This window comes from Uloborus diversus, chromosome 7, assembly GCF_026930045.1.
Source record: "Uloborus diversus isolate 005 chromosome 7, Udiv.v.3.1, whole genome shotgun sequence".
NCBI lineage: Eukaryota > Metazoa > Arthropoda > Arachnida > Araneae > Uloboridae > Uloborus > Uloborus diversus.
Window position 1 is genome coordinate 134,125,212 of NC_072737.1, and position 72,089 is coordinate 134,197,300.

Sequence of the window (72,089 nt, forward strand, 5' to 3'; positions counted from 1 at the left end):
CTGAAATTTGAGAAAACTAAACAAACTGAAGTTAACAGTCATTAGCAAGAACACACTCATCATTTTCCCGAGCATTTTGAGTTTTTTACTGGTCTATATTTTGAACAATTTTCAAAATAGAAATCTAAAAACTGGTAGGATTACTCATCTTGTCATATGTCTCTTTCATGCTAAATTTAATTGAAATCGGAAATGGTGAGGTCAAGGATTTGATTGATCTGTCACACGGAATCGCTCATAAGCAACTAGCACCATGACAGGGTAAGAAAGTGGAAGATGGCTTACCCCTATTAATAGTAATTTTTGAAAATTCTTAAACACATCAACCTTATTTTTTTTTATCTTTTCCGAATTTTCAATCATTACTTGCGTTTTTGTAAACGCAAGTAATGATTGATTATTTGCGTTGAAATAAAAATATTTTATTAAATCTTTAATATCACAATTATGCATTATTTGGGAATAAATTTCACCCCGTCAAAAGTGTTTATTCCAGATAAAATACACGTGCTCAATATTTTTGATTGTTCGATTGATGTGCAAAATTTATTCCAATCGGCGTATGACACTACAGGTAGATTTACTTGTCAGCCCTAATTGCACGCTAGACCAAATATTCTGTCCTGTCACATGTAAGATTATACAAAAATGAAGAAGAAGAAAATTTTCGATCCATATGCCCATAAAAGATAATCTTTTCACAGGAAGCGAACATTGTTACTAAAATCAGTTTTTATGCCGACAATGAGCAAAACATTACAATTACCGTTACGTATTCGTTTTAACCTTCCTAAGTTTAAAATGTGATAATATTTCTACGATTTAATTACTTTCCGCCAACATTTCAATTAAAAACAAAACTTGTTTAAAAAATGCAACTAATACAATTTTGTTATGCTGAAATTAATTAGAGTAAGAAAAATATCGTTCAAGTTATTAGCACATCAAAAACATGGTTTCCGTTTATAACATGCAAATTTATCTTTACAATGCAGCTGTTGTTAATTGCATGGAACGTTTAATTTATTTAAATGTGTCACTCAGCTTTAATTAAAAGCGAAATGATCATTCATCTAAAAATCCTAATGCCGCTGTTTAGGAAGTAAGGTTAAAATGCTATGTTTCAACATTTCAACGACATTTAATTTGAGAATGTTAAGAAATGAGATTACTAAATGTACTAAATCATTCAAACGAATTTAAAATGTTCATTCCAAATTTGAAAGTATTTTAGGCGACTTTATAAAAATATGATGAAAAATTTAATGGCTCAGATATGTGCTAAGTTGATGTGGACAGTACGAATAAATGCCAAACAATTCATAACGCGGTTTGTAGTTCCCGGCGATTGGAAAACGATAGCAAGCAAAAGGGCACCTGCAATAAAAGGTCCATAATGCAATAAAATACTATTTCGCTGTTAAGCAATTCTTGTCCTTAATTTAAGTATTTTTACTTCCAAATTTTTGTTTAAAATTTTAAACAGAGTTTGCAACTGTTACTCTGAAAATTTATTTATTTTATTATTTTATTTCATTCTTCATCTCCTTTCCTGCACGTGTTATTATTGTATTTTTTTAAATAATAGTTTTCAGTCATTTACTAAACCAAAAGAAAAAGGTAAAGGGAGTGGCACTTATGAAGACTTAAAAACATTTTTTTGTTTATGGGCATTCTAATGAAACCCGGTCAACAGTGAAAAGTAACGGTAACGATTTTATTAACTTAAAAACAGTTACCAAAAATGTAGGCACATTTATCCCTTTGCGACATTAGTCGGCCGATTCCATCTTTGAAGAAGCTAGAAAGCTGCTGTCGAATACAAGCACGGGAAATAGAGTGACGAAGTGTGTGATTACCCAGTCACACACCTAATCGTCCGTTGTGAATGTCCCCGAATAGCTTGCTTCAGAGGTCCAAAAACATCTGACCTCTGAAACATGAGAGTAACGAGAGGAAAGGTCTGGACTGTACTGTGGATGTTTCAGCGTTTCCCACCGAAACTGCTGCAATGTCGTCTTCACCACATTGGCCATGTGGGGGCATCTTTGGACAACATGTCTGGCGGTTTTGACTTAATAGCCGGTCTAAGATTTAGTAAAGTGGCTTGATAACGCTGGGCATCGATGGTGATTCCTCGTTCCAGTAACTCTACGAGCATAAGGCACCCTTGTGGTCAAAAAGAAAGACATGTTCCGTAGTGGACGATAACTTGTGTAACCACCTTCTCTTCGGTGTGAAACCCTACTGTCGCTGTGCAATATTAAACGTAGCGCATGCGTCAGTTTCTCTACCAATAGTTGGTAATTTCATACATGCAGTTACGTGACACCCTCTAACGTATAATGTGAAATTAGACGCACTGACCGGGTTTCAGTTGAATGAATTTTATATTTGCCAAGGATCAACTTATTAAATAAACAGATAGATAGATAGATAGATGTACACAGTGCTGTAAGTAAAAAATAAGTTGCTCACTTCAGAGGATTTTAGACTAGTTCTCTCGCATTCCAGATTCTCTAAATGAGATCATATTTGAACTACAGATAAGTCTAGTGATGCGTTTGGATATTATTAAGCATAAAATTTTAATTCGAAAGTCGTTTATGGGTGATACAGTGCATCAACCATGTTCTCTATTTGCAGAACCATATTATCTTCCCCTGATCAAAGTGAGTTTGTTGGAATTTGAAGATGACGCAAATGATTTCCTTTAGATCGGGCAGAGTTGCTGGCATTTGTTGGTAGACCTTACACTACTCTTTATGGCTCCCCAGTACTGACCACCCCCTATACGTGGTTGCCCAGCTTGGATTGGGCAAAACAGCCATGTTACTCAAATTACAACAGACTCACTCTGGTTATTGGTAAATATGGTTCTTCAATTAAAAAACATTGTTGATTGGTATAGAAAATATTTCAAGCAGTTGATTTTTGTCCTTTTGTCATGGCCACTTTATGAGCTTCCTTTCTATTTAGTAATTTCATGTATAGTTTTTGCGATCAGCTATTGCCATGCGTTGTTTCATTGCCTTTTTTTGTTTCTACCATCGCGGTTCCAGATATATAAGTCAGAATCTACAGGGTATCCAATGCAGGAGTCCCTGATTTCAAAATTAAAAATCTCGAAAACAAAGGACAATATTGGAATAAAATAAAAATGTTTGTAGTGTGAAACCCATAAAAATCCAGTACAGAGCCTTGGAAATTATAAACAAAAATTGCCAACCAGTGGCGCTGCAGGCTGTAATTGCTATAGAAGTCCCCATAAATAGTGCTGCGAAGGGGTTAGGCATTTCAGCAGTAGTTTAACCTCTCAGATGTGCTTACATTTATGCTAGAAATTATCGTCCAACCCCATCGCAGCACTATATATGAGGACGTCTATTGCAATTATAGTGTGCAGTGCGATCTGTTGGCAATTTTCGTTACGAATTTGCGAATTCCTGTTTATGATTTTTATGAGATTCACTATAAGATACCGTTTATTTTATTCCAATATCGTCCTTAGTTTTTGAGTTATTTAATTTTTAAATCAGGGAGTCATTCGCTGGACACCCTGCACATATCAACACCTCTGATATCAAGCTTTACAAAACGAAAAAAGGAAGAATGATGATAACTCATGGACTATCTAGTAGCATTTTTGACAGATTACTCAGCTCCCGTGTTTCAGTCCAGGGTTCGAACTGGATGGTACTAATCGTCTTACTACTTTCTCTAAACATTGCGGAGTATCGGCTAAAAATTCCCATAGCTGTAGGTACTTAAAAAATTTATTAAGACGCTTTGCGCTCAACCAGTTTAGATAAATATAAGTTCATAAAATGTCGGTTATTTGAGTTACAACCAAAACACTGAAAGCAATTTTGTAGTGTATTGCGCAAAAAGAGGGTGCTAAAGTTTCCTTTAAATTGGTGCAACGTACGGAAGATAGCTTTAAAATACAATAAAATTAAACATCATGATGTGCAGCGTATTAGGGTTTGAGCACATGACCTGTCGAGTTTCTGAACCACCAATGCCAATGGGCAACGCAGATAAAAAATGGCATCGTTTAAAGTAGCAGAGCCCGTTTATTAGAATATCAGTTAATAGAATATCCCGCTTAAAATCATAAGTTTTTAATGTACCAAACCAATGTAATGTGTTATTTGGATCCTTGTTAATGGAATATCCTGCTTGTTAGAATATTTTTTCAAGGCAAAATGGCTATTCCATTAAGCGGGTTCGACTGTAGTTACTGTATTACCACTGGTTGCTCCAAATGTCGGATGAACTGGTTTGTCTTGTGTTAGAATTTTCTAATTTCTGCACTAAATGAGGTAAAAGTATCATGACTTTGAATTTAAGTTATCCAAACTTTGGTTCACCTGAAGAAAATGCACCATACATTTGTAATAACTTTACTCAGCTTGTTTACAGTGTACTTCAAAAGGGAAAAACTTGAGCAATGATTTAAAGTTCTCTATAAAAAGGTATTATAATCTTCTGAAAATTTAAAATCTTACCTGTTAAGCAGATGCGAGTTGTGCAAGGTAGGCTGTAAAATGGTGACAAAAATAATCCTTTCCCAGGTTTCCCATAAGTTGTTCGTAGGCAACATTCGGATACACACACTGGAAGACGAACAACATTGGGCTTGTTGAGAAATTGTTCACAGTTACAAAACCAAGTGAAGTAAACACAAATGTCTCCAGAAACCAAAGTCACAGAATATGAATCAAACCGAAGTTCCTTTCAAAATCTTAATTCCTTTTTTTTGTTAGGTCAAGTAACAATTGGAAAATTTTAAAGCACCTAATTTAGTTAAAGCAAAGGTTCTCAAAATGTCGATGAGCCCACAGTAGTATTTGAAACTGTGCAAAGACATTAATTAACTAAGCAGAATTATTGATCACATTGTTGGCAATATTAATGCACAAGATTTAATTTATCTTTTTTTCCCATCGAGAATTATCTTTAATTGAGTGTTCACTTGAAATTATGGTTAATAGCACTTAAGAATCTATACCCGAGAACACATTTTAAAATTAAGTAAACACAGTGGAAAATATAGGTTCATACTCAGTAATGCATCACAAAACTTTCTTAAGAAGCCAAGCAACTCATGTTAACTAACGTTCATTCAACTGATATACTTCGCAAAAAAAGAGTTGCCCTTAGGTTCTTACCTCTGAAGCACATTTGATTGCATTGTCCAACTGATTTTGAAGCCAAAATTATCTAAAGTTCCTGTTAGACATACCTAATTTTTAGTTATGTTTCGTCATTTATCATTAAAAAAAATTAGAATTTATGCATTTCAGATCCAAAGAAAAGTTAAAACTTTTACTGAACAAGTAAGTAAATCAAATGCCCTTTTGCATCAAGGTCATGACATTCAATAATTTAATGAATTTCAAACATTTGTTGTAATTTTTTCTTCTTTCAACAGAAAAGCCTTCTGTAAGGTATTCAGCAATATATTATAATAAATTAGACTCATTGTTCTTGTTGTGCTTTTAAGAGATCAGTTCATAATTACATTAACTTGTTGGCTTCCGAAAAGGGACCACGAGAGTTCTATTTTTAGGAACCACTGTGGGTATGAGAGTGACCATATTTGAGAACCCCTGAGTGCTAAGAGTAACACTGCCTACGATCATGAACACTTGCTCCAGTAGCCGTTGTGCGGCGCTGCGGCGGCGGACCGCTTCTGTTGCTGGCTGGAGAAGTGTCCGAGGTGGCACGCACCCGCGTGGCACGAGTGCCACGAGGTGGACGGTGCCACGGAGGTCACGCTGCCCATCTCCCCGGGCGCCCTGCCCAGCTCTAGGTCGGCGAGGGCGCCCCCGCCCACCTGCCCCTCCTCCTGGGCCTTCATCTGATTGGCGTAGAACTCCCAGAGCTTGCCCAGGATGACGGTGGCCAGGTTGCTGCCGTGGTTGTGCTCGATGAGGCGGAGCACGAACACTCCGTCCCAGCCCAGGTAGGAGGTCTCGATTTTCTTGGAGGCTCGAGAGATCTCCGAGAGGCTGAAAAGGCGTGTCCGCCACAGGGCCAAGCGGACGAAGGCCAGCCGGTTGCAGGGGAAGATGCGCCACACCCAGATGCAGAGGCTGACCGCGTTGAGGGGCAGCACGAGGGCCAGGAAGAACCAGACCACCGAGAAGATCTTCTCGTTGAAGACATTGATGGGCAGCACGCAGCGGCAGATGTAGGTGCGCAGGCCGCCCTGGATGGCAGCGCGCACCTGGCAGAGGGTTTGCAGGGGGAAGCGGGGAGAGTTCCACCAGTCACCATCGGCCGCCAATCTAGGAAAGAATATTCAATATCAAAAGACATATCTTCCCTTAAGAAAAAGAAAGTTGCGCCCTAAAGTAAGGTCTACAGCAGAAGTGCATGCATTATACCGAAAAGTACGGTTGTGATATCCAAAACTGCAGTTTCGTCCTTACTTTGTGCTCACGAGGCTGGAATAGTGCATAACCGAGCCTGGAGATGTTCTCCCATTGAAACCAAGATTCCTTTCAAACTGGCAGACCGAACGAATTTATCACGCCAATACTGGTGTGCTTAGTAAATTTTAGCTACCAGTTTGTTTGGTAATCTCAGTTTCAATGAATGAACATCTGCCCCAGCTTATTTATTGATTGCACAGATCAACATGATTTTTGTTTCTGGCTGAGTATTAAATTGTGGTTTGTTTTATGTTTCTAATAAAGGGAAAAATAATCATTTTGAACAAAGTTTGTTTTTGTTGAAACTAGAAGATTTTTTAAAATTCTTAAGTGAAATATCGGATTTTGTTTAAAGACTCAAGTAGAAATTTTTTTGCTGAACATTAGTACTTTTAATTTAAAAATAAAATAATAAATACTAGCACATAAACGTAAAATAGTAAAATTATAGCTCAAAAATGAATAGTTTTGGTGATTTTGTTATGTTTTTATGGACTGTCTCGTATTAAACCCTAAATATAATCTCCCATGATAATCTCACTATTCTGCCCTTGGTGACGTTTTTCAAAGTCCATCAGATCTTGGTGAAAACGCTCTCCTGGCTCCTCGGAGTAGGCACCTATATTTTCTTTAAACTGGTTTAGGTGAGCGTGTAGCATATTAAGTTTATGAGACACTTCTGCAGTCCCTAATTTTAAAGCTTTCCAGCATGTTTTCAATCAATTCTTGATAGTTGTTAGCTCTGTTGTTTCCGAGAAAACCACTCACTACTGCTTTAAGACTCTTTAAATATTCAAAAGCTTAAGAGTTTTGAACCAGAGTTTCACTAATTCCTTCATTATGTCTGACTTTATATGTAATGGTGGCATCAATATATTCTTAGGGTCTATACTTGGTTCCAATTTGACATTATGCTTCCCTCCTGAAACTCGACTCGATCAGGCCATATACGCTGTTGGTAATATACTGAATTTTCTCTGCTATCCCATAAGCAAAGGTGACAAGGGATACTTAGTATGCCCACCTTGGATTCTCACCAGAAAACTAACCATCTTGAAATCTCCTATTACTGGCCAATCATATTCTGTATATTTTAATTTCTCACCATTTAAACCCTATCGTAAATTTCCTTGCATATCACAGAAAGTTCTAAGGGAAGATTTGGTAATTGGTTTATACGTTGTGAAGAAGGACTGATTTTAAGTTTTTTGCAGAGCTATCAATGAAAAGTCTCCAGTTATAATATATGCAATGCATGGCATTTCAATATCCTCGAACAAACACGACACGTTACTACAGTAACAAAATCCATCTTCTTTGGTTAAAAAAAAAGAAAAAATAATAATTTATGATAATCTTTGATCAGTTATTTTCACATCATTTTTAAGCAAGTTCCACTGTTTTAATTGGGAACCTAGAGTCTGCTTTATTCTTGGGCATGTTAATGTCTCGTGCTAACTCATTGAACTCTGTCGGGCTGATGAGTGGGATCTTAGTGTTGACGCTATCAAATTTCTCCAGGAATATTTTCTTTTATTTTAGGAGGAGGAGGGGGCACCAAAACGAGGTCGTGCCCCTGTTCGGAAATGGCCTAGTTACGTCTTTCAGCAGACGATAAATTTGCAAGAAGCAGATTCAAAAATCAATTAATTTTTTCCCGTATGCTAATCAGTTAAAACTCCAAAACATACTTTTAGACGTAAAACAGACAAAAACAAACTTTAAAAGTTATGGGGGGATAATTTTGTTTTTCTTTGTATAGTGTTAGAATTCATGCATTAAAACAGAAACACACACACACACACACACACAAGGTTTTTTGTTGACCTGTGTTATACCAGACTGATGATTCCAAAACTAGTCTCTGGATGTCATAGCCGGACTGGCAGTACATTGTATGTGTATTTTACCTTACATGAAAATAAAATTTTATATTCTCTCCAAAATATACAACGTGAGATATTAAACCTAAAAGCGCAACATGTCCCTGCAAAGATACATGGGCGTCGCTACGAGTCACAATGGTCACAGTCGTAAATAGGTAGTGTGAATACGAAGAGTTGGGGGAGGGAGTGATATGCCCCGGAATACCACCGTCTGAGGATGATAACAAAAATGAATTTTTGAATTTGTGAAAAATACTTCAGTTCTGAAAAACCTCCCCAAGATTTTGAATGACGAGAGACGTTCCAAAAGTAAGTTTCGTCTTAAAACAAAAGAAGAACAAGTACAGATACAGCAAAGAAATTTATTGTACAAAAATCTACCACTCTTACACTACTTTTCGACACAGTTCCCGAGATTTTCCAGGCATTTGCCAAAGCGTAGCACGATCGCTGATCTGCAAGGAAAACTTCAGATCGCGAAGCAAATGAAAGTCGCAAAGACCAAGGACGGGGCTGTACGGAGGACTCTCAAAAGCGTCCAAACCAAAGGACTCTGACAAAACCCCGTAGGAGTCATTTGGCTGTGCGTTTCTGACTATCTTCCGTACAGCCCCAACCTCACTTTCAGTGACTCTTTCTCTCATTTCATTCACTTATTCTCCTTCAGCATCTGAAGACTTTCCCTTGCGATAAATGGTGCAACAGTAATGACTAGCCTCAAAGAACGTGTAGCTTAATGGTTCACTATACTGGCGGCACATTCAATGAGGAGGGTGTGCAGTAATTTGTATCACGCCGTGACAAAAGACTTGAAAATCACTAGATCTATGTCGAAAAATAGTGTAATGGTGGTAGATTTTTGTGCAATAAACTTCTTTGCTTCATTTGTACTTGTTCGTTTTATATTTCAAAGCGGATTTTACTTTCTTACTTTCCTAGCGTCTTTCGTGTATCTAATCATGATCGAATGCAGTAAATCACTGCGCAAGAGGGGGGAGGGGGTAGTTTCCACCGGATGTCACCCGTCTAGTCTGACTAACAAAAATAAACTTCCAAGTTTTGGAAACATATAAAAACTTTATTTCTGAAAATTTTTCACAATATTTCAAATCATATTTAGCACATGAGATTGGCGAGTGACACCCTTTTGGGAAGTGATGAATAAATGGATTTAAGGGCGGTCCGGGACACATTTCGAAAAAAAAAAATTAATAGTTCAGAGTTTTGAAGTTTTTGCACTGATTCACCATCTATTTAATAGCAGAATCATAACATAAATATTTTAAAAATAATAATAATTTTAGTTTAATTTAAAAAAAAAAAATAAGGTTGCTTTAACTCGCTAAAACTCAAAATATAATTGGGCAATTTTCAAAAAAATTTTTCAAAAAATTATGCACAAATATCTAAGCTTCACTTTTTAATTGGCAATTTAAAGATATTAATTCAATAAAAAGTAGAAATCATTTGAAGAAACATTTCGAAAAATTATAAAATACAAAAAAAAAAAAAAAAAAAAAACAATAATAAATAAATAAATAAAATAAAATAAAAACAAAAACCCGATTGTGTAAAAACCAAAAAAACTAAAAATATAATGTATAAGCCCAGTAGTTTAGAATGTCATTAAGTGCTGCTGAATAACTACACCGTTGAAATAGTTTTATAACCGTACAGAGATAAGACAAATTATAAATTCAAAAGCAGAACAGAAGGATCAACAGTCGGGGTCCATTCCTTTCTGATTCAATTAACCCCGTAAAATTTGGATGAGCCCCGACTGTTGATCCAGCTATTCTGCTTTTGAATTTTTGATTTGTCTTATCTGTGTACGGTAATAAAACTCTTTCAACGGTGTATTTATTCAGTAAAACTTAATAACATTCTAAACTACTGGGCTTATACATTTTTCTTTTTAGTTTTTTTGGTTTTTACGCAGTCTGATCTTTTGTTTTTATTTAATAATTTTTTATTTTACACTTTTTAGTTCATGTTCACTGACTTAGTTATTATGATTATAAGACGATACATTTCGCAATCTTGTCATTTCATTGAGAGTTTATTTTATATCGTGAGGTTTATTAAGTAACTTGCGGTGGGCTAAACTACTGATAATTAGTCCCTCTAGGGACCTAACTCGGCTAAAAGCTACATGTACTTGACTTTAGGAAAAAACGCGCGAACTTAAGTCAACCACAGCACAGCTATATAAACGGCCTGTATAACTCATGATGACGCGAAATCGAAAAAGTCGTCAGTCAAATCTTTCTCGCAAAACTAAAAAATCCTCTCAAGAATGTACACATCGCGAAACTTAGTCCCTTGAATCAAGGCAAAATCAAATTCAACATGTTAGAGATGAAAATTGCATGAGTAGACTTTCTTTCTTTTGGTGCTTATTGCACGGGTTTATTTTGATGAGGACTGCAATCTGAGTGTCTTGCCTTCGTTACGCATAATATATATATTTTTTTATTACAGTACAGAATACATATGCAGTAAGAACATTTGAAAGAATTTACATCAGAAAAAGGAGAAAATACATCCGGAGAGCGGGTGTCTTGACCCACTGCCTCAAGCGTGATAAGCAATCGCTAAGATCACTCGGCCATTGAGACCACAATTAGTAGACTTCGTAAACAAAAAAATTCAGGCAGCGAAAACTACCTGCATTTGTCGCACGCAGGTCGCGTGCGACACAGCGTGCAACACCCAACGTGCGCAGATCCCGAACTGACAAAATATGGCGACTGGTTGTTGATATGGTGAATTTTGATTACTGTCATGTGTTTAGGGACACTCCCAAGGTTAAACCAAATCGATTGACGTAGGAATTACCAAAATTGGTCAAGGCGTTTTGCCCCTAGAACGCCATATAGGAACAAACTATTCCTATTCTATTCCTATTCAGAGTCACAACTGACTACAACTGTATATATGTCGAGAACTGCATACTAAGTGCCTTGCCTCCATTATTTTATATACCGATAGATGGCAGCACCATCACCGGATCGAACAGTTAATGAGAATTTAGAACTAGTCCAGGAGCTAATAGCTACCTGGTGCTAACACCCCAGAGGTATCGTTTCACTTGGAGGACATTGAGACCACGAGCATATTTAACGTCGCCCAGTCCCCTTTAATGACGACGGTGGGTCTCTGATCATTGAGGTTCGAACCCAGGACCCTCCGGCCCTGAATCCGACACTCTACCGATCGGGCTACCACGGCCCCATAGGAACAAACATACATAGACTTATAAACACATTACATTCCTTTGCGTCGCGTAAGCGCAGTCGTCGCAAACTTCTCAGTAAACGTGAAGTTTTTAAATTTGCGAAATGAAACTAAGTTAACTGTTTGAAAAAGATGCGTACCGAATTTCATTATTTTATCTTTATCAGTTCTTGACTTATAAGAGTTTGAATGCAAAAAATCTGAAAAAATTGCATCATGCAGAAAAATGCCCCTAAAGTTTTAAAGTAAAAAATAGTATTAATTAAATACATTCAACAAAAATAATTATATTATTCGTTCTAATTAAGATGGAAACAAGATAAAAACGTTATCTCAAGCAGAAAAAAACGGAGATTTTTTCTTTTAATGCGTAAAAAATGATATAAAAAGTGCAAAATTTGACGACTTTTGTGCCCCGGACTCCCTGAAGGGTTTGTAACGAATATAAATAATTTGAATGTGATTTTTTTTCCCTTCAAATTCTTATTTTTTTTTAAATCCAGCAAGCATTATACAATTCATATTGCACGCTCAGTTCATCACAGAAATTGCAGAAAAATTTCCTTCTTACATGTAACATGTTTAGACGAAAACAAAATTGGTGTCGAAATTTCTAGTGCCACGCCCAGCGACTTGATTTGCATCTTGTTATGTTTACTTCGTTTCTGAATATTTAGGAGGAGAGTGATTTATAAATGATTTTGTTCACATGTGTGGAGAACCTTGGTTCTTTCGTTTAAGGCGCAAAACTGAGTCAAAAAAAGCGGCATGACAATGAATTGTTTTTTATAGAATAGACACATTTTCCTTTTAATCTAACCTATACTTTTAGATTAGCAGAAAGGATCTGAGTGTAATCGGCTCTACTGTTTGAGTATGTGTTGGTAAGCATAAAAAAAATGCTAATACATATTTTTTTATTCTTCACTAGTGGTACCCGCACGGCTTTGCCCGTAATAGAAAATCAAAAGCTCTTTTGGTTCGCCTGTATATTTACAAATAATGTATGATTAATTTTCGAGCCAATTGGCTTGTGTGCCCATGTCACGGTTCCACGTTATGATAATTTTGTAATTTACTCGTCCATTTTATGATAATTTTGTTCTTAAAATTGGAATAGAAAAATAATCACATCGAATTTTCGAAAAATCGCTTCGAGGTGCACACCCTCATGCTTCAAACTAACTTTGTGCCAAATTTTATGAAAATCGGCAGAACGGTCTAGGCGCCATGCGCGTCATAGAGATCCTGACAGACAGACAGAGATCCGGGCAGAGAGATCTCCAAATAGACAAAGAGAGAGAGATCCGGACAGAGAGACTTTTAGCTTTATTATTAGTAAAGATGTTGTCATTTGTTCCTCGACTTCACGCATAAAGTATCCAATGATAGAGAAAAGAGCAAAATCACTTGCATATGAAAAAAAGGGATATTTTAACGTGAAATTGGGGCACATATGTGTCTAGGGTTCATAGATAGCGTTCATAAGTTATATTTGACTTTTATATTTTAGCTAATGTAAACTTTCGAGATACCACATTTAAAAAAAAATTAAAAAATAAAAACATTCTGTTTCTGAAGATTATATGAATTTAACAGTCTCCCCCCCCCCCCAATAGACATAAACCAGTAATTCAAGAACTGAATGAAAATGCTTTAGTTATACAGCTTCTCGGAATTTTACTTCACTTCGCTTGTTTTCTGTTTTAATCGGGAGTTAAATTTTTAATGATAGTGTGTGACGGGTATTTTTTTTTCTTTTCTTTTTTTTTATTTGCTTGCATCTTAAGGATTTTTTCTACATAAAGATAAAAACTCATAAGTAGTTGCTTTGCGCTATACACAGTGCGATTTCAAATTTAGTTTACTTCATTTTATGACTCACTTTAAATATGGGATGAGGAATTCACCTTGCGAGTGAACGTTATATATATATATATATTTTTTTTTTGTAAAGTATTTGAAAACTATGAACAATTTGCAGTACTGTGCCTCTAAAGCTTATACCCGACTAAATTAACATTCTCTTTTCCTTCAGATATTTAAAAAAAAATACCAAACATATTTCACACAAAACTACATCAAAAATTATTATTATCGTATCATTCAGGCGAAGTCAAGCATTTTTATGCTAAGTTGAAACCGACTTTTTTTTAAAAATTAAAGTGACAACTTTTCAACTTTCTTGCTATGACTGTCGTCTTGATGTTTTAGTGATAATAAGCTCTTCCGTGCTCTAGCAATACAGTTTATGCATTGCTGATTATGTCTTTATATGTGGGGGAAGCCGGGGACGGTGACAGTGGGTAGGCACTTGTATGCTGCTGCATGGTGTTCTAACGGCAATGCTTACGTAGTCATGTTTACCTGAACACCCCGTGTTTCAATCAGTCCCAGCAAAGCAGCGGTGAAGAGGCATGACGTAACCAGACTTAAAATACAAAAAATGATACATTTCTGAAAAAAAAAAACAACTAAAGGTATGTAACTTGTGATTAGTCGAAGACCAGCTTATTGTTATTATCGTCAATACTATAAGGTTATTCTGACACTGTTCATTTATTAACTACAATGTTCATTCCGTTTTTTATAGTTATTAATTTAAGGCTATAATTATTAAAATAAAAAACGTGCTTTCGGGCAAATCGGGTTCATCCGTTTTGTATATGTTTTGTTGGCAAAAACGTGCTGACTTAAATTTTCTATTTAAAAACGATAAATATAACTTAAAAAAATATATTTTATGACGGAAATTTGCTAGTATATTAGTTTAATTATTTATTTCTTTATATTTTGTAAACAAACGTGCTGACTTAGATTTTTAATTTAAATTAGATAAGTATAACTTTATTTTTTATTTTTTAATGACAGTTAGCTAGTCAATTGATTTAGTCATTTATTACTTCATATTTGACTGCAAAATGTGCCAAATCACAATTAGTTAAACTTACCCGCTTGACCCGAACGGTTTAACTGCTTTAGGCCCCCTGACAGGGCAAAGCAATTTTTTGAGTATTTGTAATGTTTGATAATAAATAAATATTGGGTTTGAAATATTACAAGAATCACTTTTTATATTGAAGTTAAAGATCAATTCTAGGAAATAAAATCAAAATTGTTAAGATACAAAGCCAAAAACTAAAATTTTCGATCGTTTACTGTAAAAAAAAAATGTAATCTTACTCCGTAAATACGGTGGCAGCATTGTCCACTTTGTGCAACCTTATTCCGGTGGCTAGCTTTCTCCATAGCAAGTGAGTAACTTAACTGATAAATCTTGTGTAACGTATGAGTGTTACACCAGTTTTATCACCTAAGTTACTCCATTGCTATGGAGGCAGCTAGACTAACACGGAGTAAGGTTATACATTTTTTTTCTTTCTAGTGTTCTTTGTTAACCCCGCTTTTGGGCCACCCTCCAATAAGTATTATTATACTCATTTAGCACTGATTTACCTTCATTTTCGTTGTTAGGCATTTTTAGGAAAAAAGTTTCCATAAAACTCAAAACTGTTTCTGCAAATAATAGGATTAAGATAACTCCAAAATGCGAGTGATAATGAAATTTTTATCAAATGAAGGCTAATACGAAGTAAGTAACTAATTGAAGTACGCATTACACATTCATCATACGCTGAAGAAATATAATTTGAAAGAATTATTTTCAAGATCCACATAAGAGAAACGTACATGTTTATTTTAATCGATAAATGATGTAGGTGCAATCGGAGCCATCAAGAACATAACTGCTTAATGTGCATTGTAAGGATTCATTCAGAAGTAAAGGGATGAAAAGACAATAACTTTTCATCCTTCTTCTTCCAGAACAGCGTTATTGGTTATTTTATGGATAAAAATAAAGAACTAATTGTTCACTGAAAGTTATACCGTTGAAATCGTAAAATAGTCACCTAATTGTAGAAATTATAGTCATATTTGTATATAAATCCCAATATTTTTTTTTCGAAAATGCATTTAATGTAAGATGTGTTATAATGAATTTTGCAACATTTTCCCCCTTCAAATATTAAATACTAGAAAGTCGCCCGTTAAGGTATGACGGGTGAAAATTGCTTCTACGTTTAAAAGAAGCCATGAAGCCATTGCCTGGTTGGTGATGTTTTGATATTTGAGGCAGTGAGAAGCAAAGAGATGTAAGTGAACATTTTCAAGTTTTGAGTAAAACGCGTTAAAAAAAAAGCGCCCTAGGTAGGCTTTCATTGAAAAGTTTTTCTAAATCATACTGTAGAAGAGAACCAAGGGTACTAGATTTGTACTATTTTTGTGAATGTTACTGACGCATGCTCTTACATGAGACAGTGGGAAGCAAAGTGATGTAAAAAGGGAATTTTGAAGTTTTTAATAAATCGCGTTTAAGTTAAGGTCCGAGGGAGACTTTCATTGAAAAGTTTTCCTAAATCAGGCTGTCTCACAAAACAAACCAGGGCTACTAGTACTATCTCCTGCCCCAAGACAGAGGAGAGTTTCACCTATCATTTGTACTGGTTATCTCCAAATTTTTAATTTTTACACTTTACATCCCTCGATCATTCGCTATTATATATATATATATATATATATATATATATATATATATATATATATATATATATATATATATATATATATATATATATATATATATATGTATTTATTTATTTATTTATTTATTTGACAAAGTGAACTGAAATACTCGCAGATGAGTTTCGGATCGATATTCCAAAATCTAGTAAAATTATTTATATTCTGAATTGTTATCTTTACATCTAATTAAACTAAAATGAAATGGAACCACTTTTGTTTAAGCTTTGTGTCACCCTTTGCGTATGTTGTTTAGAATATTTCCCACGAAAACTTTGGCTGCTGGCACCTTGGACCAAATCCGGTAATTGGGTAGGGTAAATGATTAGTTAAGGTAAAGCTAAGAGAGTATTTGCAAAATTCAATAGAATAGCAAAAAAAACTCCTGTATAATGGGTTCGTTTCCAAAATTTTAAGAGTATTTTTTTCTGAAAGAGCATGCTTAAAAACATAGGATTACTTTTTAATAATTTGTTTAAGTTTGATATTAAAAAAAAAATACTTAAATCGGTGCGCTTTCATTGTTTACGCTTCTGCCGATGTCATCACAAATGATGAAATGCCATTCAGTGTTGCCATTCACAGAGCAAAATATTTAATTCGCATCTTTACTCACGTGTATTGGCAACGATATGGTTTATAGCAAGCGTAGAGCGCAATATTAAATTCCCTTCTTGATTATCATAACGTGGAAACATGGTAGAAAGATGCGCCAAAGTGCATCATTTGTGACGTCATCAAGACGACGCCTAGTTTGAAAAACCGGACATTTTAAAAAATTAATTAAAAAATAACTGTTGGGAAAATAAAGGCATTTTCTGGGTCCATATTATTATTATTATTATTATTATTTTGCTTATTCTATGAATTTCAGTGACTAAAAATAGTACTTTTGATTGACGGAAACAACCCAATTCTAAACTATTCCTGTATAATTGTAACAACATTTGTTGTCATACATTTTCATTGCTATTTTGCTGTAACGCTTTAATGTAATACAGCAATAGTAACATAGCCAAAGAGGCCTTTTTTTTCGCAAGGTTTTTGTATTTGTTGGTTTTTGTTTGTAAGGTTTTTGTCTGCATTGATATAGTTCGAATAAATACTTTCACCTAATCCTAATTAAATAAAAAAAATGCATAATTTTAAGAGTGGAAGCAGAAATTGTAATTTAAGAAGGAAAAAAACAAAAGAAGCAAAGCAAGGAACGTTAGATAATATATAAAATTAACTTAAAATTTGTTCATTTTTGTTTTACAATACTAGGTAACCAATATAAGCCACGTAATCTCTCCTACCATGTAAACTACCGAGAACAGTGCCCCATATCTCCTAAGTAATTGATGCGGGAATACTCTTATTTTTGTAGGAGAGATTGCGTGGTCTTTTATGTAAACAAGGTAGATGCTAGAAAAAATAATTGGTGCTAACAGCGCACCAATTTTTTGTGTTACGTTACACCCATCAATACTGGCATTTTTACACATTTTTTTACTGTGCAGAAGGAAAGCCTCGGATTCCAGGTTTCTAAAAGCAATTCTCATTGTTCTTCTAATGCTTGTAGAAACTTCAAGTAAACTTCATCTCATGAAGAAAATGTCAACTTTTTGACTAATCTAAAATTTAAAACTATGCATGAAATGTTTATCATCCATATTATCAAATTTATGTGGAAAATGAGTTTTAAATTGGAAGAGAAAAAAAAAACAAGATTGAATTTTCAAAGAAACACTTTGAAGTACACACCTCCATGCTACAAACTAGTGTTTTGCTTAATTTCATGAAAATCAACTAAACTATCTTGACTCCCCGTTCCTAACAGACAAACAGACAGATAGACAAACTTTTAGCATTATTATCAGTAGAAATTTATTTTTGTTGTTGTTGTTGTTCAGACGAACCTTTCAAAAGCAACTTGTTAGTTATCTATTTTGTGATTTGAATGTTGCTCAAATTGGTAAGTTGAAATTTGACAAGATTTCAAGAATAAGTATTTTAATATTGTTGGATCCTTTTCTGTGTGTATTTCCTGAAAATAATTTCGTCTAGAGTGACCATTACTTCTTATTAGTGTGCGCAAAATTTGGTGAATGTGAGCATAACTGATCAAACTAGCGTATTCCTGGTACTGTCAAATATAAAAATACTAGTGGTACCCGCACGGCTTTGCCCGTAATAGAAAAATTAAAAGGTCTTTTGGTTCGCCTATATATTTACAAATAATGTACGGTGAATTTTCTCGCCTATTGGCTTGTACCCATGTTACGGTTCTACGTTATGATAGTTTCGTATCTCGCCAATTGGCTTGTGCCCATGTTACGGTCAACGCTATGATAATTTGTAATTTACTCGTCCATCTTATGATAATTTTGTTTTTAAAATTGGAATAAGAAAAGAACCACATCGAATTTTCTTAAAATCGCTTCGAGGTGCACACCTCCATGCTACAAATTAACTTTGTGCCAAATTTCAAGAAAATCGGCCTAACGATCTAGGCACTATGCGCGTCACAGAGATCCTACAGACATCCAGACATTTTCCGGTCATCCAGACAGAGAGACTTTCAGCTTTATTATTAGTAAAGATAAATGATAGTTAAAAATTAATGAAATTTTCTCAGCTACAAAAGTACAATTTCTTACACAATGAAAATATTTTTATCCCTGAACTAGAACAGCAACATCACAGTTTAACTACCATACAATTTTGAAAAAGAAATAACCATTTCCTCAACTAGGGGATCTTTCTGGTTTTCCCGTTTGGGAAATGTACAGCAGTAAATTATTAATTCCAATTTATCAAATAAAAGATTTTTGGAACTTTTAAAAAACTGTACGAATAATTTAATTACTGGGGGAGAGGGGACGCACACATTTAATGGTCGGAATTACTAAGAGGAAGTTTTCCATCAATATTTGATAGGTTATTTATGAATCAAGTTTTAAGCAAAATTGACTATATTCGAAGCTAGTAGAATAACACTACACTACGTAAAAAGACATCCTTTTAGAGAAAGTATGTTTATGTGTATATTTTCTGAAAACAGCGATTCTGACCTATTTGTTTTTAATTTTGGTATAATTTTCCGAAGACTCTACAGCTTAAGAATTAACAAAAAAAAAAAAAAAAAACTGCATTGACTTTCAAACAGTGATCTATTAGAAATAAATCCATTCATGGTAGTAGAAATGTTTTACTTGAATCACTTGTGAATCTGCAATTTGTCTTTTTTCCGCCGTAGCACATTAATCTATGTTTTATTAAAAAATTTTAGGCAGAGATGGAGTGGCTTTCTTAAATTTCAGAACTAAATTCAAACGCTTAAGAGAGGCGAAGTTAAAAGAAGGAAGTTTAATTGATCCAAAAATGAAATCAGTCTTTCAGGATAAAAAAAATGAAAATTAATTTTGAGATGCAGATACGGGAGCCTAAATTGCATCTCAATGCATGCTCATTTCAAAAAGTGGGCTTCCCACGAAAATGGTGTATAATAGATCATTTTGGAATGAATCAAAAACATCAGAATCATATACAAGTTTCATCAAAGCAACAGAATAAAAGTTCAAATTTTTCGTTCAAGGGGATAGGCAAAATAAATGTTTTTAAAGCTGTTTTAAAATTACAAAAAAAAATGCTAGAAGAATTATTTCACTTCTTAATCTGCACGTGAAAGTGCGTTACATAAATAATCATTTAGGAACAAAAACTAGTCTCAGGAAAAAATCAAAATTGCTTTAAAAAATTAAGTTTAAAACAGTCATTCAGAATAAAGACATTAAAAATCAATTTTCAGAGGTAGAAATGAAAACCTGAATAGCACTTCAATGCATGTTACCTTTTCGTATGAGAAGTGGCCTCCTTCAAAAACTGCGTAATACGCCATTTTCGGATGAATCAAAAGCAACAGAATCACATACTAATTTGATCAAAAGGACAGAATAAAAATTTAAATGTGTCGTTCAATGTAATTATGATAGATCTGATGTGTGACTCTAAAGCCATTTGCAAAAAAAAAAAAAAAAAAAAAAATGCTAACCCAGTTATTTCATTGAATAACAATGCCTGGGATTGTGTGTTACACAAGTAACCATAATTTATTGATTTAAAATTAAAAAAATTTTTAAATCCCGACTGGGTTGCATATGTAGAATCAGGAGGGAAAATTGAGAATCCTTTTAAAATCCTTGTACTATTAAAAATCATTTACGAGTATTTTATTTGTTGACAAATAGAAACTGGCAGCAGATAAAAATTTTCAATCATAGCGTTTAATTTCCTTTTCGGCCAACAATGAATTATGTTATCAATCGCGTGAATAAAGGCTTAGACATATTTAAAATCTGCTTTAAAAGATTCTGTTATAATTCGAATTCTATATAACACGGAAGTTCTAAACTCATTCTATCAGACACAGAAAAAATAATTTTTTTTTTGGCGCTAAATTTTTGAATTTTTAATATGTTTTCACTGAAAAAATCGCGAAAAACCTTTTAGAGGTCTTTAATTAATTTATTCGTTAATAATGTCATCCAAAGACGCAGCCTAGCTAAGAGCACTCTCCATCAACTCTCCTTTCCAACAAAAAAAGTTTTTCATAATCAGTTCATCCGATTAGGTGCCAGAGTGCCACAGACAGAAATACAAACGCATAGATACACAGACACGTCAAACTTATACCCCCTTCCTTTGTGTGTCGGAGGTTAAAAACTGGTTTTCCTTAAAATCTGTTGAACGAATCTGTTTCCTTAAAAACATTTGTGACAAACCTGACCAGGCAGCATCGCAACGCTTTGATTAGGATCTACGTAACCTTCACAATACTGCCAGGTTAGGATTGCTCCAACTATAGTAACCAAGACTTCTAAGAAAAGTCGTATCAAACGGATTTCAATTTAAGACTTCAAAAGAGAGTTTTGTCACATGCATAATTTATAAAAACTTCCTCTAATCTTTCTCTACTTAAAATACACTTTATTTGTTTAGCAAAACTTTTATTTTGGCATCGTATCTCGGATTCATATTTGAAATGTTTCAACAACTGGAAAACTTCAAGGAACAGTTTTCCACTAAAGTCACACTAGTTCTGTAATTGCAGAAGACCAGCAAAAGTTAATTACCCTTTACTTGCGAAATTTCTACGAATTTCTCTGTCCGTAAAGCCGCTATATAAGAGTAATTGCCCGCTTTGAGCCGTCGCCTTTCGAAAGTGTTCTGAAATAGCTTACATTTGTCTTTCTTCATGAGATTTAATTAGAGAACAGTGGCTCATTGAAGAACAGAAATTATTTGTTTCATCTAAAATTGTTCTTTGAATATTACCTTGTGGGTTTAACCCTTTTAGTTTTTGCAATATGTTTGACAAATATTTTTGAGTCAAATTTTCAGTTTCAAAATAAATTTTTAAAAAAGAGAGACCATTTCTTTAATTCTGGGAGCTGAGCTTTTCAGCTTTCTTTCGTTGAAAAAAAAGAAAGAAAGAGAAAAACACATAGATTAAAAAACAAAATCTGTAAAAGCACACGACTAATACTAAGCAGTAAGTTACCACACTTAAGCGAGGGCAAAGTCAGAACTAAATGCAACGATCTGACAGCTCGGTTATGCTATTCAGACCGCAGTTTTGTCCTTGTTATGGACTCATCAATCTGGAATGGACAATAACTGAGCTGGAGGCTGATGTTACCTCATTAAAGCTGAGGCGGTCTACAAATTGGTAGCCAAAGTAAATTTAGCAGACCAGCGAGAGTCCACAGCAATGGTATGGTTAAACTCGTCAGTTGCTGAGGACTCTCTCTGGGGATCTAAATTTACTTCAGCTGCCTGTTCACTGGAACTCTAAGCTTCAATGAGACGGCATCTGCCTCCAGCTCGCTTATTGTCTATTCTAGATTGATGAGTCCGTAACAAGGACGAAACTGCTGCCTCTGGATGGCATAACCGGACTGTCGGTATATTGTATACTTTTGGCTAGTAGTTTCTTTTCTTGTCGACAGCCAATTGCAAACATAAATCATGAAGCCTTTAGATTATAATTTCAAGCTTTTTTTTTAGCAGTCTCAGCAAATATTTTAAACTAGCTGCGTCACCCGGCTTTGCACGGTGCACTTTGAAAATAAAAATTATGTCAAGTGACGCATGTTTAACAATCCTGCTTGAAAAAAAAAGAACGAAACATTTTAATTTTTTTGATGACAGGAAAAGCCTTTAAAACAAAACCCAGAATTTTACTTGTTCATATTCGAAAAAAAAATAGCAACAGATCTTTTGCCTCAATATGATTTTCTTCACGCTATAAATTTTAATAAAAGCATTGTTGCGGAAAGTTGAGATGAAGCACTGAATAATAACTTGAATTCAGGAAAGCCTTCAAAAAATGGATTTTATGTCGAAATCTAAGTGCCAGAAATAATAGTTTTAAATTGATATCTCCGCTAATTATTATCGGAGCATTATGTTAAACAGCCAAACATAAAGACGGGAAGATTACGAATCCTGGTTCGATAGTCAGGTCACTTGTCGTAGGAGAAGTAACTTGGACATACATAGATAGGTACATACGCTCAATTTTTAGTGATATAAGATTCAATTTTACAGGCACAGTCGAGTCCTGACTTGCGCGAGGGATGCGTAAGTCGGGTATACACTCATATATACTCCTATTTTTCAAAAGATTTTGATGAATTATATAGACAATAACTTCCCCCAAAGAAACACTTAGACATGAATTATACTTACATTATTTACCCCAAAGTATTTTAAGAAGTTTTTAAGAAGGCCCCCTTTTTTAAGAAGGGGGCGGGGGGGGGGTCCTCCTACCCCCCGTCCCCCTCCGAATCACCGCCACTGCTCCTCATTATAAAATACTGTTATGATGCAAAATATCAATGATCAATGGGAGAGTTAGACAAAGTGCAATGTACAGTACGCAATAATAATAAAAATAATGAAAAGCAACCCTATTACACTACTCTACAGTAGATAAAGTAATAATAATTACTGTAGCTAAAAAACTGAAGATGAGGGTTGGTGCAGTGAAGCTCGACAAATCGATATCTATGTTCTCCTGCATATCGAGGATCTTCACTATTTATTTAATTTTAAGAGACTTTCTCTTCCCTAGCTTAAGCAGAAACAGCGCGCTTAGATACAAGTGTATTAAATTAACTTTCACATTTAGAGTGGAAAGTACTAAATGGCTATTTGTATACACTACCAAAGCGATGATTCGACAAGGACGGTATGGGAACTTCCTCACTTTGGTCATGCTAAAGGGATAAAGTCCATTTACGAAACCAATATTAAGTAGCCAGTATCGAAGACGATTTATATCTAGCGGTTTCTTAACGAAAGTTTTCATGTTGCGGGCTAGGAATTCGAGTCGGCTCTAAAATTTGTTACTAGTGAAAAAACTCGCGTTATAGCCGTTTCGCGTTTTCAAGTTATTTGAAAAAGTTTTATGTTCAAAATTCATTCTTATTTTTCTTACTATAAATTATAAAATAGGGGAAAATGAGTACACAAAGTCATCAGCAATAAAAAAAAGTCATGTATTGACTATTAATAGGTACTGTTTCAAAGCAAAATCCATTTTAATCTTAAACGAAGTCTAGCTTGAATTTTAAAGATTTTAGAACAAAAATGGTGTTACAAAACAATTGGAAACTTATTTTTCACATTGTAAACAAACAAGTTTCGCTATTTCGGTATGTTTTTCTTTTTCTTTCTTTTTTTTTTTCAATACGAAGGTGGATCCAAAAGTAAGGTTCCCATCAGTTTTAGCAATTTACAGCAATGTTTATTCTTATTGAAATTTACATCGTTAAAAAGAAAAAAAAAAGTACATCTATTTTTATACAGAATCGCCGTCTTTTTCTGTGCATTATTGTCGACGGTGCCTTAACATCTGTATCGTGTGTCACAGAATTCATGACAGTCAACAAACCCCTCCGATCTTAATGCAGTTCGGAGCTCGAGTCTAGATATTACCACTTGCTTCCTAAATTTAAGGAACTTTTTGATGGCCAACGTTTCCGCAGCGATGACGAAGTCAAAAAAGGGTTGAAACGCTTGTTCAACGGGTTGGCGGTGAAATTATGTGACACTCGGTACAGAGGTTAAGGCACCGTCGACAATATTGAGCAGAAAAATATGGCAAATATGTATAAAAATAGAGAAACTTTTTTCTTTCCAACGATGCATATTTTAATGAGAATAGACAGTGCTGTATATTTGTAAAATTGACGGAAACCTTACTTTTGGATCAACCCTTGTATAGGGTGGAAACACTCATCTATTAAGATAAATCTGCTTAGTTAATGCTAGCAACTTGTAAGGCAGCAAAATTAAGGTTAGTTCACCATATTTGGTCACCCCAAGGATCATTGCCTAGTACCTCGCTCTTTTATAATTCAATTAGCTCCAAATAGGTTTTTTTTATTTACCTTAAAGTTGCAGACGGAATAAAAGCTTCGGAAATGTTATTTCATTGTATGCTTGTTCTGTAATTGTAATTTTTCTTTGCGACTAGAAAGATGCTTTTAACGACTTATTTTTTCACTCTATTTCGCGAAGTACCGTAAAACGGGGTGAAGCGGATCACTTTTTCAGGATTTTTTTAAAAATTTACTCTCAAAAAAAAAGCATGAAAAAATCTGGGAAAAAATATATAAATTCTTACATTCATCTTAAATAGTACTATCCAACGGAAATTATTCTACATGAGTAATAACATTTCTTATTTAATGTTAACGAGTGATCAGCTTCACCCCATATCATGGGGTGAAGCGGATCACCATATGATTTCTATAATACAACTTTGCCTTTATGCAGGAGTTAAGCGGATCAGTGAATTCCGTTTTTAAAAAACATACTGTGTTTTTGTAGGTATATTTGCATGGGTGGGGGTTCAGTAATATACAAAAACGAAAGATAAAAGCTTTATTTTCAAAAGAAAACCAACAATAATACAACAATAATCATTGTCCTCACTCCACTTTGGAAATATCGGTAGATGGGAAAAAGAGGCGACCTCTGCCGATGTTCTTTTCTTTGACTTTACTAATAATAGAGTTAACATCAACTTCTCGGACATCCTTCACATCGGGATATACAAAATAATCAGTCTTCATGGATAGTTTTTTTTCCGAAGGAATCTGATAACGAAGTTTTCGTCTGAAAGTTTTTTTTCAATCTTATCAATGAAAAAACGATTTGCCTTGTTGGTTTTAAAAGTGACTTTAACAAAACAGTCTACATTATATTCCTGATCCTGTTTCGTATGACTGGAAATTTCTTCATTGGTAGATGGCTCACCGATTTCATATTTGTTAGGATTTTGGGCTTTTCGTGAATTTATCTTTTCATCAACACTTTCTGATTCTTCTTCTGATTCAAATTTCTTCGCTCCTATCTGTTTTTAGAGATTCCGCGACAATGCTTTTCCCTGATGCAACGTCCATTTTTTTTTTCCACGAGAACGTTTCGCACCAATACTACTATCACCACCTGGAGACTGTTGTAGTAGTTCTATGAAAGAAGCGGTCCAGGATTGTTCAATTTCGTTACTCTGGTTTGTGTGTGGAATTTTATGAAGAACTCTTTCTGGATTCAAGGGCAAAATACCGCACGCTTTGAAACCGGCTTTCACATTTTCCTTCGAATGCAGTCCAACTTCTTCGACAGTTTTCTTCAATAAATGAGGAAATTCCGTCTTTTTTATGTCTCCGACGCCTGTCTCAGTGACATCTTTTTAGATTTCACTGCAGAAGCTGCATTCTCTAGATATTGAATATTGCAGTTACGTTTTGCCGCTGGGCCGAGCTTCTTAACATACTTGCGCGGCATGATCCACTCCACCCCACTGGTGTGCCTGTTGTTACAAATTAGCCTACAACAAAATATTTTGCTTTAAAAGTCAGATTAAAAAAAAAAAAAAAACACTAGTTAATAAGGATAGTTTTTCAGATATCACAATAACTCTTTCATGTGTATAAGTCACTTACCTTTTTGTTGATAATAATTCGATTCAGATGTAGTTGAAATTGTCCAAAAAACCGCGATTTGTTCACTGCTGTCACAAATCTTCTAATACAACGAATTTTGGGGTTATAACACAACATTACAATTATCGGAACCTGTATAAAGGCGTAACGCCATTTTGAATTGTTCAACTACTACCGCATAGACGGCAGCACGTGTTACTTCGAAAATAAAACCTGTGATCCTTTTCACCCCACCCGATCCACTTCACCCCGTTTTACGGGAGTCAAAATATTTGAACCCCCCTACTTTTTCACAATCTATTAGAACTTTGATTAAACACAAATCCATGAAGAATCATAAAAAAATCAGTAGTTGTTGGAAATTATGAAGGTTGATAAACAAAATTCAAAAGTTTCGGACGTAATTTGTACTACAGTGAAATTCCATTTGAACGAATACCAATACAATGAAATATCAATTTTAACGAAACAAGTACTTTTCTGCCCCAATTTAATCACCATTACATCGTTTGAGTTCCATTAAAGTAAAAGTCTCGTTACAACAAACAAAATTTGAGACTTTTTGAAATTCGTTGTAATGGGATTTCACTGTATTTTCGCAAGAAGAACCCATGCACATGTTTAATTCATCAATTTCCAAAGTTCTTCTGAAATATTAGCTGCTGTTTTTAAACGTTTATTATTTCTATAATAAATTAATCATGCACATACGTTTTGTGTACTTTATTTCCCCTTCTAAGACATTTAGAAGACTGCTGAAAGCAATCTTTAAGCATTTATTCTTCCTGTCGCAGCTGAGACCGAAGTTAACAAGATTAACTGGTGTACTCCTATTTCCTTTTGATATGTGGATTCAACGAACGTCAGCGTAACATCTATTTAATGGTGAAGATAAATATTGAGATAATGCTTTTGCCATTATGATGTATTATGTTAACCAGCAGTTACCCAGCTGTGGCAGTATATTGTGATCGCAAACATTACCGAATTTCTTTGTAAAAGTAAGGGAATTTTATGTAATAACTAGTGGTACCCGCGCGGCTTTGCCCGTAATAGAAAAATTAAAAGATCTTTTGGTTCGCCTGTATATTTACACATAATGTATGGTGAGTTTTCTCGCCAATTGGCGTGTACCAATGTTACGGTTCCACGTTATATAATTTCGTATCTCGCCAATTGGCTTGTGCCCATATTACGGTTCCACGTTATGATAATTTCGTAATTTACTCGCTCATCTTATCATAATTTTGTTCTTAAAATTGGAATAGAAAAAGAACCACATCAAATTTTTGAAAAATCGCTTCGAGGTGCACACCCCAATGCTACAAACTAACTTTGTGCCACATTTCATGAAAATCGGCCGAACGGTCTAGGCGCTTATTAGTAAAGATTCTCTTGCATGTTCTTTATTGCGATCGATTAAAGACAATGTCGATTAAAGATTGTGTAAATATTGACTTGTATGAAAAAAAGCACTTCGGAGTGCAATTTTTTGTGATTTTTTTTTTCATACAATTTTTTTAAAACCTTTTACGAACAATGCTTTGAAATAAAAGATAAACCTAAATATTATAAATTGCTATTCCTGACGAATATAATTTGACTAAAAACTTTTTTGTATTAAAAGTACAGTTGGTTTCAGATGTAAAAAGATCTAGTTTAACGAGAACTTGGATTTAACGGTAAAACTGGACCTACGTGAGGGGTACGAAGATAAGTGTTGAGAGCAAAATTCGCTTTATTCGAGCAAACCCCGACTGTAACCAGCGATATATTCATTCCGAAGTAAACCGATAGAGTTAATGATAAGTCACAATATCTGCGTATAAGTGAGAGTAGCATTTTTTAAATAATTTAAATATTACATTTAATTTAAATATTACAGTTTCAAAATAATTTTGTGGTGTACACTGCTCCCAAGACTATTGAAGCTGAAGTTCAAGTAAAAGCAGGTGCGACGATAGTGAATGCCACGAGAGCAAAGACAACGCGTATCTACTGTGTGCAAAGTAGAGTTTCCAATCCCGTGCCGAGTTCAGTCCCGCGGGATTTCAGGATTGTAAAGAGCCAATCCCGTGGGATTGATTTTATTCTTCTAAAAATTAAGTTTTTATGACAGAGAAAAAGTTGTGCTTTTTAGGAAGGACTGATTTTATTACTTGAATTAATATTCTTCTTGAACTCCTTATACAGCAATTGCAAAGCACTACAAAGTCAGATCCTAATTAGAAATTATCGTTAGATAAAGAAAAATGTGTCGCTCGTATGGGACGGTAAAGAATTTTTACTCCAAAAATAATGCCCTTGATGAAGCAGGTGCTGTGGCTCTACTCCAATTGGTTTTACTAAAATTTAATAATTGTGGCCATTAGAAAAAGATCCGCATTAACTTCTGAAACAGATTTTTCTTTTCTTATGCTTGGTTTTTGCTCAAGAACTGCAAATTTCAGACAAAAACGATGTCTGTTGGATATGTATTTTGCTGCATCCAGTTTAACTTGCATTGATAATACCTTTGCTGCCCAATTAACATTGTTCATTCTAGCAGTGAATTTGATTCACTACGCAAGGGGTGAATACTGCTTGATTTCACCTAGTCGCAGTCTCAGTTAAAGTGTTTAGATAATTTCGCTGATTTTACCTCTCACTTTAAAGAGGAATTCAAAAACATGAGCAGTTTAACTTACTGAACTGTCATGAGAGTCATTCTGTGTTTCATACAAGTTTCTGTCACTCCTTTTAAAGTCGTGCTGAATATGTAAATTATATCTTAACTTTTTGCAACTTAAAGGTTTTGAGTGCATTACTAAAGCTTACAGAAATGCTGCAACATTGCATTCAGGTTACTCAGCGGGTTTTAGAATATGTTTACTTGCTTTTCTTGCAGGTAGGGTAGACCGACCAGTAAATGAAGAGTTAAGCACTATTTCATTTTTTAAAAATCCTAATAATTGTAAATTCTATACTATACAGATTGTGATAGCTAAAACATTTTAAATGATCTATGTAAATATCTCTAAAAAATCGCGGGAACTTAAATGGTTCCGCTTCCGACTTTTTTAGGTGTTTAAAGAAAAAATGGCACAAGGACCCAGTGAATGAACACCTCGAACCAGTAAATGAACACAAATTGGTCCAGTGAATGAACATGATAAATTTTGATTCAAAAAGAAACTAAGTTTCTTTGAGATCTATCTATCTATCTATCTATATAACTACTATATCTATTTATCTATCTATCTATTTATATAACTATCTATATCTATCTATCTATCTATCTATCTATATATCGTATCTATCTCTATGTCTATTTACCTATTTATCAATGTACTTATCTATTTTCTATCTATCTATCTATATACTTATCTATCGATCTATATATCTATATACTTATCTATCTATCTACTTATCTTTCTATCTACTTATCTATCTATCTGTCTACTAATCTATATACTTATATACTCATCTATCTATCCACTTATCGATCGATTTATCTACTTATCTCTCTACTTATCTACTTATCTATATACTTACCTATACATCTATCTACTTATCTATCTGTCTATCTATCTAACTATCTACCTATTTATCTGTCTGTGCATCTAAATATCTGCCAATCTATTATCCTAATCAATCTATAATCTATCTACCTGCTTTTTTACCTGTCTATCTACCTATCTATCTATCTCCTTATCAGTATATCTACCTATCTATATCTATCCACCAATATATATCTATCGGTCTATCTACCTGTCTTCATATCTACCTACTATCTATCTCTATATCAGTCTCTTTACCTAGTCTCTCTATCTACCTATCTATCTATTAACCACTACCTATCTATTTATCTATCAATAAATCTATCTATCTACCTACCTATTCTATTTCTATATTTATCCACCTCTATATCTATTTACCACTTATTTTTTATATATTTCTCTCTATATCTTCCTCTACCTATTTATCTATCTATATACAAACATACATACATATCTACCTATCTATTCTCTCTCTTTCTATATAGATATTTCTATTTCTCTATCTCTCTATCTATCTGTCTATCTATCAAGAGAGATAAAGATATAGATAGATAGATGTAGGTAGATAGGTTAATATACAGATAGAGATATAGATAGATAAAAGATAAAACTCAGTAAAAAGAGCATTGTTTACAAAGACAAAAATAAAGAAATTATAAAATATATAATGAAATCTTTACTAATAATAAAGCTGAAAGTATCTCTGTCTGTCAGGATCTCAGTGACGCGCATAGCGCCTAGACCGTTCGGCCGATTTTCATGAAATTTGGCACAAAGTTAGTTTGTAGCATGGGGGTGTGCACCTCGAAGAGATTTTTCGAAAATTCGATGTGGTTCTTTTTCTATTCCAATTTTAAGAACAAAAATATCATAAGATGGACGAGTAAATTACGAAATTATCATAACGTGGAACCGTAACATGGGCACAAGCCAATTGGCGAGATACGAAATTATCATAACGTGGAACCGTAACATGAGTACAAGCCAATTGGCGAGAAAATTTACCATACATTATTGTAAATATACAGGCGAACCAAAAGACCTTTTAATTTTTCTATTACGGGCAAAGCCGTGGGTACCACTAGTACATAAATAAATAAGCATATAAAACTATCTGCATTACAAAAAAGTACGAAAATTAAAATATCTCAAAGAAACTTCAAACTTCTTTTTAAATCAAAAGAAATTTTGCCATTGTTCATTCACTGGGTTTTCGCAATTTTTCATACCCAGTGACTGAGCACCCCTCTACCTGAAAATCTACGCATTCTGCATTGACTGAAACAATTTAAATCCATAGCCTAAATATGTATACTTAATTTTTCTTTCGTAACGTTAAAAAATAAAATTTATCAATAAAAATAATATTTATCAAAACAATTGCTAGCGCGAAACCAGCCTTATTATTTTGAAAGAAAAAAAGAACGATTCACGGCAGTTAGAGTCATTCCATTTCAGATCAGGCAGGGTCTGTCACATGACCATCACCGATTTTTTTTGAAAAAATTACAGTATTTACAACTAAGGGACATATGAAATATCCCGAAAGGATTTTGCAAGAAAATTTTTTTTTTCTTCAGTTATAGTCTATTAAAATTCTGCACAAAATCCGCCATTTTGAAAAAAACCGGCAAAACACTCCATTTCAAATGGACATTATTTCAAAAGTATTTAACCTATTTGAATAATTCTTTTTTCTAAAAATAAATAAGGACCCATATATCCTCCAGACATCATTTTTGAAAGTTTAGGTTAGGTTTTTTGATAAAGAAAAAAAAATCATTTTTGTCGCGAAAAAACTGCATTTTTACCGATTTTATGATTTTTTTTTCTCCATGAAAAAAAGTTTTTTTTTTACTAAACGGAGATGGCAGTCTAAAGCCCTTATATGATAGTTTCATAACATATTTTATTATTAATCCTTGGATGCATATAGCCTCGGAAATAAAATTTGAAATTTTAAAATTTTTTAAAAATTAGCGATTTTTGAAGTGATTTTTACTCAAAAACCCATTTATTTAAGAATCTAAAAATTGGCTCATTTGAACCCCATATAATGCTTAAACAAGTGGGTTAGACACCGCAATCCCGTATTTTTTCCCATAAAATGTTTTATGATTTTTTGAAAGTGAACCTTATCGCCCATGGCATGCATTGTAAAACAAAAATTTCTAATAATTTCAGTCACTGAAAATCTGATGAAAATTAATGCCTAATAGCTACAATAATGGTGCACTTTATCAGCAACAAATAAAATTTTACTGACTTTTAATAATGTAGCAGTACCAAACCGCTTCTGATGATCCATTCAAATCCGTCTTTTTGTACTTCGTTATATGAATATATTTTTCTGCTGATCAGCGCCTAATTGTTATGGGAGCTGAGATCCCATACTTCCTTATTTGTTTCATTCAAATTTTTTGTTTTTTTTTGACCGAATTCAGACCACTTAAGCATTAAAATAAGTTCTGAAGACTTATTATCCCTGACCTTCTTTTGTTAGAAATTGGATCCCTGGCTATAATAGCTACCTTTGGTGATCTGTTTGGTTACCTCAACTTACAACCATGTTCAATTAATTATTTCTCTCATAAAACAAGTGGGCTTTTTAAATTCTTAAACTACAAGTGAGTTTTGCGGTATGAATTTAGTATACATATTCTTACGTATAAAAGTAATCATACTAGGTAGGATCCAAAAATTATGTGACAAACATTCGCCAATGTCAAACCAAAGCACGAAATTAAAATTAATCGTTTTAAATGCCTTGTATTGTTCTTCCCTTTGATGTTTTTCCCCTGTCGCGTGATTGAGTTGAAGAGAAAGAGAATTGAAAGAAAAAATATGATTCGTTGCTGCATATAAAAGTAACGGAGAATGCATAGCTTTGGAGACAAAATAAAGTAATATTTATAAAAAGAAATATATATATGTAGATTTTTACTGTTACTGATAAAGTATATCATTATCGTAGCTATTAGTCATTAATATAATCACCAAAGGCTCTTCTATCTAAAGGCTACACACGAAGAGTCTTACAAAAAGACGAATTGACTAGGTCATCAACAGCGGTTTTGTTACTGATATATTATTAAAAGTTAGTAAGATTTTAGTTGTTCCTGATAAAGGGCACCTTTATTGTAGTTATTAGGCATTAATATAATCAGGATTTTAGTTACTGAAATTATTAGACATTTTTATTTTACATGCTTGCCATGGGCGATAAGGTCACTTTCAAAAAATCATAAAACATTTTATGGGAAAAAATACGGGATGCGGTGTCTACCCCACTTGTTAAGCATTATATGGGGTTATAGTGAGCCAATTTTTAGATTTTTAAAAAATGGGTTTTTTGAGTAAAATCACTTCAAAAATCGCTAATTTTTGAAAATTTTCAAAATTTCAAATTTTATTTCCGAGGCTGTATGCATCCAAGGATTGGAATAAAATATGTTATGAAACTATCATATAAGGGCTTTAGACTGCCATCTCCATTTAGTAAAAAAAAACTTTTTTTTCATGGAGAAAAAAAATAATGTCCATTTGAAATGGAGTGTTTTGCCGGTTTTTTCCAAAATGGCGGATTTTGTGCAGAATTTTAATAGGCTGTAACTGAAGAAAAAAAAATTTTTCTTGCAAAATCCTTATTGGGATATTTCATATGTCCCTTAGTTGTAACTACTGTATTTTTTTCAAAAAAAATCGGTGATGGTCATATGACACTTTTCATACCTGCCTGCCTGATTTGAAATGGAATGACTCAGTAAAACTTTCAAATTTTTTTCAGGAAAAAAATACGTATCCAAAGTAACCAATCAGGTGTCAGATAGCTTAGAATATCAATAAAGAACACTTTTTATAGTGAATTTATTTAGAAAAAAAATTTTGGAAGCTTATTTAAAAAAAAAAAAAATGACGCGCTGTTCATTCACTGGGTGATGTTCACTCACTGGTCGGTCTACCCTATACAAAAAAAGATTCAAACTTCAGATGATGCTTGTGAAAATAATAGTTTTAGGAGCAGCAAAAGATGGAAAACGCTTGAATGGAAAAACATTTGGGGGATTGGGAATCCCGCAGGATTGAGAGCGAAATCCTGTGGGATCAAACCCGTTAAATATCCTACGGGATCCCGCGGGATTCGGGATCAGGATTTAGAGATTGGAAACACTAGTGCCAAAGACAACCCTCAAAATATTCAATGGCAGGTAAGTTTTCTCAGCGTTATTTGAATCAGACTTTCAAACGAGGGTGTTTTTTTTTACCATGAATATTCTCTGAAAGAAAGAGATATCAACTGTCCAATCTTCAAAAACTTTAAATTCAAAATTAAAAAAAAGGAAAAAAGGAAAAAGTGTCCTAACGAGTCTGTTTTGAAGCGAAATTGCTTTTCTTAAATTGTTTAACTCTTTTGAAAGTTATTTACTGCGGGAAGTTAGTAAACATAGACAAGCAGAACAAAGAAAGCACTGACAGAGATTCGCACATTTTTTTCTTTAAGCTGTGCACTTTAATTTAAGATTTATAATAAAATAGATTTTGTTAAAACGGTTTTATTCTTGCTCTCTGCGTATACCACAACTAAAAACATAACCAGCATTCTAAAAATATTTTGCAATTCAAATTACACACTACTTTTGTGCCATTCAGTTCAAAACCTTAATTTGCTGAAAGTTTCAAAAATTGCCTTCAATTGCTACGCTATTAAAGATTGGTATTTAAAATGATCAAATCAAAATGCATGTAATGCGTTATAGTCCAAGAGCCCATAAGTGCCAGACCTACCCCGTCATAGTATAAAGGCACAAAATCTTTTTGCGTAAGGACATCACAGTAAGTAAGAAAGTTTCGCTATTAATTAAGTTGAGTCGCGCTGACTTTGGCAGGAAACAGGTAACAAAGGTGCGTAAAATTGCTGCAAAAAGCTTAACGTCGTAGGTTCGTTCCATGTCATGTGACCTGGTGCTCCCCATCCAACCATCTCTGATTTGGAGGCCGTGCCTTTGAAACTCACTTACGCAAATTTTCAGCTTCCAAGTCACAAATCATGAGGATCTACACTGTAAAAACGATTCAGAAACGTTCCTGGAATATAATAGGCAGCTGATGTGCCCAATTTCAGTCAGTAACATGTCGTACAAAAACCAGGAACGTTTTCTGATAAAAGTCAGTAACCTTTCTGAAATATTAAGAAATCTCTCTTACTAAAACCAGTCGTGAACCTTCTAGAAAAATTAAATAGGTTTAACTTAATTGATTAGAACCTTCCTGATTTACCAAGAAGGCTCCAGAAATATTCGAGCAATCCCGGCCAAGCTACGCAAAAATTGCAAGCAAGAACCAAGCATATTCCTTGCCTGCGATTCCTGACTCGCAAAGCTATCCAGTGACTTATTTGCTCCCATTGGAAGCTTAGTCAATCCGAACGGGCCATATACAATCTAAAGCCGATACACTTAACAAGCACGCTCCGTCAATATTTAAACTGGTAGCAAAAAATATTTTTCGCACCAGTGCAAGGTCTGCATTCGTGCATCTTTCAGGAATGCAGGAAACTTTTTTGCGAAGACACTTGATTTTTTGGGGAAATAGGGGAAAACCTCTGAAATCACGAAACGTTCCACGGAAATAACCAGTAACGTTTCGGATTTTTTTTACAGTGTAGGATACCTCAAAAAAAAAAAAAAAAAAAAGAAAGAAAAAGAAAAAGGCAATTCGTTTCACAAAGCTAATCCTCAATTTTTGAGCCCCCCTTTTTTTCGATCCTAGATCCTCAGGATTTGGGTCTTGGAAGCTGAAATTTTGTACAGGTAAGTTTCAAAGGGCATGTCTGCACCTCTATGAAATTTCGTTCAAATCGGAGATGGTCGGTTGGAGACGACGAGATCACTTGACATGGAATGACTCAGTTTTTGACGCATCTTTGCTACCAGTTTCTTGCCAAAGCCAGCGACTCAGCTTAAATAAAAGCGAATCTCTCTTATGTGCTATGATGTCCTTACACAGAAACATTTTGGGCCTTTATACTATGACGTAGGTCTGGCACTCATGGGTTCTTACTCTATTTACTGAGACAGTTTATTATTATTATTATTATTATTATTATTATTATTCCTATTATTATTATTAGTTTTCTTCTTCTTCTTCTTCTTCTTCTTATTATTATTATTGTGTTGTTGTTGTTTTATAATCTTCATTTTTATCGTTATAATTTTTATTATTTAAACTGTCCAAGAATAACGATTCTTGAGCCAGATTCTGATCTTTATTTTCCTTTCATACGTGCGTAATAATTTAAAGATAAACGAAAATGAGTTATTTTATTGGTACAACTTTATAGGTTCTTAATAAATACATTGACTCTCAAAACAAAAGCTTAAACATTTCAATTCATAAAACTTATTTTATCAACCTTTCAAATTGAATTCTTTTGATACATTTTACAGCTTTTGAAACACAATGCTTGTCGATTCTCAAAGGCATTGTCAGAAGCACGATTAAAATAATAATACCACCTTAACAATAAAACTTACGTACGAGTATATTTTGACATTTATATCCATGCTTTAAGAGGCCCACAAGATTGAATTTTGAACGACAGAAAACAGCGTTTACGACATCATCAATAAACGCTTTGCGATAATTTCAGCCCTTTGTGCAATGAGAATGCTTTCAAAGCCTTACGCAAACTAAAAAACAAAATACTACCAAAATCGAATTTATCGGATAAAGCCTCGTTCAATATCATTTTGCATTGATCCTTTGAGCTGTTTCATTAATAATACAAATATTAACCTATACTTTGTAACGTTTAAACCAATTGAAATTTAACATGAAAGGTTTTTTTGAGCCGTTTCATCTCTTTGAGCTGAGTCATTTAAAATCAAATATGAACCAAGCCATTTTGATTGGATATTTCTATTAAATCTTTGTGAAGGAATGATGTAAAATATCAACACAGTTAAGCGTATTTGTTCCTATTCTCCAAATTCCACTCGGAAGTAATAATTTTCTTTTGAAACAAAATGAGTGTACGTGACCTTCCTAAGACAATACAATAGAATAATATTGAAGTTAATAGCGTAAGTCAGCAAATTTAGTATAATGTGGTAAAAAAACTGTTTATTAAACCATCTGGCCATCTTATATTGCTTGTTTTTTCAATCCTATTGTCCGTCTGAGGTTTATTACGGTAACTTAGATGGTGTAGTATATATTTAAAATTATTTACCATAGACGGACGGCTCCTGTAGCCCGGCTTGTGTCAACCACGTGGGGCATTTTGATGATTAGCAATAAAATTTTTCTTAGCTATCAGGCTGTTGTTTGGCGTGGAAAGGCAATAGATCCATTTTTATTGCGTTGTGCTTGTATGGCAATTGGATTTTATTTGATTTTAGTACGGGGTATTTGAGAAAGAACTTTGAAATGACATAACAGCCAAACCGTGTGAGATAGACAGGTGAAATAAGTTGTAAGTAGCACCACTGATCTGAAATCGTTTGCACACGGGTTTTCAAAAAAGTTTAAAAATTCAGAGAGCGCTGTAGACAATTGTTTTTTTTTTAATTGGTGTATGAGAAAGATCTCCACTACTTTGAAATGACTTAACAGCAAAACCGTGTGAGATGTAAAAGTGAAGCATGTGGTATGTTGCCCCAGCAAGTCTAAAAAATTTTCTACACCGGTTTCCAAATATATTTCGAAAAATGAGCATCAGAGAGCGCTGTAGTCAAATGTTTTTAAATTGGTATATGAAAGTGTATTTATTGATTAGAGGTTTAATCTCATTACCTACATCGAACCCAGTGGTTCGATATGGCTACACTGCAAATAAACCTGCACAATTTGGAACACTTTGTTTCAGAAAAAGTGATCCTAATATGTGAATGTGCGCTATGAAGTGTTTTGAATAAGCTCGGTCAGAAGGAAAGTGTTCCGAATATGTTTTGGATACTGAACCTCGAGTGCCAACACAAGAGTCCAGGCAGCAGATGCTTCGTCAACGCATTTGAAAACATGTTTGGTCACACTTGTAAAATCATTGCTTTCTTTGCTGCAATGAGAATGGCTAGATGAAGATTGGTTGGTTGTACTACATACTGTATGTATACACTATTAAATTAAATGACGTTATTTTTACTGTAAATTTTGTTACATTTTTTTTCAATACCCTCACTCATAAACTTAATTGAAAGAACTTTGTGCTACAAAATTGTGACGTATTTCATCACGTGTGCCAAATTCTGCGAAGCTACGCAGAAAGTATTAGTAAACATTGATGTCGATTTCAGAATTTTCATCTGTAACTGTTCTGGTCTGGTTTCGGAATAATATAATGCAAGTTACTTATTTCCATTACTATTCATTACATTATGCTTAAACATTTGAAAATTGACTTAGCACCCGCAGATCGTTGAGCTCCATATTTTGTGTACATTATTCGTTAGCATTTGTACATTAAGCACTTGTAAATCTTGAGCATTCACATTGTTTTAAGTAAACTTTTATTCATCATACTGTTTAAGTTGCAGAAAAATCTAAATATCTAAATTTAAAAATTATACAAGTGTAATTCAGATGTTTGACCATCGATTTTGTTTGGAACAAGGATCCCTAACTTTTATTGTTATTTGTTACACTTTATAAATTTATGAATTTTGAGTCTCACAATTTAAATTTAACACAAATGCATAGTAAAGCAAAAAAAAAAAGATGTTTGAATTTCAACTCTGAGCTCGAAATATATGCAAAAAGTTATATCAGCTAGCTTGATCTGATTTCTGAAACTACTAAAGCGTATATAGGCTTGTATAAATGTATGTGTGTCTCAGTACATATATTGGGCTTGGAACTGACTGGGAAACAAAAGGTTTAACACAACTGGCTTAGAAGATAATTCTGAGAAATTTACCTTTTTTTAGACTTATTTAAATCAATTTTTCAATTTGCTGTTCGACACGTTAATAAAGTTTTATATTTTGAAAAATGACCATGTCCTATTTAAGAAAAATGTACAACTTGATGAACTAAAATTAAATAACATATGATGAAAATTTTGACGAAAAACGTGTAATTGGATAAGTAAAAAGTTCATTCTGTTGCAGATTAAAGAAATATTTCAATATTATACGTATATTTCATGCAAACTATTTAACACTATAAAATAGAGGCTCAGGAGGCCAGAGATTGGAATACTCAGATTTTTTAGGGCTTTTAATTAAAAAAAATTCTAATTTTAGCTTTAATAACGCAATTTCAGGCCATATTTTTAATGTTCGGGCAAAGGTGTAGAGATACCTTCCCGATATATTTGTTGAAACTGATGTTTCGAAAATAACGTTTAAGCTGTCTTTGGGTGAAATAAAGGTGAGAAAACGAAGGGGAGGGAGGGGGTGTTCTAAAAAAAATGAATTAAACTGGAGTTTTAAAATTGCAATTTTAGATTGGTCTTTAGTAAACTATAAGAGTAAGAGTTTCTATGAATGATCCCCTCCGAAAACGACTCAGAGGTGAAGAATTAAGAACTTTTTTAGGGGACTTATGGGGATATCCAACCGCAATGTTTCAAAATTTAAATTTTAAAGTATAGTTTTAAGCTGAACTTAAAGACGTTAGAGGAAGGAAACTCGGAGGATCTCGCCATAAATTTAAAAAAAAACTTATATCTTAAAAACATTTTAGCTATATTTGATGATAAAAGGGAAGGGAGGAGAGGGGGGGGGGAGGATCTAATTCGAGAAAAATATTATTCAAGAGAATTTAGTGTTAAAGAGGACACATATTATTTGTGTTCAACTGATAAAGTTTATAAATGTAAAAAATAGCTTTTATAAATTACATTTTTATTTAATTTTACAATAGAATCGACTTGCATGTAAAAACGAGGATTCTGCAATACAACTGTCCAGCAATTTGATGTAAATTTTAAGCTCTGTACATGTGTCAAATAAATTAATTTAAAAAATATTGAGTTAAGTGACTGTTAAGGAGTAAAACTGTGAACGATTTCTGCAGATGCGTTTCAAGATTTCCTTTTATTGAAAAGAAGTCCGAAGAAAAAGAAATACTTCTGTTCAAGCTCAAGTTATGTAAGACATTTTCCTGACGTCGTTTGTATTGAAATTTCCAGACATTTGAAACTGAAATTCATTTTTTTTCGTATTTTGAAAAGCTTTGAAACAAAGAACCTACCACACTAAATTTAATAAAACGCTCGACTGATACAAAATAAGTCAAAATTGACCAACACTCCATTAATTAAACTTTTGACCAAAGACGATGAGGATTCCGCAATACTACTTTCAGCAATGTGATGTAAATTTTAAAATGTGTGTTTATGTCAATTAGGGTAATTTTAAAAATATTTTGTTTTACGACAAGATGTGTTTAGTAAACTGCAAAATAGGAGTTCAGAGATTCTAAGTGCATCAGTTTAAAATGTAAATTGAATACGTGTTTTAATTTTTAGCTGCATCAGAGAACTTATTTCTTCCTTGAGACAATTTAAGTTTTTAAACAGCACTCTGTATTTCAAAGTATAATTAAGCGAGTTTGACCAGGAATTTTTGTGAACTCGTGTTTTAATTGAAAGAAAATCACACTATTAAAAAAATTCAAGTACGACTGAAACTTCTTATGTTGAAGTGGCCCATTCAACTCAAACATAAATCGATTCAATTGAATAAGATTGTATCTTCCAATAGCACAGCCAAAAATTTGCATTGCCTCATCCAATTGAAATTTCTCACTACGCTACTGGTAGATAGCATTCCATCGAATTGAACACAATCGAGTTGAATGTGCCATTAAAAAAAGCAAGTGACGTTTAATAACTTTTGCTCACACTAACAATCGGGTTTTCACAAAATTTTATTCCTGAAGTAATTTTTCCAAAAAATCATACTGAAATAACAATTTAGAAACAGTACCTAGTGAAATATATGTCGCTCAATTTTTCACCAAGTGGGCGTCCATTCATAACATCCTTTCAGGGGCACATTCAACTTAACATAATTGATGATTCGATTTGAACAAATTCTATCAACCAAAAGTGAAGCAAGAAATTTCCTTTACTCCACCCAGAAGAAAATGTCTCGCTACGTGACTGGTAGATAGAATTCGATCGAATCGAACATAATCGAACAAATCATGCTTCTTAGTCGGCATTGAAAAAAATACCGATTTGGCTCAAAAAAAGAAAAATTGTAAACGCTTCTTTTAGAACCTCTGTGCACACCAGAAATGGAGATGCACAACCAGACTCCACTCAGTCTACATACAAAATTCAACTTATTACGGCATACAGTTTTTCAGTTATACGAGATACATTAAAACCTGGGGTGAATTCGTGCTTGGTCTTACTGGAACGCCGTTACTTTTCAAGAAAAATGATTCCGCTTCCACACATAACTGGCCAAAAATCGTTATTCAATCATTTATCATGACCGTTTCTGGCATTGCAACATCTACGAATTCACCTCTGATACATACGTACTTTCTGAGATGACGAGAAAACTCGTGATAATGAATTCAGTAATTATCAAAAATGGGCATTTTGATTGCCCGTACATTCATATGCACTTGCAGACGGGTCGAAAACACTAAACATATATCTGAGAATGAGTTAAATGGAATTTTTAAGCCTAATTCAAATGAATTTTTTTTTTTTTAAATTTAATGCATTTACTCCTGTACTTTGCACAAGGTAGAGAAAATAAATACATACTAATTGGTAATTCCATCTTTACAGTGAAGTTTAACAGAAATGGATAGTTATTAAGGAATTTCATTGCATTTTAATGGTTTAAAAGAACACTAATACTTATTTTAACGGTCATTGATCATAAACCGAGCAGTAGACTGTACTGAAGAGCTAAGTAGTAGGAACGTAAACAAATGAGATTTATAGATAGTAATAAAAAAAGTTTTTACTCTTGGGAATTTTTTTAAAAATTAATTTATGTAACCATTTGTTTTTGACACATTTTTGTTTACTTTTTACATTATTGATTGGCTTTGAAAACTTACTTATGGAAATTTATATTTCAAATTTAGTTCTCGTTTCTGTATTAAATATGATTTGCACTACAATTTCCTGCTACTTTTTTTGCTCGTTTGTCATTTTGCTGTAAACTATTCAATTGGTTTTGCGATGCCATTAGAATTTAAATTTTCATACTAATAATACATATTAATAATCATATTCACTCAAAGCCTAAACCCATCACCAAGCCTGCTGTCTCAACAAAAATGAATTTAGTGACCTTTTTTTTCTTTTTAAAAGCTTCTTTTATACTTGGGTAGCACACATTCCGGGAGGATATTAGTGATCGGTAATTGTTCCGAGACATATCCTAAAAACTGTACTAAAACGTGTGCCACAAAATGTTTAGCGCAAGTGTTCAAAACCATTCTTTTACACTATCCACGAAGTGTCTAAAAAGTGCGCAAAAAAGGATATACATGTTCCAAACAGTGTTTCTACAAGTGTTTTGAAAACTGACCACAAAAAGTGTTCTAAAAAAGGGGACAAGTGTACGTGTTCAAAAAGTATTATGACATGTGTTCACAAAACGGTTCTAATAACCATTACAAAAACAGTGTTCTCAAAAAGGAGACAAGTGTACGTGTGCAAATTGTGTTCAAAAAGTGTTTGATTATTTGCAGTGTACCTTTCGCTGCTGTAACATCATGCAATCGAATGGTCATATTACTGCTGTGAAAGATGGCCCTTTCAAACCTATCGCAATGAGATTTTACCTCTGTTCAACAACTACTTTTATACATCAATTAAAAAACATTTGACTTCTGCGCTGTGTGAAATGTTTAACAATTTCTGAAAACTTACAACTTGTTTCCCATTTCTATCTCACACGGTTTTGCTGGTTATGTCATTTCAGAGTAGGGGAGTTCTTTCTCAAACACCCTGAACTTTAAAATTCAAATCAATGTATAATCAAATCGTTCACACTCTTTTAGTGTAATATTTTTTAATTACCTTTTACCCTCATCCCCATGCTGAAATTGTGAAAAATAACTTACAAAATATTTACACACTGCTTATTTGCGGTCAAAAAATCAAAACGATATCCTTTTACCAGCTTTTCCAAAATAACTCATGCTTCCAGCGGGACATGAATGCCCAACTTACTTATTGCTCTTATAAAATTACTATTTCATTATTCTCTAATTGTAAATTTTAATATTTTACACATAAAAGTATAGAATGAAGGATGTATTGTACATCAAGAAATCACTGAACTATTATTTAATAGATTGTCATTGAAAATTAGTATGAACGATAAAAAATCTAAACAACACCTAAACTAAACTCCTCTCATTTTTTCTGCTACTTAGTTTGTTTTTCCGCTCTTCATGAACAAGATTTAAAAAGTTTCTCATTTAAATTATATGTGCTTGTTGCTTTGTCTCTTCTTAAGGTACTCACTTCATAACGTTTTGGCTTGTAAATAGCATTAAATCACAGCTTTTTGAGATTTTCCTTCGTGTTTAAGGGAGAGCAGCTTGTGTTTTTACTAAAGCACTTATAATTATTTCACTGTTTCCGAGTCTGGAGAATTTTCATTAGTGGTAACGAAGTTTCACTTTAATTATTATTTTTCACGAAATTTGAATTTTTCTAGAAAGAATCTCTTGTATGTTTTGAAATTATGTAGACCTCACTGGTCCTGACCTTTTGAAATATTTATTTTCACTTTATTTTTTATGATGTGTTGTTTAGCATTTTTACTACTCATTTAATGCATTGTATATTTAAAAACTGATATTTGAAATTCATTTTTTAATATTTTAGGAGTTTTTTTAAATTTAAATAAAGGACTATTTCTTCGTACTTAATTTCAAAAACATCGTCCACTTCCTCTGCAGCACTATTTATTGGAATTTCTATTGCAATTACAGCATGCAGCTCCCCCTGTTGGCAATTTTTGTTAACAGATTTCCATTTTCTCTACGTGGTTTTTATGGGTTTCACAATAAACATAGTGTTTATTTTATTTCAATGTCAGCCTTTGTTTCCGATATTTTTTTTTTGAAATCAGGGAGTCCTTTCCTGAACACCCTATACAATGAAAAGTAAAATAGATGTAACTGTACATTTTTAGAGATCGCTGAAAAAACGTGGTCTATCTCTCCTGGAATTACCCTTATTACTAATCATTTCACAGTTAAAAATAATTCTGAATTATTCAATAAAATGCTTTTTTTTCGCATTCAAAATTTTAGATGACACTACAGTAATCTGCTGAATACCCGAGGAATTCGGTGGCACAAGTGCCGCGTGTAATAAAAATCGCGGAAAAATTGCAGAAAGGCTAAAATGAAGGACGAATTGCCCTTTCTCAAAAACATAGCTTTATTGATGCCAAATACTTTCTCCAAACAGGGAAAATATATACAGAACATTAAAAACGTTTTGTACTTTTGCACAACAAAATTTAACCTCTACAAAGAACAAGTGTATGTACGATGAAGAAAGTACAAAAAATGAAAAACAAAAACATTTGACTTTAAATTTACAATTTTTCGAGAGAAAAAAACAGCCATTGGTATATGCTTTTAACTTCAAAAATACGTGTTCCTGATCGTTAATTGACTCGCGAATGATTGAAAATCTAAAAAATTTTGAATTTACAAATTTTTAAGCCTACCACAGAACTACATGCCATATACCAGGGCCTTAGGGTATTTTCTGCCTCAGGGTCTTAGGTACTTTTAGAGGTAAGTTGCCAGGGGCAACTCACTGCTAAAAATAAATAAACTTTGCCTTCAATTAACTAGTAGAATTGCACCATGCTGCGTACACTGGTGTGATAAATTGACTTTTCTACCAATTTGTTAGAACTTTCAGCTTCAATGAGATGACATCTGCCCCCAGTTCGGTTATTCACTAATCCTGACTGATGACTTCTAATAAGAACGAAACTGCAGTGTATAATTACTGTATGTACTGTACAGTACTATAATAGTGATGCATGTTGTTACTACTTCATACCGTACGTACCGTACTGCTCTGTTTTATGTCTCTTTCTCCCATTGATCATTCATTCTGTGCATCGTAACAATATTTGATGTTGAATAATACAGATATTTCAAGATGCAACAAAAAATTACTTAATTGTAAAAGAAATGGCAATATATAGTTAAGAAATGTTTTAAAACACTTTGAGAGGTATTTACAAATATCCAAAATTTGTAGATATGTTGACAAAAAATTTGTATACATAGGGGAGGGGGGACAAAAGCTGGTAGATTTTCGAAGAATGCTCGAAAATTGTAGTTTTTGGATTTTTATCGTAACAATTTCGATTTTATTTCCTAGCAGAGTTCTTGAACTTCGAAATGAAAAGTGATTTTTGTATTATTTCCAACCCGATATTTATTTATTTATCAAACATTACAAACACTTGAAAAACCCGCTTCGCCCTACAAGGGGGCCCAAAGCGGGTAAGCTTAACGAATTGTTATTTGGTACATTTGCCAATCAAATATGAAATTATAAATGATTCAATTAATTAACTAGCTACCTGCCATCATAAAAAAAAATGTTTAAAATTTTTTATATTTAACCAATTTAAAGTCAGTACATTTGTTTATAAAACATAAAGAAATAACTGATTAAATCAATAGACTAATTAATTGCAATCATAAAAAATACTTTTTAAAAAAAGTTATACTTATTCGATCAAAATAGAAAATCTAAGACAGCACATATATCAAGAAATTACAAATAAATACATGATTAAATCCTATACAAGCTTTGCCCGACCCGCTTTGCACGAAAGCATGTTTTTTATTTTAAAAATTACATCCTTAAATTAATAATTAAAAAAAACGTAATGACCATTGTAGTTTGTAAGTGGATGGTGTAAACATAACGTAATATTATTGACAATCAGAAAAATAATCTGGTCTTCGACAAATTACAAGCTACAAAACTACTTTTTTTTAAAAAAAGAAATGTATCATTTCTTTACTTTAAGCCTGGTTACGCCATGCCGCTTCATGGCTGCTTTACTGGGACTGATTAAAACTCGAGGGTGTTCGGGTAAACACGACTTACGTACGCATCGCCGCTGACCATACCATGCGGGAGCCTACGAAGGCCTTCCCGCTTTGTGGGCCACCCTCCCTTACGATTTTCCACAACGGGAAGCTTCGACTTACGCGAGGTGTCTTGGAACGCATCCCTCGCGTAAATTGAGACTTCACTGCATTACATTTTGTTTAAAAAAAAAAAAACACTTAAAAACCCTTTAGAAATTCCTTAAAAAATGAAAAGTTAAAGCTGATAATTTCTTAAAATAAATTGAAAGCAATTAAAATGGAAAAGGAAACAAGAGCGAAAATGAGCAATTATCATTTTTAAATATTTTTAACGCAAAAATAAAGTAATAAAAATATAGCTCCATATCTTTTTAAAAAACTATGCAGCTGAAAGCTTCTGCCCCTTTTTTTGCCTCTAGTGCTCCTTCAAATGTTACATTACAAAAAATATTCATTCATGCAAACCACACTTCGCTGAGGTACTTCAACACGTAGACAGGAAACATCTGAAACATAAAATATGAAGAGGTCTTGTAACTGACTTTTCTTAGTCGAATTTTTATGTTTGTTCTGGGCAGAATGCAGAAAATAACGCGGGCACGTAGTTTTCTTTAATGGTGGAAATTTTAGCTTTGGAATCCCTGGTGAATCATTGAGTTCAAAGAAACAGATTCTTCGGAAGAATACCTCAAATAAGTCTCAAGAATTTCGTCTAGTCTTGTCTTGTTACCAAACCCAGTTTCTTAAAGACACATCCGGGACATCATTTGCTCTATTTTCCAAAAGTAAGCGCAAAAATGCAATAGCTTTAAGCAGTTCCTATCATATGAACACTTCTTGTTTCTTATGCGTTTAAGTCAAAATACTTCGTTTGGGCATCTTATTCCAGTACCGTCATTAGAGTTCAAGTTTTTTAGTCTTCAAAACAACTTTGAGGATATATTGTGAATTGTGCGCCGGTATTAAATCCTTATTTAAGGACATATGCTATGTTCTTTTTTTTTACTACAAATACACGTCATTACTTCTACAAAGCAAAAAGAAGTAAAAGTAATTTTTGGCCCGAACTCTCTTGCTTACTAATGCTACAAAAAATCTTAGGTAAAGGATGTTTTAATTAATTTAACGTTATTGTAAGATTTTGTAGGTTTAAAAACTAAAAAAAAAATTATCTAATCCTTGACACCTGTTAGTATTCGTTTCTTGTCAAATTGTTTTTTACGGGAAAACAATGACATTTTTTTTTATAGAATGCCCCCCTCCCCTTCCCCCCGATGAACAAAGTAAGAAGAAATAAACTACTTCGTGTTGTGAAATACGGGCGAAACTAGTCAAACTGAGGTCAGCAGTTGCAAGGTTAAAAATCACCATAACAGAATTTTTGCAAAAACTACAGCCCCATGAAAAAAAAGGCGTAAATTGATGTTGTTTGTTCAAGAACTACACCTACAAAGTCACTTAAACGTGTGCCTTGCAACGATTTTTGAATTTATTATATGTTTGCTTAGATAAAAAGCTGTTTATAAGTTGAAAAGATGTTTTTGTCTGTCAATAGTAAATGGGCTACTAAATTTGCCTTTAGGAAAATGTGTTGCTCTCATTTTATTACAAAGATATTGCTATATTCCTTAGCATAGTGGTGATGCACTGATTCTTATCAGAAAGTTCAAGCTGACTAGCGGATTTTTTTCTGCAAAAATGGTTAACTTTTGCTTATTTATTTATTTATTTTTGATTAACTTTCATTGTAAAATTTTTGCAGATTTTAAACTTAAAAAAAAATGTATTTTTGTTCTCCTGTATGGCGGTAGCTTCATGTTAAACTGTTTATTTCAGAAGAAAAAAGGAATAAAAATAATTTTAAATGATTTCACTAAAAGAAAAAAAAAAGAAAGAAAGAAACTGGTGTTGGTTTTTGAAATTGGATTGAGAGTTTTTGAGTTCATCAATAAAGTAAAGGAAGCTTAATGTTATTTTTTTTAAAAGCTACAGCATGAAGATATCGAACCATAAAGTTAAAACTAACGGCCCTAGAGTGAAAGTTAACTTAAATATTTACCTGTGTGAGTTGTTCCAGGACTACAGCTCCTACGTTGCGTGAATGTGCAATCCAACCTCTTTAGAATTTAGTATTTATCACCGATATTGCAAGACTATGTGTATTGAAAAAAAAAAAAAAACTACGGTTGTCTGTTCATAGGAAATATTCTATGAGAAGTGACTAAGTCTGTATTGCGATAGAAGGATTCATATGAACGATTCCAATAGTTTAAACAGAAATAAAGGTCCGTTTCTTTTAAAGAGCTTTTGTAGAGACCAATTTCTTTAGAGGGGTTCGAAAATGAAAGTAATAGGTTGAAGAAAGTCAGATCAATCGAAATTTCGGCAGTAGTTAACGAAATGCTGCATTACACAGTAGTGCCATAAAAAAACTTTCAAAGCAGTTGTAGAACAAGAGTTAAAAATAAAGATACGTACGGACTGCGACCGACCTTTGCGTGGATCATCTTCGACGCTTTCGCGCTCGTCCCGAAGGAGTTTAAACCATTCAAAAGTTCTTGAGCGGGACAAAGCTTCCTCGCCGTAAACTTGTTTTAACATTTCGTAGGTTTCCGCAGCTGTCTTGCCGAATTTTAAGCAAAATTTAATGTTAATTATTTGTTTCAGTTTAACTTCAATAACAGGAATTTAATTGCTACGTTTTAATGCGCCTTTCCACGAGAGCCACTTACTTCAGAATGGTGCCGATTGCACTGCACATGCGCAAAAAACGCTCTTCATCATGCAATTATTAGCGCCATCTTAAGGTTTTTCCTATCCTCCTATTAGTTATGTCAGTTCTGGAAATTAATAGCCGGACCTTGTATTAAAGAGTCGAATTTTAAATTTTTGAAAAAGGAACAAGATTATTCAATTTGCATTAAGTTAAAGTTCTGATACGTTTAGTAATGCGTACATCAGTATTATATAAAATGGGTCCAGAGACTCGCCTTTTTAATTTGAAGTAATCCTTAGAGGATCATTCATTAAATCAAAAATAGACACATTTATATTCCGCGCGAAGTACCTCTAATTTTCATAACTAATTTGTTACTAATCTAAAAATTGTAAGTAATTCATATGAACGTTTCATTACTTTAGTATTTCAAACATGGAAACAAAAAATGACTTACCTCCTTAAGATCTCTACTCCGTGTTTAAAATATCCTCTTCCCATGAATGCGGTGAGAAGTAAGAACTGCAGGAACACATTCAGAACATACAGAGTCTTCACCAAAAGGTACAGGCAGCAGAGGTAACGGCTTGGTCCCGTGCCGCAGCGACACGTCACTGGAATGCGGCATGAGGGATCGGCACAGCAGCCGACGTTCCCGTTGACCATTGTGTGGAACTGGTCAACAAACTCGGCAAGCAATGCCTCTCTCTGTTGGCAACCTGGTGGCAAGCTCGCGATGTCAGAGGCCCGCTTCAACAACCGCCGGATCTTGACTCCGGCATTGTGCGCGCATGCTCCCCACAGCACGAAGGGAAGATGGAAGCAACAGCCCTGCACCAGCAGGATCAGCGGGGACCACTGATAGTAGGTGACGCGCACCCTCCTCAACCTATCGGCAGTGATGGGACCACCATCTTCTGCCGTGCCATAGTCAATCTCGTCTGACAGGGTCTTGGGGTCCAGGGTGTTCTCGGCTGGCTCGCCGATGCTCTCGTCGCCGTTGCCATCTGTCACCAGGTAATAGGTCGAAGTTGTCCAACAGTAACTGTTCACATAGCGCGACTGCGACTCAGTAAAGTAGGTCGGCGTGAAGCACTCGATGGGGTCGCCGATGTACTGTTTGGTGAAGATAGGAAGCGCTAAGAAGAGGAACACCAGCAGCGTGTACTTGCGGTTGAGCTTGTCGATGCCGTCGTCTATCGGCACGTGGATGCCGCCGATCAGATCGTGGAACCGGAGTAGGAAAGACATCTTGGCGGGGTGCTGCTGCTATTCTTGGATGCGTCAGCGCTTCTACGGGCGGCACGAGATCTGTCTTCGGTGGTGCGAAATACGACGAGAGGCACGAGCATGGCCGGGAAAGAGCCTGAGAGACCTGTCAAAGATTATAAAAACATGTAATCTCACTCAAAGTTATCAAATTATTAACGCTGCATTGTTATCATTTTTATTTTTAGTAGTAACGTTTGAACATAGAATTTATTGATAGAGTCCTCAGAGAAAGTGCACTGAGCACAGACACATGAAGAGAGAATAAAATGCAAAAATGAAACAAGGTAAAATATAAAAAGGTAAACTATAAGAATAAAAAATGTAACAAGGTAAAAAAAATAAAAAGGTTAATTGTATAAAAACATAATGCAAAATTGAAAAATTGTACAATAATGTAAAATGTGTAACGACAAAATGTAAAAATAAGTAAGAAGTTAAGAAGGTCAATCAGTTTGCAAGTCCTTGCAGCTTTTTCTCTGGCCTTTAAGCATCTGTCATATATATTTCCCGGCATCCCTGAGATGAAAATCATCCATTATAGTGTCGTTGCCGCACTAAGTACAGTTCGGAATCGAAAAGATGTTGAATATAATTAGGTGCACCGCTAGGCAATCATTTCCTATCTCTGTACGAAAAACTGCGATAACCTATCTTTAAGATGTGGCTAGTATGGCCAGTAAGGCTCTTCAGCTCTTATCTTTGGTTTGGTAAGCCTGCTTGGATCGAAAGTAAAAATTTATTTTTTTGTTTTATTATATTTTTACCAATTAATTACATTTTTATTGATGTTTATGTAAATATTAACAGAATCTGTAAAACGTGCCTCTGAAAAATGTACATTTATGTAAAATATGAAAGAAACGTCTAGTAAATTCTTCCAGAATATCCAAGAATACCGGAACTATTATACTCAGTTAGCACACGTAATATTTAAACATTTCATGAACGTTCAAAAATGGTTAAGACCGATTAAGCACACTCTAGATATCTTTTGTACAGTTAATGAGCAAGCTTTCGCCTTCATCTTTAGCATTGTTAGTCAGAAATGACTTGTGTCTTACATCTTAAGCAAAGCTAGTCAACAATTGCTTGTTACTTTTATTGAATTCTAACGTTATAATGCATTTAGCAGCGTGAAAAGGTCATTGGAGTCTGACTTTCGAAGAATCATTTGCTAAAAAGCCTGCTTTCTCTTTTTCTTTTGCCATGCAGTGAGAGATATACACTGTTAAAAGTTCAGGAAACATTTCTAGTAAACATTGCTGTAGTACGTGAAATACACCGCCAGCTCAGTCATTTCCAGCCGAGGACTGCAGTTTCGTGCTTATTAGCACTCATCAGCCCGGCATAGGAAAGTGACTGAGCTGGAGATGGAAAACCTCTTAAGGAAGCCAAGAGTGCGAAACAAACTGGTAGCTAATATAGAATTAGCTAATAAGCACGAAACTGCAGTCCTCGGCTGGAAATGACTGAGCTGGCGGTGTATTTCACGTATTTCTGCTTTAGCCCTGGCTAATGGGCGGTAATTTAGTGAATATTGCTGTAGTAGTTTGCCTCAACAATAGAACACAAAAAATAAAGTGAGAAAATCAATCTTATAATATTTACGAGCACAGAAATTTTTAAAAAGAACTTTTCTTTCAGTGTTGAACAATGACAGACACTCAAGTAGTAGTTTTGTAGTTAATTCCGATCGTATTTCAGTTTTATGATATTCGGGATTACTCGATTTTGGTGTTATGTCTGAGTCACAACAACTCATCAATTTTCGCAACTGTTTGCGCATTTAGCCCTCTCCTAGATAAGGTTTTATCGCATGCTGTTCACTTTTTTTAATATCTTTTTCCGATTATCAAATACTATTTTATGCAATTTATGTCTCAGCAATGTACTACAAAAAAAAAAAAAAAAAATAGTGACTCAAGTGCAAGTCAGAAATATGGCATATAATTAAGTTTAAACTACAAATGTGACCATTGAATGACAGTGACCAAACAAATGTCTGATGCATATGCTTTCACAGTTTGTAGTTTTGGCATTTCAATCGGAATATCCCCGCTTCCTTTTCTTCTGTGTTTATTAAAATGAAATGGAAAACTTCCACACTAATTCATCTTTTGACTTTGGAAAAGTAATTTATTGCTTTAAGCCTGTCATTTTAAAAGACTATCTTCAATTCACTTAACATTTTTAGCTTTTGAAAACAAGACCAAAAAATAGCAACATTTGTTTACATGCTTATCAGCTTCCTAAGACTTCAAAACTGCATAAAATAATATTCGTGCCAGAATACAGAAGGCGCTTACTTGTTAAAGCAAAGCACGTGATCTTGAGCTATTCTTATAACCTGAATGCGGCTTTCTGCTCAAAAAAAGTCTTTTTTATAACAAATGATAAATTGTGCAGGAAAACGGAGCTCTTATTCTATGTCATGTTTACTAAGTAAGCCAAATGTGTTGTTGATATCCACAAGTATTTTCATTTCGAAGAATTCACAAATTTCTGTTTACTAAGCTCAAATTGAATTGCGTATTTAGTAATTCATATTTAATGATCTTGAAAAAATACATAAATAGATTTTTTTCTCAAATGTCATCCATCTAAAGTTCAATTTCGCATTCTAAATGTATTTCTGTTCCATGCATAAATATATCTTATTAACTTATACATAAGTAGCAATATTAACTTATTTATTCAGTAATAGGCTCCCGAGATGGGTCAAAATTTGCAGGTCCATCAGTATTATTATATCATCCACCGGAGTGACTTTGCCATATACAAGGTGAATTTGTTACTTTTCTAATATTAGTCCATATCATTTCTGAAGCTAGAAATAAAAAAATACTTTGATATAGAAGGAAAACTTTATTGAATAAAAGGTTTGCACCTTACCTTTGTTGTTAATCTTTAGAAATGATACAAACAATCATCTGAAAAGCGAGAAAATTGCTCTGGGTATGGTAGAGTCACCCCGCTTGACGGTAATAAAAAAAATTCTTTGTTGCGAAGATGACTGAATACACTTATGCTCATTTTGATCTAGGGTCTCACGGGGTGACCATTAAACAATAAGGACACCTAGTCCATTGCTTAGAAACACGCGAAACTTTCTGAATCTCTTCCATCGGTTACCTAGTCTCTAACTATCAAGTTTAGTTTCAAAAATGCACTACTCAAAACAATTAGGGGAGCAATCACACAAAAGTGAACAAACCGTTCTGAGGTAGCTTTACAAAGACATGAAGTGGAGTATACACGTGTATTAAGATGCAATAAAGCAAAAAAGAAGCAGAAAACATCTGACTGGAAGCTCTACTCCTCTGGAACAGTGATACGAACATGAAATTATGCCTCTCCAACATCGTCTGCTACAGTTTTTTTTTTTTTTGCCCGGATTCCAGTCCCCTGATAGAACGTCAAGCCATAGAGTCCGGTAAATTACGGTGTCGTGGCATTTTCCAATAAAAAGGAGTAGATTTAAATAAAATGAACGGTTGAATTTTACTGCTAAGAATGTGAAAAAATAGGCTTCTGTTAAATCCCAATTTCTGCACTTGGATCCCTTTTTTGCTTTTAGACGACAGAAACGTTGATTTGCTTCTGAAGTTTACGTTTCGTTCTCATTTTTCTGAAAACATGGAAACTGTATCGGAAATTAGTTTCTGGAATAACGTTTTCTTAATTTTGTTAAAGTCATGCACTCTCCTAATTTTTTTGAACAGTGTACTACAAGTGTAGTAATGGAGTTTGGTTAACTTACTCTATGCTCACATGCTCCTGATCCTCCTTTTTTTATATTATCTCTTTGACAAAATTTACAGTAGGAGAATGTGGGGCAAAGTGACATATTTTAGATGGCTGAGTTTTTTCAAAATGAACAAATCGGAAATTTGTTTTGAAAATTACAGCCCATAACGAAAGAACATTGTATTTTATGATAAAACTTGAGTTGAAACAGTATTTTTAATTTTTGGCAGTAAATTTGAGTCTTTAAAAAAAAGAAAGTGGAAAAATTTCACTTTTTTGTTTATGAGATAAAGTGAAAAATAAAATGTTTTTCTTATTAAATATTTTCTATTCGATTATAGAACATATTTTTAATCAAAGGAATCAGTGGATAAAATGTTGAATGAAGAAATGAAAAGACAATGAAACGATAAACGAATTATTAAATGAATAAATCAATTAATACATAAAGAAAAATAAAGCAGCGAGTAAAAGAATAAACGAATAAGTAAATAAGTGAATTAATAAACAAAAAAGGGAATTACTAAATGAATAAATGTAAATGAACTAACTAATAAATAATAAAATAAGTGATTTATATTAAATTATTGAGTGAGTAAATGAAACAAACTATTTCACATTGCACCGTATGTACTAGACTAATTGTACGCTTTAATTAAAATACAAATAAGCTTAATATTAAATAAATTAATACTGCATTGAATATTAGGAGGTCTCAATTAATACTTAAAAAGAACTTTATCATTTTATAGTAACAAAAATAATTTTTGACTTGCTACAAAATATAATAATATGTGTATCAATTTTTGAAAATTGCCTTTGTTCCTAAATGCTTTAATCTTCGGCAATTTTGTTTTACTACTACAGAGATATAGGACTGCATATGGTACTCGAAGTTAAAATAATACCATATAGATGGAGTGAAAAGCAGAGTAAATATTTCACCATTTCATTTTACCCCGCTATTTCACTTTGCCCCATCTTTCCCCTACTACTCATAAACAAAAATGGCCCTTTGAATAAACATTAGAAATTATTTTCGTTATCGATATTGTTTTCAATGATAATAATTGCAATATATAATTACAACTAAAACTTCTGTGTAACATAGTCAGTGACTCAAATTATAGTGTAGATATCATTATGCAAACCTTTTTCTTGAAATTTCCAAAAGATATAAACTGAAGACATATACAAAGATAGATAAAGTAGAACTCCGCGCTATAAAATAAAGTTTTTCACCAGCGCTGCTAGATATCCGTGGTTACTTAAAATTAATGCAAGTTTAACAAGAATAATACATTGTTTGGCAGTGCTAGTAGACCGGATTAAATGTAGTTCGTGCTATCATTTTATTGAAATAGCACCACATGCTAGTGGAGGTAGAATAATTTAAGAAATTTCGTTTGAATAAAAACATACAGAAGCTCAGATTAAGGGACAGGTTGAAAATGTTTACTGTAACATAATGAACTAGAAAAGCATTACCTTAAAGTGGGGCTATTTGGACTCGAAATTTCATACTTTTTGCGAGTTTTACACTGAATGCTTTGTTTGACCTATAATGTGAATTTATAACCGTGTTTTTACCACTTTTCAGACGTTCTGCTACGACCCAAAGCCTTTTTTAAACAACAATTTTAAATCTTTATATTTTTTCCTATTTTTAAAATTGGGTTCAAGCAGCCTCGCGCTGAAGCTACTTGGTCCCACTCAGCAAATCCGTTAGAAAAAGCTATAAAACAGGTGGTGGTATCAAGAAGGACCAATGATGTTGAAAAATAAACTCAAAGCGTACATTCTAGTGAGCAAACTATTTAGATAAATTGCAAATTATTTATATAAATTAATATAAAATAAACGTATACATAAAAACATATTTTTAGGCAAACATAATTTCTCAAATAAAAACATAATCTAACTACAGCTAAAACAAATTGAAATGAACATTATTTAAGCATTAGAAAGAAAACCCCTGAATTTAATGGCTTGGGTGGATTTTTTTTCTCTTATATTATTCAATACCTGCTCTTCCTAGCTATTAAATACTACAGGATACCCTGGCTTGTTTTGTAGCCTGTTCATCCACACATTTTGTAGTGTGTCCCACTACAAAACACACATTTGTAGTGTTGCCCAGGTGATCTTTTACTTTCTTTTTTAAAGTTGATACACTTAAGTCAAAATGGGCTGATGCCACTCTCTAAGATATTTCTCTGGGATTAGTTGAATCTGGACATAATTGTAATTTTTCCTCCTAATAATCCGCATTATTTCTTACTTCAAGGGGTTCTCTTTTACTTTTGGACTCTTTTTATCTCCAGATATGCAAAAAATGGGTATAAATATAAACTAACCTCTTTATTTTAAAAGATTACAAACCTTACTTCACATAATTTAGGGATGAAATATGGTTTAGGGCTATTTCAACGCTGGGTTCAAGTAGCCTCATTTTAAGGAAACCAGTGCACTTTTACTAATTTACATTAATTACTGCGTTAATTAATGTGTGTGTGTGTGTAATAGCTATAAGCTTAAAACACTGTAATTTTATTAAGAAATAGAATGCAAACATAAAACGATTTTGACCTTGATGATGTTAGATGTTTCAATGAACTTACATGTGGAAGTTTGCAGACACAAAAAGCAACTGGTTAGACAACTTGCAATCATAACCTCAATCATAAAAAAGCGGGAGTAGCAGAAACTTTGTTTCATGCTCCAGCCTCTACCTAGTACTGCTACCTGTCATGAATATATTTTTCAAATCTATGCAATGAGTACCAGGACGAATTTTAAACACTTTTTTCTCATAGCCCCACTTTACGATAGGCATCTTATGTAAGAAATATTAAATACACAAGAATTTATAGATATCTGATATGAAGCAATTTTAAAATTTTAAATGTATTTGGTGTTAGAATATTTTTAAATGTGTTCCTAATAAGAAAATTATAATTATAATTAAAATAATTTTTAGAATGCCGTCAAATTAACATGAAAACTATTTTTGTAATTGTTCTTCATAATACTGCTGTGTGCAGGTAATGGGTAAACAGCAGTAACTGTAAATTTTTAATTTTTTGTCTTTTTTGTCATCTATTGTACGTTATCTTCATTGTACAAGTTCGCTTATTTGGTTTCCGCTGAAAAAAGTTGCGAAAAAAACGTCTCATTCTAACATTTCCCTACTGTTAGTACAGTGAAATTCCGTTACAACGAATACCTATACAATGAAAATCCCGTTTTAACGAAATACATTTTTGGTCCCTATATAATTTCCATTACAAAATTTGAATTTCATTACAACGAAATTCCCGTTACAACGAACAAAATTTGCGGTCCCTTTAAGTTCGTTGTACCGGAATTTCACTGCATTGAGTCCAAAACGCGTTTTTTCAATATCTCAAAAACTCATTTCTGTAGATACCTGTTCCGTTTACCTGCACACGGCAGAGTACTACGTTCTAAAAGAAAACTCTCAAGAATAATATTGCATACTCTCTGTCTATTAAATACTTTTGCAGAGTTGGAAAGCTTTAAATTTTTCATTCACTGTTTTATATTCGTCAATTGTTTTAATAATTTAACACATGCACTGATTAGCAAGCTTTTTTTTTTTTTTTGATAAAGATGATAAAAATAAGGATAAAAAAGGATCGCCTAATGCCTCCAACCAAATATTAAGGATCCAACTTGGAAATCAATGCCCCCATTCCGCTTTATGCTTTAATATAGCTTTGTACAGGTACCGACGTTATGATGGAATGCCATCTCAGAATGCTATTTATAGCTGAGATCAAAACTTCCGTTTTCCGCCATACATCATGTGACTTATCGAATGCGACCGGAAAAGTTTTCCTGCCGGGAAGTTTTGCTTTTGTTGTGATTTGGTGCGAATGTTTTTCCTCATCTTCTCTCTGTTGGTTCTTTAGAATTCTAGTTACAAATTTAGTTTTTAAATGCTAATACGCTAATAAAATGTTTGGAAGGTACTGAATTTGAAATGTAATTTTCTTTAATTTCTTCATTTAAAATGTTTGGAATTTAACAACAGCGTTTGACTGTAAGTACATGCAAACGTTGTTAAAAAAAATGCGTAAGATTACCAGTATTAATGGGTGTAACGTTACACGATTTTTGAAGTGTGTAGCATCACTGCTTTAAAATCTCAAACTGTTGGAGGAATCTTGCAGAATGGTTTCAGTTGAATTCAATGAGCATGCTTAAAGATCAGAATCGGCGCAGAGCAGCAAAACTCTTTTAAACGAAACGAAACCGGCCTTGGTATCCGAGCGGTAAAACGCTCATGCTTTAAGACACGTCTCGTCTGTGAGATTTGAGCTGTGGGTTCGAGCACCACTCAGGTCATTTCCTCTCTTAGTGCAATAAAAATGTCTTATTTGTATATTAAAATAAATAAATAAAGTACATTGAAATAATTGATGTATAGGCTATTGGTTGTTAAAAATAATGAACTTGATCAATCGTTCAATAAAGTCAGATGAAAGTTTAATTTTTCAAGCAATATCTCTGTAAGCATACAGAAAAGTCGGGTGTAACCTTACTCAGAAATGTGCGAGACGTTACGCTCTAGTTTCATTACCATGGTGTAAATTTCCAAAAGCCATGTGTAACTTTACACCAGATATATTTCATAGTACGGGAGGCAACTAAGCTGCCACCAATTCTATGGAGAAAGATTGCAAAAAATTTTTTAATAGTGAAATACGGATCCTTGAGTTGCCGATAAAAAGTTCAAGGCGAACAGTTTTTAGTTTTAATGAGATTCATTACGAGATGGAATAGTCCGTCTGAGCTTGAGGGTTGTGGATACGATGACAAAAGCTGCTTTGTGCTAGTGTACTCTAGGTATATGACTGAATGTCGAATAGAGGCTTTTAACGAATTAACTTTATTTCCCTTCAGTACGTGAGTTGATTAAATATTTATTTTCTCTCGTTTAAACAATCTCTGCTGTTAATTGATAGACTAAAGACTTGAAAATAAAGGAGATTTTACATTTTTAAACTCAGAAAAAGAATATTTCGGGGAGAGCTTTTCTGCAGGGTGTTCCATTTTCACCTGAAAAACCTTTTATTTTCTTAGCCGTTAGTTCCAAATGTATACTTTCAGTTGCAAAAATGTTCAAAATCAGATGCAGAGTTAAGATATTGTAAGCTTGAAGCAAAAATAAAAATGAACCACAAAATACAATATTTAACTTTTTATACGGGCTCTAGGTCCGCTAACTGATACTTAGTTAGATAAATAATCTTTATTGAAAACTATTACTGACACAAAGAAATTGACATTTGTGCGGCCAATCCTCTAGGAGATATTCCATTTCAAATCTTTAAGGGACCGAACAGAAGATGAGATTGGAACTTATCGTCCTTTCAGAAGAATGACAGATAGTCAAATTAAAAAACAAAGTAGTTACTCTTTTCATACAAAAACAAATGCAATAGTTAAGCCATGATATCCATAAACACACAACAAAGCCTCGATCAATTTGAAAAAACACACTCTATGCACGCATGCAATTTTAAACACTTGTTAATCGCTATATTTCCCCCCAAAAGGTGTTATTGACGGCGAATGAAAAATATGTAAGTCACAAAACGCTGGGTTTCATGTCTTGATGAATGTTGGTCGTACTGATTTCAAACTTTTTGTGTTGGTATTATTTTTCAATGGAGATTATTTTCCTAAATATAATTTAGGGGAACTGGGCGCCGTAAAAAAATCTAAATTTTGTATTTCTTGACGTATTTTTATTCTCACTTCAAACTTTAAATATCTTAACTCTTGTTTTGAATTTTCTTGCAATTGGAAGTATATATCTAGGACTAACGGTTGCGAAAATAAACGTTTTGCAGGTTAAAACGGAAAAGCCTGTATATGGTTTTAATTGCGTTAATAAAATGTTGTAAACCATCTCTGTTGTTTATTGACAGACTAAAGACACGAAGAAAGTTTTTTTTTGAATTGAAAAGAACGGGAACTTTACACGTCTTAAACTAGAAAAAAATATTTGAGTGAAAGATTTTTCAGAAAAAAATATATTTAATTCTGTGCTTTTCAAAAACTACGAGTATTATATTGCAACAATTAAAAAAAATCAATCAAAAAGTAAAAAAAAAGGACACTGTATTTTATATGAAGAAACGTGAGTGTAAAAAATTAGGTACAGGTTAGATTTTAAGTTGTTCTGATTCCAAGTTGCAGATTTGGAGCAAAAATGACTGTTTTCAGCTGCGACTCCGACTCCGAAAATGACACCTCTACCCAAAATCAGTCACCTCCGACTCCGAGAGCACTGGCAGAGTGGCGGATTTAAGGGAAAAAATGACCGAATCCCACTTTGACTTTTGGAACTTTAAGTCTTCAACTGCCGATTCCGACTCCGACTTCGCAGCCCTGGTTGCGACTGAAGAAGAAAACAGTGTTTGAGAATGATAAACGGTGGTAATTTTTTTTTAAAATATTACTATAGTACTAAGTACATTCCGAAACGCCTGAGATGTTTTCCGGGTAACGTTCCAGAAATTTACATATTTTCATTGGTTCCCTGTGAAAAGCAAGTAAGTTTGCAAAAATATTTCCAGAATCTCTATAAGTTTTATAAATAAAGACATTTCACTGTTGTGAAAAAAGTTTTAGCTCCCAGTATGAAAATATAATGCGCTTCCTTATTTGGTCTTTCGCATTCAGATCAGTTAAAGCCCTCCCAGACTGTTTAAGCTTCAATCAAATGTGGAATACTTTTTCTTGTCATTACAGTAGCGCAAGAATTTTGAAGACATTTAAGCTGTACGGTATGTGCTAGAAGATCTGACTTAGCTTCAGCCATATATACTTTAGATGAGTTCTTGGTAAATAAAAAAGCAGCCAATCTATTACAATAAACATGTCTACGTTTCCTTTGAAGGTTCTTGATATAATACAGAAACACGACTAGCTTTTATTGAGAATGTTTATGAGTTGTACACAAAGATTTAAGGGCGATTTCAGAAACGTAACTCACTTTAAGCGGGAAATTTCCCTGGTTTTCGATAGATAAATTAGGGGAAGAAATTACTCTTACTAGATGCCTATTATTTCCCAGGAACGCTTCGAAATTTAACTTTTACAGTGTAGCAACGAATTTAAAAATAAAATTTGATCCCTCACTCTCGTGCATATTTTGAGATTCTTTGCACTAATGTATCATTGATTGTGACTCTTTATACAATCATATTGCAATAAAGTTTAAATAAACGATATAACTCCATGCTGTGCTTGCTGTTTATTTGATTATTTCAAATTTATATTAACTTCAGAGCTAAATACATTTCAATATATTGTAATAAAAGGATTTTACCACGATCTGGTGGTATTAATGCTTTAGTTGACATAAAACATAGCCGCAATGTCAAATAGTCACACACCTGGTGCAGCTTGTGCAATTTAGATGCGATTTTGTTCAACTTTACTTAATGATTTAACTCAAATTTTGATCAAGTTTCCTTTTTCTATTCTTTCGTTCTATTTTTACTTCCCCTCATTAAAGAACATATTCTGACTTCTTGGAAAATACAAGTAAAATATTATTTTGGCTTATTTTAAATTGATCAATTATAAATATCTACTTTGATGCTGAAGTTTCTTAGCAAAAACTAACCATATGTAGCATAGACTCAGTTTTTAAACTAATTAGTCTTTTCCTGCACAAAAAAAATAAATTAATAAAACATAAATATGTTTTTAAAAGACCATGGTATCAGAATTCTCATTTCATTAGGTACGCAAAAATATTACTCACAGTATAGTTTAGTGAAACGAGAAAAATAATGATGATGTTAAAAATATCGTTTTCCTTTCGTGGAAAAAAAATATGCGAAGGGCTGAAAAGGATAAAAACTCTCCTGTTTTGAGTAATTAGCTGCGGGAAAAAAAGTTTTTCGCTCAAACTTCCAGCTCCTGATTTTTTTTCTTTCTTCTTTTCTTCTTCTTTTTTTTTGGAGGGGGGGGGGGGAGAGAGGGAGAGAGGTTCTTAACATGACTTTAAGTATGTTGATTGCTATGCTTCGCATTTATACTGATAAAAGCGCAAATAATGTTTTTTCCCACTACATCCATCAATGTTCTTCTATACAAAAGCATTTATAAGTGAAATTCTTCTAAAGCTTTAGAAATTCTATGCGAGTAGACTATGTGTAGGGTCAGTTGGGGTAATAATAATAACAAACATATGGTAAATGGAAACAAAATATACTGCCACACTTGTACTTGTGACACTTTCGAAACTAAACTGTTGGTTAAGATAGATTAACCGCCAAATGGCACGACCTTGATGGTCATGGATCTGGATGAAATTCTGGATTTAGGTCAATTTGCATTAGATATGAACCCAGATAAAGCGGTTTCACTGCATTAGGCTCTAGTTCGCTGCAGCGAGGGTTCAAAGGTGCTTTATTATTGCGTTCCGTTTGAAATCAAAAGCTTTTTACTCGTTTCTTGCAGTATGAGGCGATCGAACGGATTCACAATGTAGAATAAATTCCCCTCCACAAAAAAAAAAAAAAAAAAAAAAAAAAAAAGACACTGTGTTGATTCGACAACTATTGAGCCAAAGTTTCCAATTACAATGAAACGTTGTTAGCCAATGTGTTGTTTCCATCAGTCAAAAGTACTACTTTTAGTCATTAAAATCGATAGAATGAGCAAAAAAAAAAAAAAAAACACGAAGCGAGGGAAATCTTTTATTTTCAAAAGGTTTATTTTTAATTATTTTTTTTAAATGTCCGATTTTTCAAACAAGGCATGGTTTTTCTGGCGTTACAAGTGATGTACTTTGGCGCGCATTCCACTGGCTAAATGTTTACGCTTGCTGTCTACCGCATTTCCAGGTTGTGATAACTCAGAAGCGAAGTAAATACTGCGCTCTTCGCTTCCTATCAATCATATCGTTGGCACTACATATGAGTAAAGCAGTGAATTAACTATTGCGCACTGCGCTAATGGCATCAGTGAATGACATTTCATTACTTGTGATGTCATGTGCAGAAGCGTAAAAAAGAAATTGAATCTGCACATCAATAAAATATATTTTTTTAAATATTAAACTTTGCCAAATTATTTAAAAAATGGTCAGACCCGATGTTTTTAAGCATGCTCTTTCAGAAAAAATACCTATAAAATTTCGGAAACAATCCCATTTAGACCCTCGATGCAGTCGAACTAACTCTTCTGCACTCATATCTCTTTTCGTGGGCTCATATCAAGTAGAAATTCACATAAATCCAGAATTTTAATTCCAACATGAATGCACAATTTTTTTTTTCAGGAAACTTTATAAACGCGCTTTGGAGTAAAAAGGAACCTTTTTTTCAAGGCAAAAAAAGTTAGTTTTTATAGTCTGATGCAAAGACATCCAACAAATACTGGACGCATTTGTTTTATAAAATACTAGTAGTACCCGCACGGCGATACCTGTACTAAGAATTAAAAGGAAGTCCGTTGAATAAAAAAAAATCCACGATACCTTTCATCTCTTCTGATGTGAAATGATCATTTTTCTTCAACGTAAATGCATACAATCATTTTCAAAAACTTATTAGAGTCTCTTTGGAATTTAAAACTATTCGCCAAAACACATAAAAAGATTGGCATTAGCTTTAAAACTCAAAACAATCCTTCAACTGTATAGTTCATCGCTTAACGCGCCAAGCAACCACGCTACCGTAACGCTACCCTTTAGCGAGTGAAGTGGTTTTTTTTTTCTGAAATTTAAAATGTTTCGCCAAATAAACAATACTATGATAAAAATGTTATGAAGAATCTTCAACTATAAGAAAAAAAAAACATTGTAGAAATAAGGAAAACAAAACCCAATTGTAAAATCCTACAAAATCAAATTATGTACCGGAATATCGAAAAAATAACGCATTCAAAAAACATTTCTCTGACCACGACAGTCCTACAATGGAGTAGCTATCGACACTGTTGGCCAGAGCCCTCTCGAGTTAATTTACACTGCCATCTGTTAAGAATTCATAGAACTGAACTTACCCCGCCATCTAATAGGAATTCATTGAACTAAACAATTAATTAAACCTTTAATTTACAATTACAAATTTTTCGGGAACGCGGTAGAACGGGATAAAAAGTATCCGATGTCCGTCTCCTGGTTCTAAGCTACCTCGTCACGAATTTTCAGCCAAATCGGTTCAACAATTCTTGAGTTATGAACAGTGTAAATTACACGACTTCCTATACATAGATTTTTTTTTACCAATTCAATTTTATAGGTATATTGTACTTTTTTAAAAAATATAAAGAATACTAAAATCATAGCTTTATTATATATTTTATTATCTTTTTTGTTTCGAAATAGGACCCTTTAAACAGTAAAACAGGGAAAAAATTTCAATAAAAAAATTATTAAAAATTAAATTTATTAAACAGTATTCCTGAGGCTAAAGTTTCATGACTTTAGTTTTTGATATAGATGTCCACAGTTTAATGGTTCGTAATTTTCAATCCTTTTCTAAGCCTCTTATAGCCAAGATACTTTCCCTGTTTTCGCTAAAGTATCGGATTATTTCTTAATCTACTCTGGTAATTGAAAATTGCGAAAGCAGTTATTTTAAAGAAAATACCCTTAAGCAAAGGCAAATATTGACTTCGGATCAATATTTTAGTTATTTAAGTATAATAAAATGTCAACCTTAGCATTAAAGCTTCATTTTTTATAATATATGGGTTTTTTCAAAAAGAAAAACTGTACTCAATTTTTAAGCTTTTCGGGAAAAATAAAATCAGCACTTTTCTCACCAGCTGCGAGAATAAAAAAGCATTTGTAAAGCATTAAATATTCTAACGGAGTGCAAAAATACTTAAAATATAGTAATGGTGTGAAGTTTCAAAGAACAAAATCTAATAGCCATTTTAACCTATTTATTTGTTCATTCCTTGCACTGAGCTTAGATCAAACTTTATTGAGCATTTATTTATAAAAATACAAGGCTAGTAATTGTAACTTAGTGCATTATCGATGCTATGCCATAAATTATTTGTTGTGTTATAGAAAGTACGCTCATGATGTAGTTTTCTTAATAAGCACAATAATCATTTCTACCATTTTTCAGGTATTCATTACTAACGAAAATGCCAACGAAACCTTTATTTTTCGATATTTTATTTCTGTTTTAGAAATAAATTTTAAAAATCAAAAATCATTTCTAGTTTCTTCGCCCCACTGAATTCGAAAACTTCAAGAAAATTGTTTTTGTTTTTAATCAGCATTTAAAGTTAGTCAATATTATACTGTTTTCTGTATCATAATAATTCTGTATCATTCTGTTAAAAATATAAATTAACTTTACTTCCTGTGGCGTTAAGTACGCAATAGTTCTGTTATTTGTGCCTGCAATATTGCTGCTGTTAAAAACACGATTTGTCAGAATAAAGGACATCAATAAATGCGCTACCAATCTAATCTATAGTTAATTTTCCTATTTATCGAAAACTGTCCAATCTTTTAATATTTTAGCTATTCATATCACGTTAAAACGCTACAAACACAATAAAACACAAGTTTTTTTTTTAATACAGCAATTATCGTTAAAACAACAATATTACTTCTTGAAATTTCAGTAGGAGTCTTAAGTTATTTAAAACTTATTTGGGATGTGCAAAATAGAATCGAAAACATCAAAAGTCATATGTTAGTAGACCTACTTCAATGTAAACTGAAAAAAGGAAAGCAATGTAAAACGGTTGCATATTTGCTGTCGATCCACTTGTAACTGTTTTTAGGAGCTTTAACCTTCACAATTTTTTTACTTTCTGGAAAAAAATGTATGCTATGCATAGTTTAATTCTTAACCATTTCATGCCTGATTTATTACCATAAGCAAAGACTTTTTAAGTTACCGAAGAAATGCGTAACTTTTCCCCCATCTAGAGTTATGTTAAGTAAATCTGTTTAAACTTCTTTTTGTCAGGTGCCGGTTTGTCCGGTTTCTCGTTTTGCGTGCACGATATTTCAGAAAGTTTCTTATGTATTCCCGTAAACCTTTTAATGCATGTTTTTCTGGGGTTTTTTAGGATCTTAACCTAAATTTATTATTATTAATTTATTTATTGCTTTGAAATTTTATAAGTTATTATCAAAATTTTCCAAAATTTTGGGCGAAAAAGTCTTTTTTTTTTTTGATATTAACTTTCATTTTTAATTAAAATTTAGGTTCAGATCATAAAAATAAACCAGACAAACATACATGAAAAGTTTTACGGAAATATATAAGAAATTTTCTCTGAGATATCACGCACGCAAAACAAGAAACCGGCAGCTGAGAAAAAGAGGCTTAAACAGTTTTACTTAACATAAATCACTATGGGGAAAAGATACGCATTTTTTCGATAAATTGAATTTTTTTTTTGCTTATGGTAATAAATAAGGTATCAAATTGTTCAAAGTTAAATTCTACATAACATATATTTTTTCCAGAAAGTTGAAAATTTTGTTGTTGAAAAAATGTTAAAGGTCCTTAGATCCCTTAAAAGTATTTCTTTTCTTTAAAGCTTCTAAATGATTTGCATAGTGCATGTTTTACAGAGAATTATTTTACAAACCTATTGTATTCACATAGTGAAAGTAGGGGAAACCCGGGAAACGTGAATACCGTAAGCTTTCCTTTATTATTGTCATTTAGTTATAACTTTGGAAATTAAAACAAATGTTTATAATCAGTCTTCATTTAATGAACTTACGTAGTGCAATAACAGTTGTCCTTAATATTAATTACACTATTAGATATAAGGCCAGTTTTCAACAATGGCATAACTATCCACTTTGCCCAACACCCCGGGTAAAGTGGATTCGGTTCTAGGGCAAAGCGAACAACAACATTATTTGTCATGAAACTAAACATTAAAAATAAAATAACCATCGAAAATTAAAGGAACATATCCAGAAAACATTTTATTGTTACAATACTAATTATTATATTTCTTACAAACAAAGAAATTGAACTTTAAAATAAAATAAACGTCGAAAGTTAGAGGAAGATATTAAAAAACTTTTGCTACAATGCTAATTATTGTAATTATTACAAAGAAATTGAACTTAAAAATAAAATAAACACTGAAAATTACAGGCTCATATTAAAAAACATTTTTCTACAGTACTAATTTTTCAGTATTTATTATAACAAACAAAGAAATTAAACTAAAAAAAATCAACATCCAAAGTTTAGGAGCATATTTAAAAAAAAAAAAAAAAACATTTTTCTGCTACAATACTAACCATTGCAGTTATCACAAGCAAAATCATTAACATTTTCGAACGCTGAACACTCTTTATGACATCATTAAGTACGAATTCGACATTGTATCCAGTTTTTCTTTGGCTGATCATCTTCTTCAATGAACATTTCATCACAGATTATGCACATTACATCATCAAATTTCTTTACTTCCTTCTTCTTATCATTCTCTTATGCAGTTCTATGTTTTGTAGCAGAGAATTTTGATTTAGTCTTTTTGGTAGTGGTCTTTTTAAGTCTTTTGAGAAGCTTTATCAAAACGTCATCTAGTTACTTCATGAGTTTTTTTCTTTTTTTTCAATATTTTTTTTTCTGATTGTCCTTTACTGGAGTACTTGTCAGGTGTGTAGATCTCTGTAGCTTTCGTTTGCATGTTGTTATTGGGTTTAACAGGCTGAGGAATAGGTTGTGAAACCGAAAGACTGTAGTAGTTCTTAGAACATCTAGGTTTGGGTGAAGCGGTGGGAACATCATTGCCTTGGACTTATTCTGTTGTTTCAGATCCCAAGGGAGTATAAGAATGGTCTTCAATGATAGCATTGTCTTGAGATCTTAAAATTGAAGGACTTCCAGGTTCGGATGAAATGATTTGTCATGACCGGGCATAATGAATATAGTATCCACTTTGCTCAATCCGCTTTGCCATTCAGGTACATTTTTGAGGTTACTAAAAATCACTAAAAAACCAGAGCATCTGAACTCGTCGTCTACGGATAGTTAAAGCTAGATAATCTTACATCAAATCCTACTCATAACAAAGAACATGCCATAAATAGTATTAAAGTTATGAATAAAACACTAACCTCGGTAAACTAATATTGTTTTCTCCAAAACATACTTTGTTCGGTCACTGGCGTCGCGTGACGCGAACTCATCCCAACGTGTTTGCCGCACACGGAGCGGCAACAGGCGACCGTTTCTATGACAACGCGGCTGCCGGCCAACTAATTATTTGGGAGTTATAGGCAAAATTTGCTTTGCCCGGGGTATCCACTTTAGCAGGGTTTCCCCTACAATTTAATTTGATAAGTAAAGTAAGTTTAATTTGATAAAAAATGTATGCTTAAACAATCCTGTTTTCTTTGGTGTAAAACAATTACGTATAAAAGTTATTACCATTATTGTTAGTTTCTAATGTGCTGATAATCAATGAATTTAGTGTAGTGTAAATAAAGTTTAAAGCAATGTTAAGAAAGATGGAGATAATCTTAATTTACTTGAAAATATTACGCACCAAAAACATTTGACAATATAGAATCATTTCTATGTCATTGCAGTTGTTATGATGGAATGTCAGTCCGGCGTCTATTTATAACTTCTGGGAGCAGAACTTTCTTTTGCTTCATACATCACTCGACTTATCAAGATAAGAACGGAAAAACATTTTCCTTGGCTCTGAAGATTGCTTTTGTTATGAATTATCGAAGAAAAAATATATTATCGTGAGAAGAAGTTCATATTTCTTCAGCATCTTCCTATGCTTTCAGCAGGTGTTTTGAAAAGAAGGCAAACGATAAAAAGTTTTGAAAATTTAGAAATAACCGCATTAAATTTTTACTAATTTAATGAGTCTAAAGATGTTGCAAATAAAATATATTTTATTATGTATGTTTAAAAGAAAGAATTTAATACGTTGTTAGTGAGTCAAACGAAGCTAAAAGAGATACTTTACAATTTGAAAATATTTTACCATATTTAGCAATTAATAAATGAAGCTTAGTATAAAAATAGCAGATTATACCAACTGAATAGGGATATTTTTTCCTTTACAATAAGTAGTACATAATAGCGAGTAATGCACCGATACGCAAATTGGCCGATTATCAACTGACCGACTTTGAAAACCAGCCGAGTAATTGAATCGCTGATTTTGAAAAGGGCGTAAGTCACCATTTTTGACAAATCGAGATAATAATGGGAAACGGTACTGTGAACGTAAACCTACTAAATGAGATTAAAAACGGCATAAGTTTGTATGAAAAGTGATTGAGAAAATGGAGGGGAAATTTGCAATGATTTTGAAAAGGGCGTTAGTCATTGAACTTACGCCCTTTTCAAACTCATTGGCAAATTCAAATAGATGTCGCTAGTTGTGCAAGGTGATATTTTTTGTTTCTCTTGTATTACAGTGTTTTATGAACTGTAGTGGGTAATCTTCCGTCACTATTTCGCGATATTGCATCATTATTTTACCAATATTACGTCGACATTATCTACGTTGTTTTGGCCTAGGTATTTTTTTTAAACATTAATGATGGACAAAGTAAATGAAAAAAAAAAACATAAAAAAGGAGTCAGAAACATGCTTTGATTCATTTTTTTCAGAGAAACGTGTCCTTGCTAATATGTACACTATGTAATCAAAGACAATACAAGACGTCTATTTTCAATCCCTCGTTGATCACCATGAAGTCGAAAAACATCGTAACAGAAAAGAAAACCACATGAGGCAGTCCACTTTCAGCTATCATGTCATGCAGGGCTCCCAAAAAGTATCTGTTTGACAAAAGGTTTTTCTCAGTCTTCACAGCGTCTCCGAAAAGAAGCTAAGGCGTTTACAGGGGTTGTTAAGAGGAGGAGACACTCCAAAAGAACTGCGTGCTCAAGCTGCTCGACCAAACTTTTAAAATTTTCGCCATTGAAATCCACCGAATAGTGGAGTATATTAAATCATTTCCCACAAAAACGTACCCCTATTTCAGCAGAGAAAACATCTACGTCCCTGACGAATATCATGCATTGATTCTGGCTACCAGTAAGGATACCTTCACTGTCAAAGTGCTACGCCCGAAAGAAGTCAAAGATTTCAGTCAATGGTGGCCAGAGTTTTATAAGAAATCCTGCGTCCCTTTGAAATAGACCCGCCCGGGCCAGAAGAGAGATTATCACGATTTATTCTCCGGGGGGGGGGGGTCAGTTCCAACAAGATGTACGTGTTTGATTCTTCAACACTTAGGATCCTTATTGCTTTTGACCGGATTGACGTTCTTAACTACAACAGTTACAAACTCCTGAATGTCAAGAACATCCCCGATCTACCAACTACGCCAGCATACACTCACTGATCAGGTGCTCATCAATGAAAAGAAGTTGACTAACATTAGAAAGCTCCTCTTTCACATTCCCGAATAACACCATGGATTCTACAAAATGATCCTCTCTTGGGAAAAATACCGCTTCTAACAAGACCAACCAATTTGTAACATTTATACAATTAAAAATATGTTTAAAATAAGTGCAAATAAAATATTTTTTTACTGCCAAAAACCGATTGATTTTGAAAAGGGCGAAAGTCATCTAATTAGTAAATTCGCTATTTGATCCAAATTAAATTGGAAATTAACCAAAACTTCACTGAACATATGTAAAAGCAATGCCTTTGGAACGACTGCAATAGATTTATAATAACTAATTTGTAACTTGAGATAAACGGTTTTATCAAGTTTTCTCAAAATCAATTACTGGTGACTTACGCCCTTTTCAAAATCAGCGATTCCATTATCACAATGATTTTTATGCAACTATTTTTTATTTAAAGTAATATTTCAAAATTTTATTCGATTTCTGTGAGCATTTTTTTTAATCAAAAGGTTCCTATTGTTTTCTGATTGGAACTAAATGCTATTTGAACTATCATTAAAGAGCCAATAATATTTGGCTAATTACACCTTTACACGAAGAACGGGAAAGCTCTATTGAAGAACAGTGAGTTACACAAAAGTAACGTTAAATAAGGGGTGTTCAAATAAAAAAAAAGGTACCAAGCGATACTGTGGGTCTAAACGAATACTTCATGTTATGAAGTATGTACCATAGGCCTGAGCAGCACGATCTCACGGATTCCCTATTCCCAGAATATATGTGGCAGTTATGAGGCCCAATCTTTCACAGTATCCTCGAGTTCGACATCTGAGTTAAAGCTCTTCCCTTTCAAATGTTTTTCCAAATAAAAATCGCCGGGTGACAGATCTAAAATGTAGGGCAAATGATCAAGCTGCTCCCAATAGACCTTGGCCAGCTCCGCCTGGGTAAATCTTGAGACACGTCATCACGGAGCAGAACTACTCTTCGTAAAAAACGCTGGTATTTTGTTCTTGGTGAACCTGCATTGACTTTGAAGATTCTCACAGTACATATCAGAGTTAATGATGCTCCTGTGCTCAAGGAATTCAACAATTAGAAGACCTCGTACTTGGAAAGAGGCGGTCAACTGGACGGCGATCTTTGTAAGAGCCTATGATCTTTCCTGCGCATGCGAGCAACCGTGCATGCTCCGATCCACGCTGGATACTGCAATCGCATTCCTAAATGTCTGATTACCTTCTCGAATAGCGGCATACGCAAATATGGCAACGTTTACGTTGTTGCGACGTTTGGTACCTGTTCATCTCAACACCTCTAATATTTTATTTAATTCTCACGTAAATTAATTTCGCAGAAAAAAGTTCAAAAATAAAATGTTTAAAAAATTCTTGCGAGTATTTTAAATGATGTTTTTTACTTCGAGATTCCTTAATGTATTTATAATGTGAATTCCGTGATTTTCAATTATAATAAGTAAAGAAAATTATATGCACAATGTGCGATAGCTTAAAGATAGTTTTTAATCCGAAGTTTCGTCTCAAAGAAACTTCCTTCACAAGAGGAGAGGGTGTTTACAGCAGTACAATCATTATATATTAGTCTAGTTTGTTTTCAAAATGCTGAAGAAAAAAAACTCAGCTTTTGACTAACTGTACTAATAAAGTAACATAACTAATTTCCTATAATTGCATTTATATTTATATCAAAATATATGTAATAATACGATGCATTGATATTTTGTTTCCTAAAATCTTTGGAAACGAGCAAGTTGGAAGAGAAGTTCATTACAAGAAGATAAATTCAATTTTGCATCTGATCTGGTAAAGGGTTTTCTGATTGCATCTTAGCATAGCGAACCTTAGTGTACACAGTGCGTCCAATAGAAAAGGTGACTGATTTTAAATAAGGTACAATACATAAGTTTTTTCTAGTTTACAAGATGATTTATTCAAAATGTACACCTTGGGAGTCAATACGATGCTGGAAGCGATCGTGAAATTTTTTGAAGCACTCTTCAAACCCATCTTTTGGAATTGCCCCCAATTTCGCCGTCGTAGCTGCTTGAATATCTGAAACTGTGGCAAAATGTGTGCCTTTCATTGCCAATTTCAATTTGGGGGAACAACCAGAAATCCGCTGGAGCCAAATCAGGGGAATAAGGAGGGTGATCAAGCACCACAATACTTTTTTTGGCCAAGA

General features: G+C 33.5%; 1 protein-coding gene across 1 annotated transcript; it reads right to left on the minus strand.

The window, feature by feature from the left end:
* Positions 1-5,644: 5,644 nt before the first annotated feature.
* Positions 5,645-49,722, minus strand: LOC129226614 (innexin unc-9-like). Its single transcript, XM_054861243.1, has 2 exons — positions 48,929-49,722; positions 5,645-6,296 (listed from the first exon to the last, which is right to left on the minus strand). Exons 1-2 carry the CDS (start codon positions 49,720-49,722, stop codon positions 5,645-5,647), a joined length of 1,446 nt encoding a protein of 481 aa, XP_054717218.1.
* Positions 49,723-72,089: the final 22,367 nt, after the last annotated feature.

What these genes read in the sequence shown, in the direction of transcription:
- LOC129226614 (XM_054861243.1), bottom strand. Translation starts at nt 49,722, where the DNA reads ATGTCTTTCCTACTCCGGTTCCACGATCTGATCGGCGGCATCCACGTG. An exon ending in GGAGTAGAGATCTTAAGGAG is followed by an intron (nt 6,297 to 48,928) that starts GTAAGTCATTTT and finishes ATTCTTTCCTAG; the next exon opens with ATTGGCGGCCGATGGTGACT.